We start from the raw sequence: 68083 nt of genomic DNA, 5'->3' as shown, positions 1-68083 counted from the left end.
GAGAGACATTTTAGCTCATTTGTAATAAAGTTCTGTGTAAACAGATAAATATTGGAAGGGGGGGTGTTGTGAGGCTTAGTGACCTGGGCTGCGGAGAAAATTAGGAAACGAGAGCCTGTGGAAGATTGTGTCTGGGGAAAATGTGACTTTTTACTTGGATTACAATGAGCCTGTGTGCACTCAGCAGTCATCTTATGCTGACATGCAAGCAACTCAGCTCTCTGTGCACCTGCCTAAGGATCAAATTCCCTTCTTTGTCCTTTTCAAATGACTTCAGCCAACTCTATATTAGAGGCTTTGATGCTCCTATTTCAAGTCCCTTGATCAGTTCTACTTTTCATTCAACAGTAAAGTTAAAATGAAATCCTACAAAGAGTTTAGGCGACATTACAGAGGATAATGTCTATTTCAGCTAATGATGCCACAGGCATGGCTGCCCCATGGAGTCCTTCTGGGCAAAGCTGCTGATTTCAGTGACATAAGCTGGTTTTGTTAAGAGCCTCTTGCTTAAGGCTGCACTGTATAATTTCCCTTTTCTCAGTCAGCTGCTCTCTGTTGGGTTTTTTTTGTGTGAATCCTTAGTGGTTCATAAGGAGGGAGACATTTTTCCGTGTTTCAGAGACGGAGAGGGCAGCGGTGCCTCTTTCTGTGAGTGTGTGGGTTTACCGTTCCAGGTCGTGGGTCAGGGATCTTTCCAGTGTATTCCTTCCACTTGAAGCCAGAGTTCTGGCTCTCCATGTACGGTCCTTCAAAGGCCTTTTGGACGTCAGACAGAGAGAAGCGACACACCGCAGACCCCTTCACGCTTTTCCTAAAGACAACAACACACACAAAGCTTGACAAAGACCAGAGCACAGGCCACGAACAATAACAGAAGTAAACCCAATGCTGCCATAGTTACAGCAGCAAGTACAGAAGAACAGTGGCTCACCTTGTGGAAATGATGGAAAGAGACAAATGGGAGGAAAACACATGAAATGGGGGAGGAGTTAGCAAGGACACATAAGGTATAAAGTACTGTAGATTCGAAACCACACGTTTCTGTGATGAGTAGCAGGGAGGGAGGAGGGAACTACAATAGGATTACAGAGAAGTGTACCTCTGAAGACCTAAGAGACAGAAGAGGTAGTGCTCATGACAAAAATCATGCAGTAATTTACTTTTTACACTTTCTCCACCATAAACATTTACTCTTCAGCCAATACTTAATAGTATTGGCTGAAAAGCAAGTGGAGTATTAATTAAATATCTGTACGTGCCATTTATCTACTTGCAGTAATAAGCTTTTTGTATGGAAACGGTCAGCTGGGGCCTGTCATTGCATTTGCCTACCTGGGCCAGGCGGACTGGCAAAAAAACAATGAATACATGTAATCAGCACAATCTCATTGATAACAGACTTACTGGAAGGTGTTTGCTCTCTTTTTACATGCTAATGCAAACCCAACATTTCCTACCTCTGCAGCTTCACACTAAAAGTACCAAAGTGGTAAACCCCTCGGTGGCTTGTTTGTCTCTGACAATAGCTAAACACAACTGTCCTCCTCCTCACAAAGGTAACCAACTTTACTCTACTTTAAGGCCGTTTGGCAAACCACTTGCACTGTGTGCAAATCCGACTGTCCCTGCAACTGTTTTCAACCAACTTTTTCATTAAAACATGTGATTTTGTTTGGCTCTGATGTCAACAAACATACTCAGAGCCCAAGTGGCTGCTGTGTTATTAGCACTGTGTTATTAAACCATACTCACTGTCACCCCAGGAACCACAGGTGTCAGGTGTGACTGGACAGAAATGTTAAGAATTATAACTTTACCTTCTTTAATCCCTCTAAATTTGCATTTATGTGTTTATAATTCTCTCCTTAAACTGTGTAAATGTCCCCCACCGAGCTACTATAGAAAGTTCTTCCATCTCATCTTTTCCTGTTTTCTTCGACTGTCTCAGTGTATCGATTGCTGCCTTTCATCTTCGCCTCCCACCAGCAGATCAAAAGTTCCAAGCCCCAACTCACCATTCCAGGCCAAAGATGCCATAGAAGAGTGTGTCCTGCGGTGTGCGACCGGGCATGACGAACATGCTGCGCAGCATATTGAAGTGGAAGTCATACTCTGGCAGAGAACACATCAGCCTGGATTTAAGGAATGATGTCCATCGTTTCTGAAGAGTTAAACGGCCTCCCCGGTCGCCCTGAGTGAACAGAGTTGGAGGAGAAAGAAAAACAGAGGACGAGGTCACACGAGGGAACGGGCAGGATTTAAAAAAAAAAAAAAAAAAAAAAAACACGCTGAACTCTCAGCTCAAGGTGGCACACAAGGGGAAGTACATCTCCTAAAGAGAGCAACAGATGGCAATGATCTCCCTGGAGAAAGCAATGTTGAGGCATTTAAAAAGGTATGAAATCCCATGGGTAAGACACCCCACTATGATCTGCATGATCGTGTGTCTGTACTCAGTAGGTTGAAAGCACTCAGTGTGGAGTGACTTTCACTCACACACACACACATACACACATCTCAGCACCCCTTCTTGATCCAAAAAGATGTTTTGACAGGTTCACACTGGAAAGGCTTGACTCAAGGCCACAGTTCCTTTGGAAATCCAGCAACTGACATTATCTTGCCCTTTGATTTTAGCTTTGAAATGTATTCAGCCAGTGGCAAATAGTAAATGTCACATATGCTGCCACAAGGTATTCCTATTAAGATGAAAAAACACATACGCTCCCAAACTTTCAAGGAGAGAACTGACTACATTTAAAGTGCCACAGGAGAAAACAAGGTCAATACCAAGTACAGTTGGATCAGACTTTTCTTAACTCCTTTCTGGGCAGCAGAAAATGTAAATCATTCACATTTTAGTCAGCAGAAGATGCTAAGCCATCATTTATCAGTCATCTATCCATCTTACTCCATGCTACATGTTGCAACCCATTCATCAGCTACACTGTCTGCTTCTCCAGCTACACTAAGCCCTTGTTACAAATGCTTTCCCCATCCAGGTCTTGATTTATTACAGTGCCCTTTCCTATCATCAACCCTGACTTTGCTTGAGTCTGATGCAAGGCCTTACTTAAAGCTGTAAAATATCTCCAGCTTTTCACTCTAATTTGCTCTCACCTTACAAACCCGGGCTACTCGTGCCACCCTGCTGTGACTGTAGGTTGTCGTCTGCTCCTGGCTCCTCTCGGTAAAGAAGAAGTAGATCTTATCATCATCGCCAGTGCTGCTGCCCAAACTCTCCTTCACAAGTGCTGAGCCCACAAAGACCGCCTCTGTATGGAGAATATAGACATGCACTGACTCATATCATGCCCTTCTCTCTCGATAAATAAATCAACACAAATCTTCTTACCTCATGTAAAGTACAGTGTCTCTACATTTACATCCAGGTTTCTGGAGATATATATATATATATATATATATATATATATATATATATATATATATATATATATATATATATATATATAAACAATGCTAAGAAATTACTGACATGCTGCAGCTCTATGAGGTTGTCCATGACGATTTTAGCCAAAAACTAATGTATCACAAAGCTGCTAACATGCTCCTAATGACAATGACAACATGCTGCGAATAAGCAGGTTTAATATTTGTTCAGAAATGATAAATTCTGCTAATTAGCACACTGTCAAAAGCTGATTATCCATTGTTCTGCAGATATTCAGACATAAACCCATAGTGGATTAAAACATTTTTTTCTCTTTATAGTGATGATGATCGCACATGCCCAGATGACTAAAATAATTAACTTTAATCCTAAGGGAATCATAAATGTCTTTCCCAAATTCATTGACAATTCATTAAAAAGCTGTCAAGATATTTATCACAATGCTTTAATCCACTAAAAAAAAAATCTCATGAAGCAAGCACAATCTCATGATGGAGCTAGAGAGAAAGTTCATTAAGATACACTGTTTGAGAAGCACAAAATGTCAGAGCAGCAGAGCAGCCGTTGAGACATTTTTGTCTGAAACAAATGTGACTAAGAAACAGAAGTGCCTATACACGTCAAACTAAATTGTAAGGTTTTATGACTTAGTGTAGCAGCCAGTTGCTGAAGTAAGGAATCTAAAATAAAGCATTATTGATCCACTGAAGCTGACAGGAAAACAGCATGTTTGCTGCAGAGTGCCAGGGAAGATGTTTGACAGAGTGGAGGATTAAACAGTTAAGCTGCTTGATGGACACACGTTCTGTCCACTTGGACCACCCTGACATCTAAATGTGTTAAAGAGCTTTTATCATTCCATCCGGATTAACTCACCATTCAGCCAGCGTGTGGGGGCATCTTCTGTCCTCAGGGTGGGAGACGGAGAATTGCGGCGAATATCTGGAAAGCTGCGAAACTCATACTGGGATGCTGAATACATCTCCTGGTCTGCAGGAAAAAAAGATTTGGATCATGCAAGTTGTGGAGTGAAACTCTGTAAGTGACCACTAACTGCTGAAGGCCTTACCTATGATTAGGGCAGTGTAGCTGGTTGTTGGGCCATAAGGACATTTGTCTTTGCCTTCTTCAGGCTGAGACGACATAACAAACCTCTTCTCATCCTATACAGAACGAAACATTTGGACAATGAGAAATACATTTAGTCAGCTTGCACTGCTATGGAAACATATTCATTCTAAAATATATCTAACAGCAGCTGAAGGGGTCTACTGTGTTGTGCATAGACGTACTATGTATGCACAGAGTGGTCTGAAGGCATAAGTCCCACACATGTAGAGATGAGTTGAGTTGAACCTCTGGAGAAAGCGGATGTGATTAAAGCATTGTGTCTGGAAGAGGAAGAGAGAGCCAGAAAAATATTACAATGGGTGAAAATCAATACACAAGAGAGAAGAACACAAAAAAGTAAAACAAAAGAACTAAGGAAGGAAGATAAAACTAAGTACCTACCTTATTGTCTTTTCCCTTGAGCAGACACTGACGTTTTTGCTCAGGGGAGGCCTCCCACTCGATCTACAGCATAAGACACCGCATAACATACAGCGAGACAGAAGGAGAACACAAAGAGTTGAATGGCTTTATATCACTGACTTGCAAACTGTACATTTTAGCACAATACCATCAGCAGATCAGACAGCAGATGTGTGGAGAATGTATTCTTTGCCTTACCTAATCATATATTAAGATACACATATTCTACTCCTTCGTAACTAAGAAAGTTGACACATTTGTTCTGTATTTATAGAAGAAGATGATGTAGTGAAAGGAATGTCATGCACACACACAAAATCCCTCATGACAGACAACACTGCTAAATTTACAGAGCAGAGCAGTTAACGTCATGTTGTCACCAGGTAACAAACTTCTCAGCCATGACAGCTGAAAGAGTTTCTATGTGAGCTGAAAACAAATGGTAACTTTAACATTATCCATATTTAACCAAATTTCTAAAATAATTTTGCAAATTAATCAAAAAGTCAAAAGCATATTTCTTTCCAAAGCAACTGTAGTGGCAAATTACAAATATGCAATGTTGGAAACGCCTAAGGACATAATTTAAAAGATTTCAGCTTTAACTGATTTGGTGAGACATATTTTGTAAAATACAAGTCAGAATTAAAAATGACCCATTTAGCCATCACTGGGGCCAACAAACACATTTTCTGTTTACACGTGTACCAAAGCAAAATTGTTCCTTCTTCTGGATTACATCATTACTGGGCACTGTGTGCATGCAAGCATTTTCTCCTGTGTAGGCTGGTCCTTTTAAACAAGTGCACAAAAGACTCAATCTCACTTTTTACGTACAATACTATAAACAGAGGTAATTTATTAGTACAGATATGATTAACAGCAATAGCTGATTATAGTACATAACCTCAAACTAAGGTATAAATACAAATCTAAAACTGACTTAAACTTCTTTCATCCCTCATAAGGCCCTTTGCTACAGATATCAGTGCAGAATTGTATTGTGCAGAATGGACTGTCAGACCCGTAAACCCTTGATCAGACTGCAATACTGCCAACAGTTTGGGTGGATAGTATGCTAATTACTACATTAATTGGAAGCTATTTCGGTGTTGCTTTGTGAACAACAACACAAAGTCTGGTAAAGTGAGAACATGCAGTTCATTTTTATGGAGTTTTTGCATTAATATGTATGTTTATGTACCAAGAAGCTCCTATGGTGTAACTTGTGTTAAAAATAATGCAACACACATGAGGGGGAATAAAAACTTTTGCCTAAAAATGTTTGTTATTTTTTTATCTAAAAACTCTTGCTTTGTGGAATGCAAATTAAGCCACCGAAGAGACAAAGATATGGCTGTTGAGGCACACGACATGCAGCAACGAAGAAACAAACAAACTCACAGAGAGAGCAGAGCTGGATGAGATGTCAGAGGCACTGAGAGCAAACACAGCCCCCCGGGCCCCGACATAGAGACGCTCACTGTCTTCCTCCAGCAACATGACGGTGTAGTTGACTGCAGAGGACTGGAAGCGCCTACAACCCTGGAGACCTGAGGAGAGGAGTTGTTCTGTGTGATTACTGGACAATACAAGTAGGTGAAACTGTCTGACTCAACAGGACTGGGTGTGTCTGAGCACAAATGCTCCTCAGTACTACTAAATTTGAAGTGTCAACATGAGAACAACTGTGGGATAAGAAATGCTTTCAGTAGAAATTAGGAATGATAGTATGCTCTGTAGAGTATTGAGTACATCTAAATTCATAGAAATTCTATTGTCATCTGGGTTTGTATGCATTCATCTGAACAAAGAATAAGGAACAAATTCACAGCAGTGGATGATAGTATACTAACACATCTCACTGAATGTGCTTAGAAAGTCCCTGAATGTGCATAAAGGTATTGCCATTAAAATGGGGCATGTTAAAGGCACAAAGCAATGGCTTTTTCAATCAAACCTGACACTCTGTAAATACACGGAGAAAAATAAAAAAAAATCTATTCATCTTCTGTTACGGATTTCTTTCTTCGGTGATTAAGACCTTGCCCTTTGATTCTGAGGCCCTCACTTTAAAATTAAAAATATTCTTTAACGTTGCTACAGAAACTATTCATTTACATTGCACTATAGCTACAGACAACATTCATCAATAGACAGAAAAAAACTGTTTCGATGATTTTAGTCATCTATAAAGTGGTAATTAGAGAAAAACAATGCAGGCCATTTTATCGGGGTTTCTGTGGTTCAAGTTTTTTTTACCCTTTTGTTCCCTTTGCAATTCTCCAGGCTATATTGGGATACATCTGTTTGACAGGACAAGATACTAATGAGGTTCAGTCATACAAACACTCAGCAAAGAGACATACCGCATGGACACACTAACAAAACATGTCATGAAGTCACTGGCTGCAGTTGTGAGATGCAGAAGAGTTATGAAGTTTTATACATAAGATCTATCAAGACTGCACTTAGCTTGGGTAAACATGGCACCAATGCCAACACACACGCACATCACACACACCAACAACCTTTAGGCATGTTGTAAAAAATAAACAATGTAAGAAAACTGCATTATTAAAAATGACAGCTTATTTGTAATTTCACATCTACCTAAAATATCTCATATGACAAAAGCAAAGCAGTTTAACAATCGGCTGGGATTTTGGCAGTAATCAAGCCGCAGAGAGTTGAAAGTGAGACACTTTTTATGCCAACGGGTCAGAAAAACAGCTCAAGAGGGCCACAGAGAAGTATAACATACTTCCTGCATCCTCAGCTAATCTACTTCCCCCTGGAGACTACATCATTATCAAGTAAGCCATCATTAAGATTCCCATCAGTTGCTGCAAAACACAATCCACTGTGCTCACTTCAGCAGCAGCAGCAGCCGCAGCAGTCAGTTCCCATCCCAGAATGATCTTGGGTGATCAGGTGTCTAGTTTCCCTCCCTGGGTCTAAGCAGGAGGGAGAAGAGTATTACCTCCACAGGATTTTCGGAACAATGGCTTTTCCTACGCAGTATGAGAGTCTCATTGTGGGTGAAGACGACGTGTTACAGCAGAGACAATGCCCAGGTTTCCTCAGTGTAATCCCAGTGTTAGGACACACAATTACCTCTGTGTGTGAGGGCCTGACAGCTGGAGCCAGGTAACTCAAAACAACCTTGCTGTAAGAGTGATGCAACAGGGCTGTTTGTGGGTATGTGCTACAGTGAAAGTAATTGAGCAAGCAAAGGCTAAATGACACTATTTACTGAGATGCCCTTTGGAGGGACCTCAGCTGATCAGCGCAGTAGTGTCCACGCACCCGTGGCCAAGTTCACTGTGATGTGACAGGTGTCCATACAAATTAACACTCAAAGATCACGCCTGTTTTAGGAGTTAGTGAATAAGCAAAGATAAACCCACAGACACTGACTCCGTTTAGATGCACTTAAGTAACCTGGTTACTGGAAATCTACATATACATGCAGCAAAGGAGTAATCTAACTTCTCCTTCACCTCTGACTTATGTTCTGTCACTATACAGATTTCAACTGTATAGTAACAGAAAACACTGTTCTCTGACTTTTCTTTTGTGTGTGTGTGTGTGATTGTGTGTGTGCACGCTCAGCACAAAGGGAGAGACAGGAAAAAAAGGGAGTCACATGCAGCTAATCCAGAACAGTCTGAACTTAAAAAATATCTGGAGAGAAAGTGACTTATTTAGACTTTTATGAGACACTTTCTGTCGGGCTTTGTTTTAAAAACGAAGTGGCGTTATCGTGTAAGGATCTCTCCTGCAGAAACCAGGTTTCTCTAATATCCTACCCTGATTTTGGAAACCAGCTTTCCGATTTACTTGACACTTAAGAAATCAGCTTTCCCAAGAAAGCCAACTGTAAACTCCATGTAAAACACACTCACTGACTTCACACCAAAGTGAAGTTGAGGTCAATGCGAGTAAAGAAAAATTATTTAGAAGTAACACTGTTTTTCATTGTCCTTACCTGCTCTATCTTTTTCTTTTGTCTCTATCTTTTTCAGTTTGCAGGTTTTTACAATAGCCATACAGCTTGTCACAAAACCTGAGCACTGGAAGTTAATTACTCATGACTCCTGTCCTTGATTTTTATTTGAGGAAAAAAAGTGTAGTTGCAATAAATTTGAGTGCGTGTGTGTATACATGTATGATTTCACTACCCCACACAGGTTTGGAGGCTTGCCTTCAGGTTGCTAAGAAACACAGAGATTAAAGGGATTAGTGGTATCAAAGTCTTCTCATCAGGAGGAGAGAAGTGAAACAGAGACAAGAAGTTAGGGTGAGAGAGGGGAATTAAGGTAGGAGTGCAATCATGAAAAGTACAAATTTGACACTGAGAGACAGAACATATGTGGAAGTAAAGAGAAGGCAGGTAGGGGATAGGGAGGTGATGAGGGAGTGACAGGGTGGTAGAGATCCAGCACTAACCTATGATTTGCAACGAGGGAAAAAGATACAGAGCAAAATGTGGAAAAAAGGCATATATGAGTAGTAAGTAGGTGATTTATTGTAAGAAAGACAGCTGTTCAAAGAAGAAGACAAGGAAAGGAGGGATACAAATATCAATATTAATTTTAATCTACAGCTTACAGTGAAAATGGAGACATGAGAAATTTTTCACATCAGTGAATCAACAAATAAAGTCTAGGATCAGATAACAGTGCTGATTAAAAGGAGACACACACTTGCACAAAACAAAAATACTGTATACAACTGTCTTGCGCCATACTACAACAGTTGTCATGGTTACAGTGCTTCTCAACTACCTACAGTGGTATCAGTGTCTCTAGATGCTTTGCAGAGAAGCATTTCACTCATCTGCCCCCGTCTCTGTGGCACCTTAGGCTACATGCCTTCACTCACACCAGGTAAATGAATAATAATCACAGTCGGATCAAAAAAAAATAACCGTGTGAGAAGCACCTGAGGCAAGTGAATGTACATGTACAGTGTGCACACCAATGTGGTTAAGAGGAGTGAGAGGAGAAACGACCTATGTCAGCAGAAAGTAAAATAGTGGTAGGAGAGATAAAATAAGGGACACTATAAAAAAAGAGACAGAAGACTGTGGCTGCATTAGTACATAAAGAAAGCATGAGAGGATTTTCTGTCTAAAAGGGGTTTTCTTAATAACCTGTCCGTTTTTACAACACAATTGTTAGTTTGAATGTAGGCACTGCATCATATTTGAGTTATGAGTCATCGAAAGGAATTCAGTAATTTTGCAATTTTTGACAATTTGAAGCACCAGAAACTGCTTTTGGAAGAACATCCTCCATGCGTTTGTGTCTGCGCTTACCGCTGCTCGGCACTGTGATGCGTGGAATCACATCCAGATCCAGGGGCGTTCTGAACGGGTAGCCGGCTGCCGTGCACACACAGAAGCTCAGGAGCAGGAGCTGCATCGTAGAGGATCCCTGCATCTCCGCCAAGCGTTTCACGGGACGAACACTCTCCGAGCAACACAGACAGTCACAAAAGCATGTTCACCGTACAACTCACATACACCCCTGCACAGCACACACCTACACACTCAGCCGCACACTGGCAGCCAAGCAGGCAGCCTCTTTCACTGTGCTGTAGAGAGGACTGAAGGAATCTAAAAAAACAAAAAACAAAAGACAGCAGAGATACACAAAACCAGCAGTGTTAGCTGTCATGTCCATACTGAGAGTAATACAAATGCAGTGCAAGAGAACACCGTGCTCAAAATGTGACACCTTAAAAAAGTCAAAAGGACAAGTTGAAAATCAAGGTTGAAAAGCTGATGAAGTTCAGCGGCAGAGTTCAAACACACTAAAAAACCTGATGTGGAACATTTCACAAGGATGACGACAGAGATATGAAAGAGGCACAAAGTGCATTGACTCAATAAAGTACTGGGTGCTCTTGCAGATCAATGGAGCTCTGTGAGTCTGGGCTGTCACTTTGCAAAGTCTCGCAGCGTATAGTGTGTGAGCAGCAGCTGCCTAGTCTAAACACATGACTGAAAATAATCAATAACCAAACAATGGCTATCAAACAGAGCTACGTGCAGATATTACAAGCAAACACCGAAAGGTCGATGTGGTTGCTCCACAGATCGATGAGGAGAGGAATGATGCTGGGACTCCCACTCACACTTGTATCTTACCTTTTCTTGAAGTCCCCCTATACTGTCTGTCATTTTTACATTGGTTGCGTCTTGCTTCCTGGTGAACGTGCCCTGTCCTTGGGAATTACAACAACTGGAAGAATACTCCTTGTATATGATAGCGTGCTTGGCTAATGAAGCCGATTCTGATTGTTCGAATTGAGATTGTACCTGAGGAGGAGCCATATGCAGAATGTGGGAGACTATGAAATATTATAATCACTACGATTTCTGTGTTGTGTGGTGAATAGCGACATTATTCCAGCAGAACAAGACCTTCTTTTGGAGGTTTAAAGAGCAGCTGGTAAGAGAAGGAGAGAGGGGGAATAGAGTGACAGACACTGGAGCATCTGCATTATCTGATTTTATTTAGGAGAATGGTGACATCTCTACTTCTGCCTGTGTCTTTCACACACAAATTCTCCACCACTAGCTTTAAAATGCTTTCCCGTGCGGTTCAAATGTAAACAGCCGAGCTCTTTAGTACTTTTCACTGGCTAAACAAAGCATCCCTCTCGCACCTGAAAGAGCCAATTGTCCGATGGGCCTGTTTCTATGACACATGGATAAAAAAAAAAAAAAAAAAGAGCAGAAAAGTGAAGCCATGTGTTTGTCACTGCAACTCTCTGAGAGAGACCCAGCAGTCCCTCAGTGCCGACGCCATGACAGCGGCTGGATGGAACCATGTTCTTACGAACACAGAAGCATGTAGGTATGAATAAGACAGATACTGCACCACCTGGGAATCAACAGCAGGTAGTCACAGTCAAGAGTCACAGGCTCAGACCAGCACTGCATACACTGCAGCATTACTGCATTACACCTCTCACAGTCCCACCCACAGGACAAGACCTTCATTGAATGCCAAAAGGCCCTTGTGGTGAACTTACTGTACATATGTTTACTTAGACCATGATCATTTCCCAAAGTAATGGCTTGGATTAATGTTGTATCACGAGATTATACCATGATATAATGTAATATGATATATTCAACGGAAAGACACTAAAACTGCAGTTGTCATGGTACTGAGGCTGATCAGTGTTTTGTCCTGGTACCCATCCCCATCTCTCCTCTTTGCTCCTGTCTCACTCTCTTCCTCCCGCCTCTGCCCAATTAGAGGCAACTCGCCTCACCTGAATCTCCTTTTACCTGCCTCTCCCTGCCAGATTGTCTTCCAGTTCTTCTTCCGTGAGGCTCTCTGTTTGTTACTCCTGATGTGTTTAACCTCTTGCCTGAGTTTTCTCCTGCCTCTCTGCCTTTGTGATCCTGAACCTGGACTCTTGGGTTCTGATCTGGCCTCTGGATTTATGACAGGAAAGTCTGCTCTACTGTAGCCTCGCCTGTAGTAAGTGTTTCTTTTTGGACTAAAACTTCCACTATTTAAATCCCATTGACCTGTCAGGATTTTGTGCAAAAAGACCAACATAAAAACATAAAAAAGTGGATGTTTTTATGTTTGACTCCTAGGTACTGTCTCCTATTTATTTGTTACTGTGTGTTTTGGACTTTGGACACGACTTTGGACACGTTAATTACTATTACATGGATGTTTGCTCACACGGATTCTTTCAGTTGATACTTTGTTTCCTTTTGTTTTTGCTTAACCTGATTTCCAGTTGCCCTTGGTTCTCCTGTGTTTTCAGCCCCTGCCTGTTCCTACTATCCCCTACTAACTACACTCCATACCTCCGGTAGAAGTCATCTTCCATCTGTCCTTCTTCGCAGACCCTAGACTGTTCCATTAGTTTCTCTCTGTGTCTTTCGCCATACTTTGCCTGTCCTCTCCTTCCCAGACTTCCTCATTGTGTCCCGTATCCAGTGTCCTCCGAAGCGTTCCCTACTGCTGACCCCTCCATCTCCTCCCAAGTACCACTTACAAAAATAATAACTTCCTTTCATTTCATTGAGCTGATATTCAAATTCAGTCCAATCAGTATATTACACTCAACATCAATTCTTATTTTGAATAAAAACGCACTTGTCAGGATTGTTTTGAAGAAGAATCAAAAAGACACTAAAAGCAATAAGTTGTTAATATTTAATATTAATGAAACGATCAGTTAATCAGCAAAAATTTAAAAACAACTTTTTTTTCTTTTTTTTTTTAAAGTAAGTTTGCTCCAGCTTCTCAAATGTGACGATTTTCTGCTGGTATTGTCATTTTAAAAGTTTGGATTGTGAATTATTTGGTTGAACAAAACAACCAATTTGCAAACAAAGAGAAAATAAAAATTCTGTTTAATGCACTGATGTTTAAAAACCATTGACTGGTAGTTATAATTAAAGGCTTTGCAAAAGCCAAGTCAATGTTGTAGATGTCATAGTTTCACAGAATACATCGGGAAAAAAAAATAAATTATAAAGCTTTCATATGAATCACTTTGAGATGAAAGTAAAGTCATAAATTTTCACAGATTTCAGGTCTCTGTAAAAGGCTTTTTAGATTCTAGTGAAATGCAATTAAACCATAGTCCAGAATACTAGAAAACAATATTTTTGGACTCAAGTCTACATGACTTAAGTAAAATGAAAAATGTTATGGTTTCAGGGGTGGTGGAGAAAAATTACACCCTACTGGGTTTTTAAAACCCGCTACAACCTCAAAAGTGAACACGAGGTAGGCTTATGAGCCGTGAGAGCTTTTCACTGGAGTTAACCGCTTGTAGGTTTTAACAAGTTTCTCTTGCTCACACTATGGCAAATAGAGTTTGCAGGCACCAGGTTTTTCAGTCATACATCCTCTCTCCTCTGTAGAGGCCTGTCAAACACTGTATAGGTGTGTCAATTGCCCTCCCAGCCTGTCTAAGCTCCCCTACATAGTTGGCAGACGAGTCGCACTGAAGGGCTCTTCATCTGACTCGCGCACACCAAATCACTCAAATGGGCTGTCAGGGTCTAAACCCTTTCAATCAGTCAGCCACATTGCCCCTGATGTGGAATATGACAGACAGACAATGGAAATTTAAAAGATGGGAGAGAAAGCAACAAGCATAAGGTAAAAATACTGTCTCAAAGTTCAGCCACACAGATGGAAGAGGCAGTAATTATGACAGTACCAAGTCTCTGTCATCTAAAATCCATTTCTACTGACTTCCTTCAAGTTTCCCAGACGTCCCGTATGCAGAGGCTTTCAATTGTTAATTGGCTGCTGAGTACACCAGACCAAACTTTAAGAAACAGTAGGAAGAGAGATGTTGAAAATAAAATGAGGCAGACCCAGAGGAAATCACAGCGACTCTACCACTCAAGACCTAACCTTTCTAATCTGTCTGCCTCCAGATCTCGCTGCCAGCTCTCTGTCCCATGACATTCATTCACGGAAATTGACTTCATCAGGCAATTATGAAGCGTCTGTAAACCCGCCTGAATAGAGGAGCTGCAGTGACAGCTCCATCAACAGACAACACTTGTCCCAAAGGACTCAAAAGTCTGTTTATTAGTTGGGTTGTGTTTAACAAATGGTAGCAAACAGTCAAAGCCACTAAGCTTCAACTGAGCGAAAGACTCCCTTAAACCTTTGTTTGTCACAGACAGACAAAATGAAGTCAGATAATCTGAACTGTATTTGTTCCCATTATTGTAACTTTACACTTAGTACATCCCCTTTGTGAATGTGACACTGTGCTCTTTAAACTGTTATTCTGACTTCAACACAAGAGACAAAACAGTGTATAGCTAGTGTACTGTGCTAAAATGTCACGTATTATTATTATTATTGTTGTTGTTGTTGTTATTATTATTATTATTATTTCAAATAGAGCATGAGTGTAGCCATGAGTTCGAGATGAAAATTCACCTTTTATGAGAAGCTACAGAGAAGTTTAGACCAACCAATCTCATTAAGGGAAAAGGGAGGTTTCCTGTTAGTTCAAGCATGTGGTAAAAGGGTTTATGACAAACAAAACCCTCCAGTCAAGTCAATTTTATTTATGTTACGTAACACAAAAAAGGAAAAGAGGAAAACACCTAGAACGGCAACAGAAGAGGAATCTTCAGGGCAGATGATAGAAATAACAGCAGAAACACTGCTCTAACCAGAGCAATATTATGCAAGAAGGGTTTAACAATATACAAATGATACACAACTACTTCTGTCATTTTGATTAAACTAACAATGTGTTTGCAGCGTAGCAGTAGCCTGGAGAATAAATTCTGATACAAATAAAGTTTATTTGATTGATATTACACATTGAATTCACTCTGAGCTTTTTTCTTATTTATTTGTTTATCAATCAATCACTTGATAATTAAATCAATCAATAATGGACTGGGTTAAATGCCAGTGAGTAGCTGAAATGTGACGAGTAGCTATTCAGAACTTAAGTATTGATGAAGCCCGAAAAAAGCAGTATTATAGGCCTAAATGACCAAAACCATTTAAAAACAAAACAAACAAACAAACAAAAAAAACAGTTCAGCTATTCTTTGAAAATGGGATGAGGAAGGACACTGTAATAACACGTTACACCTTACAATCGCTTCCTTCCACTTTGCTGAAGTCCTGTTTTGTTAAAAGCCTACACAGGGTGATAAGTGGGTCCAGTTGCGTCCTTGATTAGATCAAAGCTGCACAGACCATCATCATAGGACTGATCAATCATCTTTAACTGATCAATCGCGCTGATCCACACCTACAACATAATCGACGTGCCCAAATTCGTGCTGATAAGTGATGACCAAAAGTGCGTCCACCAACGCCAATGCAGCGCTGCAGCATGAAGAGAAGCACGACGGCGAACGGCTCAGTGGAAAACGCCAATCAGTCACTTTTATTCTAATTCTGCAATGTGAGTTTTTGCCTCAGTTGGTTTATATGTTATTAACCTGCAGGGTTTGGGAGCAGGAAGACAAGTCCCGGAGAAACACAAACACCACAAAGCAACGGTAAAATGTGAAGGATCATTTGACAAAATGTCACTCGGTATTACAGAATTACACTCAACTGTTAGGGTATAAAGGGCGGTTAAGACACACAGCATAGGAGAAAACAAACCAACATAAACTCACAGTGAGTAATTAAGTGTTATACTATAGCAGCAGCGTCTTACCGGAATCAAATATGATTTCCTCCGAAACAAAGATGCGTGCGTTTCCTTCAATTACAGATAATCCAACTGGACTTTAAACGCACTGTCTGACAAACAGACAAACACCCACCGCCTGACACGCAGCTGTAGGACTGACTCCTCCTCACAGGTGGCCCACCCTCCCACGACGCCCGCTTCTGCTCCTTCCCCCTCTGCGTCAGGTAATCAGCTCCTTTTTGTCTCCAGCACCTCCCTGTTGTTTGTTGAGGAGACGATTCTGTCCTGCGTCTATCGGCTCAGCTCCAGCCTCCAGCCCGCTCACTTATGAGACGAAGTGGGAAAGGTGCAGAAATCCAACCTGTGCCGTTCACTGCAGCAGGGCGGCGTCATACTGACACCTAGTGCACACAAAGGGAATCACAACGAGGGCTACTGCAAACAATCATTGTTTTTAACAAACAACAAACAAACAAAAAATTGCTAAAAATCCTATTAATCTTATTTCCCCCATATTTTCTATTATTCAAATTCTTGAAAAAAGCTTAACTGTTGTAAAGATTATCTTTACATTTGATTCATTTGCTGTGAATCAATTTGATATTTTTTTCTATAAGTGATAAATACAGAACCCAAGATCAATAAAACCAGTGCTAAGTTTTAACTCTCCTGACAAGAGGGGAAAAAAAGATCACATAGTTAGGTTGCTTCAAAGTCCCTAAAAACTTTACATCCAATGGGCAGTTTTCTTAAATGCATTCAATGATCATAACTGTATCAGAAACCTCAATGAAGAGTTCCTAAAGTGTCCTCAGACATGTTGTTTATGTTTTAAATGATACGGATAGAGAGCAATGAGTCAACTCAAACCATCCTCATGTATGACCCATTTAAAAATAAAAACATGAATCACAACTGCTTTTGGCTTTTTTTGGATATTGGTCAAAAGGAGTAACACTCAAGAACGAATTTGTAAATTTTGTGGGCTTTGTTTGGAGATATTTGATTGACAGTGGCCTGCCAACATCAGCTGATCAGGGATCAGATTTTTTTTTATCTTAGGACTGTGTTCACTCCTTGACAAGCGTAAATAAAACGAGCCAAAGAGAAACCACAACTATTTAATACTCATAAAGATGACTGAAAAAATATATTTTCAGTGAGTTTATAAAGCCGGTGAAGAGAAGAGAGAAAAAAATCACCCAAGCTCTTGAACAAGTGATAAATCCCAATCTAAATCTCAATTGACAAACTGACTGCAGGTTTTCAGAGGCTTAAACTGAATGTTTCACTATGTTTTTCTAACCCTCTAAAAAACAAAAACATCTTCTGCATTTGTAGATTAAGTGAGATTCATAGTGAGGTAGCTTCAATATCGCATGAAGGTGGGTTTAGGTGGGACCTATACACTAAATGAAAGTGCCTGTGAGGAAAGCTGGCTCCATTACACTCTTCAAAGATACACAGAACCAATAAAATAACACACCCAGATGGGCTTTCCATAGGTTTCAGTCATTGTATTACACATGGCAACGCAGGTTGTGATATGTGTGTATACACCCTGTAGCTCTCACACTCCCAGAACTGCGCAGAAAAAAGGCTTGTGTAGATGTGTATCAGAGGTCAGTGAGATCTCCGACTATAGAAGAAAACGACAGCATTTCTCAATCACTCCATTATGACTGCATCTCTCATTTCTACAGAATAGTTAATCTATTACGAATGATGTTAGTTGTTTATAATGGACAATGATTGTATCTAATTCAGGAGATTTGTGCCTTGGGGTGTTGGGAGGGGGTTCGAGTCTTAAACATCCAGCTCCATTACCCCTTCAACAGAAGGACTGGAGCTTATAGAAGGAGCATCTCTATCACTGGTTACCGTGGCAACAGTGTTACCTGAAGAAGAGGTGATCAATTCATTTGTGGAGTTGGAGTACAGTTTTCTGTAGATATGTTAATAAAAGGTGAGATACATGAGTTTTATTTTTCTTCTACTGTGCCCTTTTCCATAACAATACAAAGAAAATGGAAAATCCAGGGTTGATTTTAAAATAGATGGAGAACTGTAGAGACCTGGACACAAAACACACCATGCAATAGGACTTCAAAGCAGTCAGGGGAAATTCCAGTCATGAATCGTTTGTTGCTTCAAGCAACAGGTACAGTATCTAGATGTCACATTGTGTGTACTTGTGTGCATGGTTGTGGTTTTACGTGGATGAAAAGGTGAAACTGTTGGTTGTACTTCAGAGGGAATAAGTGCCTATGTACATGTAACTGCTGCGAGCTACTTACTGTAAGTACAATTTTAATGTACTCTCTTTGAATTTCATGCCACTTTCTACTTTACTGCATTTTAGTTTTACACCAGTACAATTATTTGATAGGTTTAGCTACTATGGAATTTTATAATTTTGTATAAAAAGCATATCAATTGCTTATAAAATGTGATATTTATGTGTAACTATTAAAAAAACTAGCTCACAATTGGTGTATAATTTTGATAGCTTTGATTTCTAGCTATATCCACACAAAAGTGAGGAGTTGCTGGTTTTACTTTAAATCATTTTTGTTATTTGAATTTTTCTTTATTTGTATTTTACAGTGTCCCAACTTTTTTGTATATATAGTATTTTACAGCATAGTAAACACCAGCATGTTTAGCAGGTATAAATATAACTGAGCATGCTAAGGTTAACATTTAGCTTAACAGTAGCATCATTCTCTCATCATTAGGCTTTATTTCTTGACTTTGGGTGTAGGTTGAATAAATACCATATAAACATCGCTGTTTCAGCTCAGATGCACAGTAGCATCAGCTAATCCCGATTCGGGGAGTCAAGTGTGACAAATGACACACACACACACACACACACACACACACGCACACACACACACACACACACACACAAAGCCACCAGCAATCACTTGGTGGGTGGACCACCCAATGAGTACACATTACTTGGATAACCAATTAACCGGCTCATTTTCTTGCACCGCTCTATTGAGACTATACGACCTGCTCCCATTTTGAGATAGACAAAAGGAAACTAAGTTATTATTTAGCAGTTTTCTGTAATTATTTTGTCGTTGGGCAATAAAAAAAAACAACTGTTTTTTGCTTTTTCATCAAAGACAGAAAACAATTTGTAAGTAATTACACACCAGCATCAAACTAATAAGCATTACAATAATTAGGCTAAATATATCTGCAAAAGAGTCTTACTTTTAAATTTTCGGAAAGTTTCACGATTTAAAAAAAAAAAAAGCCTTTATTTAATTGCACTAAATACTGTTTCTTCCTTAAGGCACAGATAAACTTGACAAAGTTGAGTGAAGGGCAGTGATAAAATTGGTTGGTTGTGTTAATATACAGCAGATGTTACCAGCATTACCACGGATACATTTTATTTTAAACTAATCCTACAAGATTTTTTTCTTGTTCATATTCTGATAGAAGAAAGTGTCACTTTCTGTCCAGCAGAGAGCAGCAAACATGAAGGGTAAAATATATCTGGCATTTATTTATTTTTTTATTCACCACAAAAAAAAAAACTGTACAAATCACACAATACAAAGTATAACAACACTGTGAGATACGACAAAAAGACACGACATGTGTATGTACAGTGTATGCTTTGCTTGTGAAGGTGCATCGGGGTTGGAGGATGAGCAGATATGGGCATAATCATAAGAGAAACGACAGTTCAGGGGGACAGGAAACTACAGGGTAGCAGTATACAAACATGTTCTAAGCATATATATTGTATAATAATTAAAACAATAAAAAAACACATATATAGCAAAGAATTAAAATAATAATAATGATAATAAAACTTATATTAACCAACAGGCTGATAACAACATTAGCAATAATAGCAAGTCATAGTTAAATAGTATAATGATGATATAATGATAGTGTTTAGAGAACAAACAAAAGGAAAAAATAAAAAATAAAATAAAATCACCGCTACCCAGAAAGAATGCATCGTTTTACAGGTCCAAGTTGCATGAAAGAAATTGTCTGAGCTACCTGAGGTGCATTGTGAGCAGGTATCTGTGTTGGTTAAGCCCATTTTAAACAATGTGGGTTCTGTGAATGGTCTTGTATTGTATAAGTTGTAAATTTGTGTTGCTAGTCATGGAGAAGATTTCGATCCAAAAGTATGCGTTGGGGGAGAGAGTTGGATCATTTTTCTATTTTTCTATTGGGAATTTTATTATATAGTCTTTGTTTGATATAATTGTATAGAGATTAGACAACAGTTTCTTTAACCTTGTGATTTTTTTATAACCTCGTCAGTTTGTTTAGGGGGCTGTAGTGGGTTGCTAGTTATATTCATTCTTGATTTAATTATGAATTTTAATTGTTGGTATTAGAGGAACTGTTCTCCCCCAACTCCATACTTTTCCATTAATGTCTTAAATCATAGAAATTGGTTATTCTCAAATAGGTGGTGAAGGTGAGCGATTCCTTTGTGCTGCTATGCTGAAAAGTGAGTTGGGGTATTATGTAATTGAAAGTCTGGGTTGTGCCATATTAAGGTATGTTTACTCGGTGCTAGTGTTGATTTTGTGATCTTGTGAGCTTTCCACCAGGCTGTCAGAGTTGAGGACAGTTATTGTCTTAAAATAGATCCTTTTTTTGACTGATTGTGGCATAAATGAGATCTAAAACCAATACGGTTTGGAATTGATTCTGTTCTAGGTCTATCCGTGAGTTGTAATTATCCTTTTGAATCCATTTGACTAGGTACTGCAGTTGTGTTGTTTGGAAGTAGTGTTGGAAACTGGGTGCTTCAGGGACGCCTTGTGATTTTTCTTTTGTAATGTTGACAGTGAGATTGTAGGTTTCTTGTTTTTCCAGTAAAAGTGAGATGTTAGTGAGTCAAGTGATTTGAACAAATTATCTGTGGGAGCTGTCGGGAGCATTGAGAACAAATGGTGGATTTGTGGTAAGATCCTCATTTTAACTGTAGCAATTCGTCCAATGAGTGAAAGTGGAAGGTTTGTCCGGCGTCTGAGATAGTCTTCTATTTTTTTAATATAGGGTTATAGTTGAGATTGAAAAGCTCTTACAGCCTAGGGGAAATATTAATGCCTAAATATTTAATGTTGCCAACATGAAATGTAAATGAAAGTAAAGAAAATTGGAAGACCAAAGAAACTTAGTACAAAGTATTTATTGTAAATGAAATACTACAGTAAACTTCTAGTTATAGGTCTGCCAAAAGGCCTAAAAAATAGTAACAAAAATAAATACATCTGAGTAAGAGAGGTACATGATGAATTGATTTTTTTACTTTTAAGACATGATTTGATTATTGTCTTTTTTACAATATACTATGTCACCCTCATAGCATTTTCTACAAAAAAAGGGGGGTTTCTGGTATTAAGATTACCTTCTTACATTGCTGTTTTGTCATAGAATGGCTTTAATAAAATACTAAAATTCATACTGCATGACATCTCCCTAATGAAAAAGCTACAGAAAACTCAAAAGTCAATTTTCAAAATAATATAATTGTAACAGAACTTAATGTATACACAGTTTCTATGGCATCTCAACCATGTGCCAGTGCAAAAATGCAAACTGGCGTTCTGGGTGTCATGGTCCACAGAATAACCAGCAACAGATCAATTGCAAAAAAGTGAAAAAAAAAAGTATAATTTTGCTTTCTATTCAATTAGTCAGAACCAGAGGTCACAACTGAAACTTTTCACTTCCAGTGCAGTTACACAGAGGCACAGGTACTGAACATAGATGACAAGAAACAAGCTCCCCAAGACTGTAATGGTAACAGAGAATTTCAAAAGCATCATCATCATTTACACGTTTACCTCATGCAATGCAAAGATTCTAATGTGTTAGAAAATATCCAGTAGCCCAAAATGAATTGGGTCTATTTTGATGTGTAAAAATTACTTTCTAGTCATAAAAATACTGCTTGTTTAATTTACATCCAAACAATTTACTTATAGAAATAATTTCAGACAGTAACAAAAAACAAAACAAAAATAAGAATAGTGTCATGTACACAGCACTGGGAAAATAGATACAGCTACTGCTATAGATGTAGAAAAGTGCAAAAAAGTTTATGGTTGATCCTTCATTTAATTTGGTCTGTCCTTGTCTCTTCATTTCAGCATTGTCCTCCTACTCTCCAGTCGGTTAAAGCCTGTGTACTAAGCCTGTGTGCATCTTGGAGACCTGATAGCCTGGAATGTGCAGGGATCTTTGTATTTTAAGCCAGGGTCCTCTGTCTTGGCTTTATTCTAGGGTAGAGCTGTTAAAGACACCAAGAACAAATGTCAATACGGCATTAGTACACCATTGCTTTTTGGATGAAATATTATAATGTATAATTATTGTATAAGAGTACAGGCATGCTTCAATTTGATTTGATTTGCTTCTGACAGATCTGGTAAGAAAGCCAACAGAGAACAAATGAAAACATGAAAAAGAGGGCGAGGAGTTGACCGATTCTTCGCCCAGGCTTCTCCAGATTATTATTATTTGGTAATATGTTTTCTCATGGAACCGCATGTCATACACATGAAGATGTTTCAGTAATATGTATCCTTGTATTAGTTAAGAATAAGTGATCACTGAGTAAATATCACAGGGCCAATCTGTGTTGTAAAGTAGTAAATGCTAGATTTCTCATAAGGCCACTAACAGTAATACATAAGTTATTTGGCTGCTATTAGCATTAATGTGAGAAATGACACCAGCTAAGAAGAGTAAAGTGGGACACAGCCAAAAATATTAATGGTTTTCTCTAAAACTCCAGAGACAAATGAAGAGAGGAGAGGTAGAAGAAGGGAGATAGGGGAAGAGAGTTGGGGGGGTGGGACATCTGGCATCTACTCAGTAGTTAAAGAACCCCAAACATAATCTGTGGCTGCATCAGTCTACCCATAGTAGATCAATCTCCTATAGGTTTAGCTTATAGATTTACAACAAAGTTGTAAATGGAAACTCACAATTACGTTTAACAATATAAATCTATGCTTACATTTTCAAATTTAATACACAGAGACAAATCTTCACTTTCAGTAGATGAAAACAGGTCATTGGAACAAGATGCAGTACACTTGTACTGTGTGATAATATCAATAAATGGGCTTCATATGGGAACATTTTGTTACTATGATGCCATAGTGAAATGTTTTATATATATATATATATATATATATATATATATATATATATATATATATATATATATATATATATATATATATATATATATATATATATATATATATATATATATATATATATATATATATATATAAAAAAACTTTTACTGACTCACCCCTAAAAGGTTACGGGGAATGTAACCCTCGGTGTCACCCATGCGTGCCCACCACCACTCAATTTCATCTTCGTCTTCTCTGCGGATGATGGTCATGCAGTCTCCCTCCCGGAATGAAAGTTCATCAGGGTTTTCACCGGTGTATTCCCACAGGCTGTAAACCACACCCCTGTTCATGATCCCCATCTTCTCTTGCACACCTAAATGTATAAGAGTAAAAAAAATTACACAATCAGATTTCTAGTTTAGTGATTTTTCATCCAGAAAGGAAAGGAATACAGATACAGGACACCATAAAATGGAAAAATGCAAGAGAACATATTTAATCATAATAATAATAATAAACTTTCATTCACTGACCATAGAGGAACTGGGAGCACTGGGTGTAGCCTTCCTCCATCTCTTCACATTTATCAGCTGCTGTTTGCATGTCACTGTAAGTCATAGCAAACACTGCTGCACCAGACTCCACCAGGAACTTGCATACTTGCACATTGTTGCAGGATGCAGCACAGTGAAGAGGTGTCCTATGTTATAGAGTAGGTAACATAGAAAAAGGAGGGAAAAAGAGAAAAATAAAAGAATAAGCGAAACATTGAGACGTACTAATGGCTGCCACTTTTTAGTAGTGCTGGGTAGGATACAGTTTGCAAGACAGTAACTAGATTATTATGTTACTATCAGAGTACATTAAATATAAGTATATTAAATTGAGGTTTCTGTTGTTAATCAGCTCATGCTGCAGGACTACATTCAGTTATGCAAATCTGAGAGTTGACAAAACATCCAACATGTACATTAATAATTGAGATTTGTTTAAGGCTCAGATGCAAAAATCCATTATCTACTATGTCAGCAGTGAGCTTAAACTCACCAGCCGTCACTGTCGGCAGCATTGACATTGACACCAAACTGAACCAGAAACTTGACAATCTCTGTATGTCCGGCACAGACAGCATTGTGTAGAGCCGTTATGCCTTCATCATTGGGCTGACTAGGATCCTCCACCTGTGGATGCAAAATTACAGGGGCAAATGGAGACTTAGCAAAAGTTTATCAACTAACAGTGAAGTAAAATGATACTGAAACTTAAAATTCTATGATGCAATTGCAGTTTAGTGGAAAAAAATAAATTACAAGTTAAATAAAACCACTTAGTATGTAATTGTGGAAAAAAAATTCTTACTTCATAGATAATTCTCTGGACGAGGTCAAACTCTCCCTCCAGAGAGGAGTCTAGCAGCAGAGCCAGTGGGTTGAACTTCACTCTCATGTTGTGATCGATCCGTTCCGAGCTAGGTTTGCGCAAGTTGGTCCTCTTCCCCTATAATACACAATCATAATTGTGTATTACTCAAATGATCTTAGCCATTACAACATATAGAGGAAATGTAAATCTACGAGAGTCTCAGCCTGAAGGGTGTCCTAATGTGGTGGAAGCATCCACTCTCTGTTGAATGCAGTCTAAACTGAGAGCAGAGGAGGGATTTGTTTTCACAACACAAAGTGCATTGCTAATCCAGTTTATCAGCACAAGCTTTAAGACACAAGCTCATTTCTCTAAAAATATGATTATGCAACTTGATTAGAAACATTTAGTTCAATCGGTTGAAGAATCGTCTTTCTGGGTATTAATTGAAGTAGAAAGACATAGGAAGCAACAAGTAAAATGGGTCATAGAGTTGGGATTTCATTGGTTTGCCCTATGGCTCTAAAGCCTGGTACCACACATAAAACATGTTTAAGGAGGTTCACTAAGAGCTTAACAAGAAAATACAAACTGGTGTTTATTTCTCAGATGGAATGGATCCAGATAAATGGTGGAAAGTCAGGTGGCTACCAGCTTACTCTAAGCAGAATAAGGCCTATTTTCCTCAGATACAATACCAGTACTTGTTAGAGATTATTAAATTTATATAACATCAGACCAGGTCACTGCTATTGGCCAGCAGGTCATTAAAAAGTAAAATGTGCAACTGTTAAGCTGCATCAGCAAACGTAACATGTGAGGGGTTTAAGAAGAACACATCTAGCACAAAGCAAACAAGGGTAATCTATGATGTGGCATCAGGACTGTTGAGACCACATCGTTGTATTATAACTGATCCTTAAAGGCACACTTGCACGCGCGCACACACACACACACACACGACAAGAGAGACCTACAAAATAATTGATTCAGTAGTTTAAGAGGGTAATTTGTACCGGTGGGAGAGTGACCTGACCAGTGACCTCAGGTGCTTTCATGTTAAAGGTGTCCTCTACCAAGCTGTCCTGCTCTGCTCCACTGGGGTATGGGGGTGGTGGATAAGGGGGGAACTCTTCCAGGAAGCCATCTGCAGGTGGGGGGGGCAGATCACTGTTCTCCAAGCCAGCAGGTGGTGGTGGTGGGAAATCTGGCCTAGGAGGTGGATGGGATGGAGGAGGTGGTGGGATAATGTCATCACTCTCTGGGATGGCTGATGGTGGCTTGGTCTGCTCAACAGGGGCTGGAATGGAGATAGTCACACCTGGAATATGAGATGAGAGCTGCCCTCTATCCAGTGTCTGACCTGTCTCTGATGTGGAGTTCTCTGCACCACTCAAAGGACCTTGATTATGTTTCCCCATTGATCCATCTGGTGGCTTCTCTGATTCACCAGTATAGGTGGAAGGTGTTGGAGTAGTCACAGTGGTCTCCATAGCAGCTAGTGTGGTTTTCTGATAAAGAAGTTTCTGAATGTTGGGCCCTGCGGGACCCTCTGGTTCAGTGATTGAGCTGCGTTTCTTCAGGGGTCTTGGGGCATTGTAGAGCTTCTTTCTCAGGGCTTCAAGGTCACCATCCATCTGATGCCTGTAAGGGTTGGAAATAAAAGGAAGGAGTTTGGTGGGGCTCAGGGGCCGTGGGATGCGCTCGGTTTCTGGCTGTGGTCCCTCAGATAAGCTGGGACCCATGCTGGCAGCTCCATTCTGGTCAATTTCAAATTCTGGCGCAGGGGAACGTCGGTCCAAGTAAGGGTTCTCAGGAAGTTGGGAGGCTCCACTGGGGATCACTGGTTTACTGTACACTAGAAACAAAGATGGGAAACAAGCATTACCACTGCAGGGTCCATCAACCTGTGCCATCTTCCAAATGTATGGTTAAGTAACACAGGATCACAACAAAAAGGTAGCCACATAAAATCTACCTTAAGTTTGGGATAAGAAAATGAAAAACATCTACCTGCTACCTCAACCAGCTGACTTTCTCCTTTGTGTGTGACCAGCTCACACACAAAGCACAAAGAAAGTATGTGTCTATATGTGTTTGGCTAATAGACTCAGTAGTGTTAGACAAAGACCAAAAGGATAATTTACCTCCACAATTCAAAAGACTAACCACTGATTATCTTACCACTGACGAATCCATTGGTTCGGGTTTGGGCTCTGGTGAGCGCACCCTGCACACCAGACTGGTTGGGCTTTCCTGAGCCAGATTGCTGTGTGTACATGGAGTATATGGAGCTGGCCGCCAAAGTCTGGGGCTTACTAAGGTTGGCATCTTTAGAGGAGGGCAGCTCTGGGGTGAAGGGACGTACTGTGGCTGCAGGTGGAGTGTCCTGCTTGGAGGGTAATGGGAGTGTCTGGCTCTGTAAGGGTGGGAGAGGGCTGCGGCTCTGGGCAGCTTGGGGCTGCTGGCTATGGGACTTGGCTTTAGGGAAGGTGCCTGTGTTGATACCAGTTTTGCCATAGGGCACAACACCAGGACCTTTTGGTTTGGTGGGCACGGGAGGAGGAACCTTGACTGGCGCCTTGGGAGCCGACTGAAAAGATCAGATGAAAGAGAGCAAATTATAGTACCGGATATACTGGTAACGATCAAATCTTACTAGTGATTTATTCTTGCAAGAGAGGTATATTTCCCCCCACCTGAGCATCCCTGACCAGATCATCACTGCTCTGGTTTTTGCGAAGTGAAGTGGTAGGAGCCTCCATTGGCTCGAACATGGAAAACGGACGCACCTTCCTGTCCCTTTTTAGTTCCGTTTCATCTGCCCAGATGCAGAGCACAAGCAGTAATCAGTTCTATTTCATGTTTAGTTGCAATGTGTTGAATAAAAGGCCCTTAAATGTTTTGATTTTGCTTAATAAACTATTTCTGTTTTCACAGAGAAAGCAGCTGCAGTATAGTATCTGTGGAACTGCTGTTGTATTGTTTGCATGTGTGTGTAACTACCTTGTTCTGTATTAAAGTTGGAGTGGGAGGCCATTCGTGGCAGTGTTGAAGCTGGACCATGACCATTGGTGTTGGATTCGGGACCTGAGGAAGTCCAGTCTGCCAGCTTGGATGGCTGAAGGCCTGAAGAATCCGTAGGGTTAGGGAATTTTAAAAAAAAAAAAGGTTTTAAGTTTTGGAAAGGTTTAAAACGCACTACAATATCTTTTTAAATTTCTTAGGTTAAATACTTTGGTACACTGATGGCACATTAAAGATTAGAAAAGTAAAGAATTATAAATAACTTAGATATAATTTAAAAGTAGATATAAATTTCATGGTGTTTTTCATGTTGTGGAATTAGTGCTGCTCTATATACTATAATACTTAATTGCTTATTAATATGCTAATTAACAATAGGGAGTTTCCATGTGCTGCAAGATCCAAGATGGATGCATAGTCCCACATAGCCTGATTTACAGTTTAACACTGTGCTGTCTCAAGGACCTGAGATTTGAAGTGCTTAGGAAAGTTGGATGGCAGCAGGCCTTCTACAAAAATGTAGGTCCTTAAAAAGACCACCAGCAGTGGAGAAGACAGAAACTGATACATGAGTTAAATTAAATGTTTGTAAACTGAATACATTTGTGAATTTGACTAGAGAAAGGAGCAAGTTCTTCAAATTGATTATCATCAATCAGCCACCTCTGGATCAAAAAATGACCCTCATACTCTAAATAACTTTGGAATTTTGCACTGTTGGCAAACAAACAGAAAGGCGTACACTTTGCATACCTATGAAATGGCATAAGGATAAAAAAAACAAAACAAACAACTTCCTTTTAATCAAAATAATATTTAACTAGTTAAAATGTAGTAAATGTAATTGTGAGAATTTATCTGACAACTGTAGTTAGTAGGTACTTTAAAGAGATTTGATAAAATTACAAAACATAAGCAACACATAAAATGATAAATTTTTATAAGTCAGGTTTAAAATGTGTAAAATAATTAAAATTATCTCCACCTTTTCAGCTGCAGCATGAAAGTGAACACATTGCGTCAATCTTATTTATCACTCAACAATTGGATTCAGACACAGAATCAAATATTGCATACAGCTATTGAACTCCCTCCTAGCTATGAGTTTTGCATAGTCACACAAAGCAAACATTTGTGCATTTTTTATCATTCTGCCTCCAATCTTTTCACATACTTTTTTTTGGTTAGACTAAGAGCCAATCAGTGGCCACAGACATACACAGACTAGCACTGCATCAATTATTGTAAAAACAGACTGTAGAGCAATGCTCTCTCTCATGAGGTGTTGTAGAAATACACCTTCACAAACAAATTGTGAGAGGGAGACTTGCTTGGTTTTGTCAGAATGTCAGTTTAACTGTAGGTTATACATTTATTCCAAATGACCCATCAAGAGTGGCACAAAAGGAGCTAAGGAAAAGGTTTAACAAACACAATTTAACAAACAACAGCAAAACAAGCAAAAAGAAACAAAGATTGAGCTAAAGAAAAACAAATATTTAATCTTTCCTTGTCAGTGAGGATATTCGCTTATAAAAATAAAACTTGTGAAAAGAACACACAAGCACACAAACTCAAGTGTATACCTTTTCTCTTAGCCCGCAGCTCTTTTAGTGGCTTAAGCAAGAACATGGCTTCTGAGGAAGATGCATTCGAAAGACAAGAAAAACAAAGTAGCCTTAGAGCTGCAGATATCCCTTTGCTCTAGACATGCTGCTGGCTGAGGCCTGGCACAGGCCCCCTGAGGGGTCACAAAAATACCAGCACAACCCCAAGGAGCCTGCCAGATCCTATGCACGACTTCCTCGCAAAAAAGAAAGTAAGTATGGGTGTATACTAGGAGCAGATTCCACTATGTCCCCTCCCATCCCTATCTCTCTTCCTGCCATACAGCAAATAATTAAGCATGCACAGATAATTTTGTGCAGTAATGGCAGACTGGGAAAACTGTATTTCACTGCATGTGGAATTGCTTTAAAGATTAAAACATGAGCTGATAAGGAGGTGAGAAAAGGAATATGGGCGAGAAATCCCTTCTGCTGTTGTTTTGCAATTCAGTTGCATCATTCATTTTTAATTAAATGAAGCAGACTTCTGGCCCACTATCCCCTGGGGAACTGATTTTTTTCTAAGAGACTAAGTCAGATAAGAAGTGTAAGAATTACTGTGCAAAGGATGGCACAGAAACATCCTTATGTTACTGTGCTCAGTCATTGGTTTAGACAGATTTCCTACCTTCCAGAACAGTGACCCTGTGTTACTGCACTGTGTGGGGAAAAGGAACAATTGTTTACACTGCATCACCAGTTAGGGGAGTTTAAAATCAAGATTTTACCTCAGTAATTATTGCACATAATTGAGTCTAGAGTGGCCTGATGTGACACATTTCGGCTATTAATCTGTAGCCTTTTCTAATTTGACTTACTAGTATTAACAACCTGACAAAATGACAAATCGTAGTGGAAGCATGAAGAACAGCATGAATCTACACACACTGTGGCAATAAAAACCACTCACTGCAAAACTTGTTAAAAGTTCATCAGAAAATGTCAGAAGTGAGGAAAAAAAAAAGACTCAGGCTTAGCAATCAAAGATTGAACCACACCATTCAGGAGGTAACTAGCTACCTTCTGAGCTCAGAGTGACATCACAACCAGGCATCCCAGGCTCCTCTGCTCCTGTTGGAAGCATGACAGTCATGTCACATTCCACTCCCCCCAAAAAGGACCCCACTCCTCACTTTCTTGCATATTTGTGCCTTTCAAATGTAAGCTTCATTTTACTATGCCCCTGAGTGAACTGTTGCTGACTTTTGCAAATTTAGCAACCTTTTATACTGTATGTAAAATGACAGAACAAAGTGCAGTCTTGAGTTTGGTGTTATGGTCAGAAAAGAAAAAGCCTGACTTAAGAGCTGGAAGGCTACATACAATGTGTTGTCTCTGGTTACCCACCTGTACCACCTTTGCTCTGTGGGTCGTGGGCTGGTAGGGTGGCAGTGCCGTCTGGATACGATGGTTTCACAAGCAGCTCGTGCCTCACTGGGCCACGGGGCATGGTGGACGACTGTATGTATGGGCCAACTGCTGCCACACGAGACGTACCCGACTGCTGTACGGCTTGGCCATCAGTGGGCATCTAAAAAAGGGGTCATAACAAAAATTAATGAATGCATAAATAAAGAAATAAATAAAAAGATAAAAGAAAAAAAGATGCTGTTATAGGGGCAATATCGCTGAGTAAATGTTATGTATTGTAGTAGACAGCAGAAATAGAACACATATCATTTAGGAACAAACATATAGATAACAAAATGGCAACCAAAACTTTATCTGATGTTTTGGTAATGGAAAGAATTATAGAAAACATGCTGAAATAATTGTTAAATTAAAACACACAAAAGGTTTAAACTTTGGCCTGAGGATGGCGCCAGGACAGACCACGTTGCACATTGATGAACATGTAAATGTTAAATAGTCTTTATTCATCTGACTTGTGAATGATACAAGCGAAATGATCATTACAGTGAGACAAGCACAAGTTTTCTGTGGATTTCTAGAAATGCAACATATCGTGCAAACAGTTTACTCATAACAAAAAAGTCAGACACGTCTTGCACCAGTCACATTGGTATTTAGGTTTGTTTGCAATCGCTGTTAGTTACACTTGAATAGATACTTTGCTTGAAGGAAATGTATGGATTAAAGTTACTGATTTAAGATTAATAAAATATTCAACCCCTCGCATTTTAATTACATCATGCTGTTTTATATTACAACTGTTAATGCAGCTAGGATTCATGTGGTTTCTCTACCTTGGACAAGTGATGTAAAATTCACACAGACAGTACAACCTCCTAATTCAGTAGCTTAATTACAGAAATCTAAAAGTTATAAGATAGTATCCATTAATAAACACACCATGGAAACATAATGTGTTTAAGTTTTTCAAACCCAACAAACAGACTCCAACAAACACTTTCCCTTTGAATTTGGTTTAAGCACTTAAACCCATCAAACATAGTTCAAACCCTGGATCAAATTATATCTCAATGATCATGACACTGTGAAGAATTGTCACTTTACAAAAACATGGACCACTTTTCCTAACAAGGGTTAAAAGCAAAAGAAAGGAATAAATGATCGAACCTAGAGCCATACTCAAAGAAAACACATCAGAGAGAAAAGAGACGTATAAGAGATGTATATTCAGCTCTGATACTAGTTTAGTTACCTGAAGATGGGTGTCTTTTGAAGCCCTCTCTTTACCAGGATAGCCATTCTTGAGAAAACAAAAGCACAAACATGCAACAGTAGTACACAATACCAAATTATGCCCCTTGTCTGAGCTAATATTTCCCTTTTTTAAGTGTTTTTTCAACTATGTGACTAGGATAGTGTGTGATGACTAGGCTGGCAGCTCTCAGACTAACTCTCCCCCGTCAGTATGGTTATACATGTTTCTTGGGTGATGTCAGCTAGGCACTTGCTGTGTGGGTGAAGGAGACAGCAGCTTGGATGGAGTGTGTCTTTGTGCTGGTTTAAAAAAGGCACTCATTATGATTCTAGGCAGGGTGTGGGTAAATCACCCCTTCACTAGAACCTATTCGGGCCTTCATCTCTGTAACACACAAACACAATGTTCCTATTGTCTGTAATGTTCCTTTATTTTTAAAACACATGTGTATCAAGTAGAGATCAAAAGCGAAGTTGGGCTTCTTTAAAGTTGTATTAGGTGCAAGTTGCGCATTTATATTAAAGGCTTTGAGCAAAGCTTCAGAAGACTGTATTTTCATTAGAAAATGAAATAATTTATGTTTTTACTTGTAGGCCACTTCCAATCTTGAACACTACATTTGTTTTACACACATTGCATGCTAAGGAGAAAATTTTTGGTCTACAACATAAATTACTCAACAAAAACAATTTTGTATTTATTTTTACAAAGGTATGGTTCAATATTTAACAATGAAAACAATCTGAAAATCATTAATTGAGTATTAATTCTCTTGATAGAAAGAAAGTTAATGGTGAAACGCCCTAATTACGACAGCGAGCATTGGGACCTGATTAGGCAAGCACAATTAGAGAACTGCATAGTGGGGAGAGTAAAATGATTTGAATAATTAATTTCGGAGAGGGAAAACATAAAATCATCCACATCGCAATCAGTATAATTGTGATTTCTTTTTGACCACTTTCACGTTCTTGCTCTGCCTACACAAGCACGTCAAGTGGACAACATGTTCATTTTTGTTCCTCAGTGTGTTTTATAGACAAGTCTGTTGACTCTTATTTACAGTCCCGTGAAACCCTGTGTACAAAACAACTCCTGGAAAGGAGAAGAAAGGACCAGAGGAGCAGGGAGACACCAAGTACTGAGCTGACAGCAAAAAGCTATTACTGCTAATACAATTCTAGTAGAATTCTGTCATGTATTTAAATGTGACAGAATGGTTTTAATAAGATGTTTGATTCTAATTTAGTAAATCTGTTATTCGCCATTTCCAATTTCTGTCAAGGATGCAGCAAGAAAAAAATATAATCTTCCTTGATATTCTTGCCTGCCTGTGATGTCAGCCTGCACTCATTATTCCTCTCTCTTCTTAAAAAGTTGTTTCTGCCAAATGGGACAACACAGCTGAGAGAAGAAACACAGATGCAACTCTATGACATGATCAAAACAATCAATCCCTGCAAGCTAACTCAGACAGAGAGTTCAAAGAGTGGAAAAAGACTGACAGGAGTTCACACTTTCAAGGGAGGGGAAACAATAGATTCGGTGGGATAAGCAAGTCTGAGGTGCCTTACATTGGCATTGGTGAGGTCTAAATGCCAGGGCATCTGAGGCTTCCGGAGGTAAGAAGAGATACAAACAGGCTTTACTATAATGCCACTAGGGGGAGCACTGACCCAAAACATTTCCAGGACTTAGGGCTTTGTCAGAAATTTCATAACATAAAAAAATACATTAGGGTGTTCTATATCCATTTTTAATGCTGCTGTGACTTAATAATACTTACAGGCAAGTTCTCCTTCTGCTGTAGGGCTGCCTTCTTCTTCCATAGTCGATCTCTAAGCTCATTGATCCGTTTGTCCATGGCAGCCACCTCTAGGTTACGCTTGTTGAGGCTCTCTCTCTGCTGCTGCAGCTTAGAGTTTTGATCCTGATTGAGCTTGTTCCTCAACTGCTCATCAAGGTGGACGAGACATAGGGACAAAAAGAAGAGATAGAAAATTTATGCTCATTTCAAACAAGTTCTCTTTGGAGCAAAGTGTTGTTTTAGTGTTGGATTTAATTTAGTAACTTTTTTCCTGCAAACCTGCAGCTCCTTGTAGAGGCGGTCTAGTTCAGCCACAGAAGTCTGGTTGTCACTGAAGCCATCCTTTTTGTTATTTTTGAGCAACTCCAGCTGTCGGCTGAGTTCCTCCACCTTAGAAGCAGCCATCACTAGTTCTTTCTGCTTCTGCTGGAACAGATTATTCATCTGCTCTATCTCTTCCACTGGAAAGAAGCAGTGATAAAAAGGACAGGGAGGTGGAGAGAAACGGAACAAAAGGTACAGACAAGGTGTGTAATGATGCACAGAGGTAAAGGAAAAGAGGTGAAAAGAGGGACACAGAATGTCACAAACATAGGAGTTAAAAAAAAGACATTAACTATTTGAATCAAATATTCCATAGTTCCAGTCATACACTCTACAGCAGGCATCCATTTGCAAAATTCCCCAAGTACTTGAGCTCACCCAGTTTGCCATTGCTGAGGCGTTTCTGCTCCACCTGGCCCTTGAGTGCCCGGACCTTCTTGAGCCGGGTTTCTTGGTTCTCAATGTTCTCTCGGAGGCGCTGTAGTTTTTCCTGCTCAGAGGCCTGCTGCTGCTGACGCTGCTCTTGCTGCTTCAAATAGCGCAGCCGCTGCTCCTTCAGAACAAAAAGAAACAAAATATAGAGCAAAGCTCTGAACACGTAATTTAAATATGTTGTTTAACATGATTTGAGCTTAACTTTGTCATTTAACAATGTTAGAGTATTCTTTCCTCAACAGCTATGGGTCATGAATCATCAGGCATGGTCTTGAGCTACAAACTCTGATAAAATGTTCAGGGGCGAGAAAGTCAAGGGCAGTTGGTTGTTTTAAGAATATGATAACATTCTGTTGCTGTTTCTATAAGGAGAAATGTGTTCTATGTCAACATGCTTGGCTAAATAAGGGTAACAAAAATATTGTGTGGTGCTAAACAGTGTTAGCTCTCAAAATCAATCATCATGCTTAAACTATGGCAGTCTGCTATAAACCTGACTGAGTTCTCCTAAACAGGTTTCACAATGAGCACAAGTCAGCCAGTCTCTACTGGAACTGTTCACGTGATGCATGCTGATGGCAATGCCGGTCTGTTTACTTGATCTGTATGAAAGTCTATGAGCCAGCTCAAAGTTGCATTCCTTGCCTTGCCATTTTATCCTCAGTCACACAAGTTCTAGACAGAGAGGATTTTAGGAAATGAAGTTTTTCTGAGTAAACATGATACCGTTTATATATGTCTAAATCAGCAAAACAGAACCATTATAGGTACATTAGCAAGAAACTAAAATAACTAGTAAGAGGAAAACTGGTCAGACAAGAATTTATTTATGCCTATTTTCTGTAAAGCCTTTTTCACAGTTACCAGTATGTCATGATCAAGACAAAAAAAGAGATTTTCAAATTCCAGAGTCCTGCACACTGAGAATTGAAGGCAAGCAGTAGCAACACAACAAAAGTAGGAACACTACAAGTACAGTGATCCACATTCATGCCACTTGTCACAACCTCCAAATACACTGTACGTAATGTGTATTCGTTTTTTAAGTGCACTTGGTCTGTTTCACCATCTTTTTGTAACCTCTCCCTACTTTCTCAGAGAAGACTACTCTTTAATCTTGCTTTATTGTGTTGTCTTTCCTTCAGTGGCTATTACTTTCATCTTCACCAGTTAAATGCTTCAGTCCTTGTTTTCACCCATGTCTTTACCAGACTGCGTCTCCTCTCTCTTTCATCTATCACTGCTTTATTCACCTTTGATGCAAGAAGCTGTTGTTGAGCTTCTATCTGTTGCTGTTGTCTGGTTGCCATCTCTTGTAGCTCAGCTAGCGTCATGTCCATCCGTGGTTGCGGGACCTCAAAAGACAAGGAGGGACAAGGATAGTCAGTACAAGTACAAAATGTTTTTAATTATCAATAATTCTTGTTTTGATATGCCATCTATTGACATTTCTTTAAAAAGGATAACAAGATAAAAAAACAACTAAACTGCTTTCAAAAGTCACAGGTGGGGAGAGTAGTAGATCTTGAACTTGTAATAATACTTGAACATGGCAGTAGTGTACATATGGCAATGTTTTGGTAATGGATGCAAGGTAAAAAATAGAAATTGTAAGAAATTAATTATTTCTTACACTAAAGACATCAAACATTTTAGCATAACAAAAGGAGCCCCTTTATAGATTTCTAACTGTCAAAAAAACAACAAAAACCAAAAAAAGCACTTACTCCATTCTCCATCCGTCTGTCTGGAGGCCCTTTCACTCCATTTCGCTTTGTCTCAGAGCCCCTTGATCCACCTGAGTAATCAACATGACCACATTACACATCACAATCTCCTGTAGAGTTTCATCAAAGACCAGTGCCTCAATTCAGTCCAAATCTTCCTGCCTTTACAGACAGCTGTGAAAAATGACTGGAACTTTCATTTGGATTTTCACTGTCTCTGAGAAACAAGCTAGACACTTGGGTGCAGAATGATCTTAGCTCCTCTGGGAAACAGTTGGAATGACTGCTCTTTGGTTTTCCTCAGATATTTGCTACAAATACCTAACAGTCTGTGAGTGTGAGTGGGTGTGCGTGTGCTTGTTTCTGTACATGACTGCACTTATATTATGTACCATTCGATAGAAGTATTGAGGGTGTCTGCCAATTCCAGATCGTACCTTTTAAGCTCTGTCCTAACATCAACGCCCTTTATTTGCCCCTAGGAAGTATAACCATTTAACTGCCCCCATACTATAGGTAAGATTGAGAACAACAGTATTTCCACCAATAATATGGACAAAACAGAAATAAATGCCCCTGTTTTAAATAAAAAACAACAACAACAGAAACAGGTAAGTCAAGTGTGAACTGTGTTGTAAACCCTTAGTAGAGTAAAGCTAATACTGTGGGAAAATTAGAGCAGGCTAAGATGACAGGAAGGGAAAACAGCCATCTAATCCCTGGGCCAGACTCAAGCTGTGAGGGCTAAAAGGGCTTAGTTATGCAACTGGGAGCTGAGAGGATAGCACACACCCAAAATACTTGAGTTTTCTGTATTCCTCAGAAAACTAAAAAAGGAACAGGTTTATGATAATGTGACCTGGACAACCTGCATTCAACCATGCATACGAGTAAATAAGGCTTGTTTAAAGATATGAGGGCCACTAAAATTAAATCCTTCCCTGGATAAAGGCAATCTTAAGAGGACAATTTCAAATTCTCTATAATATAGAGAGTGGACATAGTCTGGCTTAAACTTGAAGTGACGAGTGATGGTTGTTTGTGCAGTTGGGACGTGTGTTGGAGTTAAGCTCTTACCTGATTCCCTACTAGGGGCTCGATTGTGACGCAGGAAGAAGCGCACCTCTGCCCTGTGCTGTCCCCATCGCTGGAGGACATCTAACATCCTCTCCCCGTCACCAACAGCTCGTTCTGCAGGTAGAGTACATTTAAAAAAAAATAAATACACGTCAGCACTCAAATGTTAGGTAAAACACCCTTAAAGTCAATATAAGAAAATTCTAATTAGATAACCGTTGCAACTTCAATGCGTAACAATTTCCGTGTAGGTCAAAGGGAGCATATGAGTTTTGCTTTTTGCTGAATTCTGTCCAATCACTAGCCTCTTACCACTAGCCTACATTGAAAGTAGTTCCATTTCATCAACACCATATGCATCTTCCTGAGCAATGACCTCAGGGAAAACAACTGTAATGTGCTGTCAGTTACTCTGGCCAATACCTAGCCAAAGGCTTGATTAACCATTGCTCAGACATCCTCTTCAAATCGCTTAAGGCCATTTCATTATAAATATGGACTGATACATTACTGTCAAGAAGAGGTCAATAAATCTTTATTGTATGTACTGTACCATACGGATGCTAAATCTAGTTTTAATTTTAAAACTGTTTTCGGGCATGTTATGATAAATTTTTTATTTTTTTTTTTAAAAGAAACTCAGCCAATCTTTTTAGACTACTTGTGGAAGCACTCAAACACAATAATTGGCACTTTCTTCACTCTTAGGGCATCGTCACCATGGAAACGGCTACAAAGCCTGGCTCCTTGAGACTAATTCTGAATCCTTCCTGACTTCCTTCTTGGGGATGAGGGAAATGAGGCCGGCCTGAAGTTTCAAACACCTCCTTGCATCTGAGAGATGTCTGCACGCTTGTGTTTGCTACAGGGATTATGGGCTCTATATTATTTGCATTGCAGACTCAAAATAGATAAGCCCTTCAATAAGACATCACTAAACAGTTGACCACACAGTTAATCTCCATTTGTGGTGTACTTCAGGAAAAAAATGGCTCTAATTAAAAGAAAAAGACAAACTAGTGTCTGCACACTGAACCCTATCCCTTATTTCACATGATGTGGATAAAGATAACACTGTCACTCACCAGATCCACGCCACATTTCAGAGAGGTGGCAGTCTGTCTCCCCAGGCTCCTTGCACAACTCCACCACATCCCTGCACAGCGTCTCGGGGGTAACAGGAACCTCAGTAAAATGCTGGTCATTGTTACTGAGGTATACTGTCAGGAACATCTGGGGACAGCAGGGGGAATAGAGAGAGGCAGAGAAATCTGCAGATTAGCTTAATTAGCAACACAAGATAGAGGATACTGGTGATCTCGATGGAAGCGGAATGAACACCATAATTATCTGTAACTGGTATCTTATTTCCCTATGGTTTACTGAGTGTGTGTGTGTGTGTGTGTGTGAGTGAAAGAGAAAGTCTGCTTTACTAAGTGGTATATGTTTCCCAGCCCACATTCCTCTGTGTCATCAGAGAAATCAGAGACTAGCTCCCATAATGCAATTTCACTATTTAACTGCTAACTAGTGTTATCACTACCAGGAGAGATGATACACAGACACATAATTTTAAAAATCCATATGACAAGCATACTGAGAAGATTTTCTGAGAGGAGCACAGAGGATTCTGGAGAAGCTGAATTTGTTTGTCATAGTGTATCTCACAGATGGGTTTTGGTTTATCTAAACACATGGAATATCTCAATGAAGCTGTCACTGATAAAGGTGGAATGGAGAAACTGTTGGCTACTGCAGCAAAAAAGGTTAATTAATTAATTATAATAGGAATTAGGAGTCCAATCTAATAGGAAAAAGTAGCCAATGTCAAATTAAATACAAACTACATATCTGGGAATAACATTTCTGCATACGAGATTCTATAAACACTGACAGTACACATGAAATATAAAAAATAAAACAAAACAGTGACTCTCTGCAGTTAAACAGATGCTTAGTAGGGTTTTTTATAACCGTCGTAGAAAATGTTACCATATGTTATACTGATCACACCTCAGAATTTAGTGTTTTGATAGGGGGTAGTAAAATCAATACAATAAATTAGTGCCTTAGTGCACTGCATAACTAACATAAAATAGATAAGCAGCAACTCAATATCTACAAAAACTTTGAAAGTGTTTAATTGTAAGTATACTATATTTCTGTTTATATCCTATATCACCAGGTTAGACTTTCAGGTTTTTCTTTCCTCAGCATACTAGTGTGAATAGCCATGGGTGGGGGGGGCGCACAGTGGGAACATCAGGTCAGCAGGGTCACAAGCACAAAGGGCTAGGGGGGTTGAGCATGCAGAGCAGCAGCAGTCATGGTGCAGAAACAAAAGTACTGGTGCAAAAGCATGAGAGCCTTAGGATAAGTGGCTTTATTCCCCCTTTCTTCTTTAGCTGAAGCTTTCCTGAGTGAGTGGGCAGGTTATAAGTTTCCTGTGAAAGTCCCCTTAGCAACATACACAATCAGATGGGATTTGTCTTTTTAATGATGAGGTGAATGTGGTCAAGTAAGTAGTGGTCAGATTTAGATAAAATGACTCAACTGGCTTGTTCCATAAGGATGTAAAGAACATTAACAGTGAGTCATACTTGCCAGTAATCTACAGTACAGAACTCTAAAAAGACATAACTCCTATCGTCCTCACTTGCCCTTTGTTCTCTAGGCTGGAAGACTATCCCAGAGAATAAAGCTAAAAACTAAGACATTTCTTCAATTGGCATTATTTCATGTAATCTGCATCTGGCAAAGGAATCCAAAAAAGACATTGAGAGATGAGTGCAGAGCAGCTTACATTATCACAACTTTCCACCAATGTAGGACCTTCAAATGACCCTGTTGATATTTGGAGAGTCAAAGAGAAACAGCAGAGTGAGGGGGTAGAGGGCTGGAGGGAGCAACAATAGAGTGAGAAGAAAGACACACTAATGGGCGGGAATTGAGTCTTAGGAGTTGTGATGCCTATACTTGAGTCCAATTTTCCTTAGCAATAAAGTTAATGATCCAAGCCAACCACTATCAAATCCGAGCCTTGCTCTGGATAAAATAGCACTTTGTTGCTGACCTTCACCCACCCAAAACCTGCAGACACTGCATAGGGACCAGTATAGGCTACTGCTCAAATGTTCTGCATATTAAATTAAGCCAAGCAGTTCAATTTTCATAGACCATTGTAAATCCATATTGTCCAGAAACCTTAAAATATGCCAGATTAGATAATACATTGATATGTATGTGCTCACAATGAAGAATTTTTGGTAAACTGTTTATAGTTGTCTCAACACAGAAAGTCCAGTTTAACTAAGTGTTATAATCACCAGACCAGATGCAATTTTTAGGGCACAAGGATACACAGGGTGTTAATATCAGAAAAAGTTATCCAGTGAAAGTAATATTTGCTATAATGCCCAGTCCTGGTGTAGAATGTATGCTATTTGCTAAAGCGTCTTCTTAGATAGACCACTTAAGGCAGTCTTTGATGGACAAATCAGAAAAGTGCTCAAACTACTTTTTTTGACTGAGCCAAACAACTTGACAGTTTGTTTAAAATTCATAGATACCACAGTGACTAAATTAAAAAGCTCAATAACGATCTGATTGCTATACTTGGTAACCAGATACAGTCGCCTTAGGTAGCTTTACAGCAGTACCACTTTGTCAAATGACAACATTTGACAACAATGTGCTACATTTGCCTCCTGTCTATCAGAGTGGATGACACAAGCAACTGCTGAACTGCACTTCCTTCCTACCATATAAAGGACAGAGACATTTCCCTGGGGAAATGAGAATGAAGGGCATGGTGCCTCTGCTGCTGCAGTTCATCATTTTAGTGCTATATTTCTAATTCCATCACAACAGCCAAGTCAGAACAGTCCAGGGTTTGGGATTGGTCTGACAGCTCAGAATTGCAAACTGATTATAGCCAGTGCAAAAAATGTGACCATTAACAGTCTGTACTGTAGATATTGTCAAAGCAGAGCAGCTATAAGACTAAGTCACTGGGGCTATATCTCAGCGATTAAGATAATCCGCTATATAAAAATATATCCTAACAACAGACTATTGGCTCGGTATTACAACCCCAAATCAAAAAAAAAGTTGTGACCATGTGTAAAACATAAATAAAATCATGAAACACTGATTTGTCAAATCTCATCAACCCATATTTCATTCACAATAGAAAATAAACAACATATCAGATGAGAGAGGGATATTTTACCATTTCATTGAAAATGCTAAAAAGTACATAGAGGTTTTAAAGCAACATATACTCATTTCTAGCCTGCAGTCCAGACCTTTCACAAAAAGAAAAAAATTGGCACATCATAAAACAAAAATTCCAGCAGCAAAGGCTGTGACTGTTGAGCAGCTAGAATCCTGCATCAGACAAAAGAAAAAAAGAGAACATTCCCCTCCTAAAACTCCAGCAACTGGTCTCCTCACTTCCCAGATGTTTACATACAGTTGTTAAAAGAAGAGGGGATGCTACACAATGGTGAACATCACCCTGTTCTAACTTTTTTGAGTTGTGTTGCTGCCATCAAATTCAAAATGAACTAAGATTTTCCATGAAATAGTAAATTGTCTCAGTTTGTACATCTGAAATGTTGTTAATGTTTGATTGTGAATAAAATATGGGTTGATGAGATTTGCAAATCATTGTATTTATTTGTTTTTTTATAGTGAGCTTAAATTCAACAGCCTCCAGCTAAGCCACAGACACTACCCCTTAAGATTTTCCTCTGAGTAACCAAGGACTATACAGTGTTGAGGTTTATTGTCATTGTGAGCAGATGTCATTGCTCTGGTGCTTTAATCCATAAATATAGGTACTACTGTGACTTTGGTAAAATAAAATGCTACACAATCTTGGGAGGGTCAACAGTACATGATTATAAACCTCTGTTTTAGACACAGCAACACAAATAGGAGTGCGTTTCTCCAAGATGAATAGCTGTAACATCAAACCATCAGACAAAAGACAAAATAAGAACAGATCTAAGAGGAAGACAGAGATTCTATCTTGCAGCTCTAACTTGACCTGCACTGTTGAAAGTGGGTTGAGAGGTTGTGAAAGAGACAAGAAAAAACAAAGAGATATACTGTAACATTTGTTCTGGGTTACGGCATGGAAACCAGCTTTTTGTCAATGTTTTTGTCCTGTATGAAGGTAAATAAGCTGATGTGCCTCCAGGGAGGTGCAGGGCAAGGTGCTGTACAGTGAAGATATAAGCTATAGAACCTATATACTATAAGATGCCGATTTGGCTCTGTGCTGTATATAATTTGAATCCCCTCTCCCAGTAAAGCTAGAGGAGCTCTGTAGCAGATTTCACTGGTTTCAAGCCTCTCCAGTTGTTTTGACAGAGGAGACGATTTAGGTTTAAAGATAAACATTGTACCCTTAGCCAATTACACGAAGGAATGCTATCTCTCTGGCACTCCCACTGATTGTTCAGATAATGTACACGTGGCACTGCTGCAGTAGAAGAGTATGTATAAACATAATAGGCAATAGTTGTCTCAAATATATTTGGACTTATTTAATGAAAGTTACTAACATGAAGGATCCTTTAATGATGTTACTTCAGACATAATAGTCTTGCAATCCTTGTGTCTCAGTCCTTCTAAAGAGCAATGTTATTGAATAAGTCTCTCAAATCCGCTGTCCAAATGCAACTGGCCACATATTGTGTTAAGAGTTATCAGAAGTTTCTACCACTGCAGTTTCCCTTTGCCACAAATCGAGTAATAACAAATGATTGTACTATAATGGAATTACTCTGAGATATTAGGATAACTAGCAACTACCATCACAAAGAAGTCACATCAATACTAAACATATAAACTAAACAAGAGAATTCATTATATTAGTTTGGCGTACAACTCACGAGTTGTAACCAAAAAATGTTTACTATTAAGTATTACTCAGCTGAATGACTGAGTAACTTTTCAAACTCAGTTTCATTGACTACAGAGGCTGACACTGTGGGTGAAGATTGTGAAGAAAACTGCTACTAATAATTCAGTTATTATACAGGTTGGCCCTCTCTATTTCAATGTTAAGAGTAAGTTGAAAAAACTGTTACTTCTTAAAGTAATAATCAGCATAAATTATATATTCAGACTTTTCATAGTGGTGTATGAGTGCGTCTCCTACTTCAACCCATGTGTATTATACATACCAAAGGAGAAAAACCTTAAGGAGAAAAACATAAACACTCACAAAATGTTAATAATATGAATATCAATAAATTAATAAACAATAAATATTAAACATCTTCCATGCTCATTACTTTAGTAATTTAGCTTAAAAAAAATTATTTCTTTTTATTATGTACCTTCCTTGAAAGAATGTATTTGCAGGCAAAACAAATAAGACAGCATGTATGACAAACTTGATAGAGTATATTCACTATCCTCAATAGACAATATATAATTCAGTGTTAGGGAGAGAAAAAGACCGCTGGGAAAGTGAACAGTGCAGGGCAGGGTAACCTCAACAAGGAAAACAGGACATCTCTTTGGCCATGCCTGAAAGATTGCACTTTAGGGCTGCTGGACCTTCTGTCCACACACACATACACACAACCACTTTCAATTACTGATATTGCTGTGCTAAGCGAATGAGTCAACTAGGTCTCAATGACAGAGTCACCTCTACATCTGATTAAGTTAACTTTGTATGACACTGGAGCACCATCTCTCTATGTGAGAGTCTCCCTGCTACAGTTGTAAAAGTTGACGCAGTTCCAACATAGCAGCAATTCAAAAAGACGAGGCCGCAGAAAACTCTTTGATGGCATTAAGGTTTATTCCTCTTCGCCTGTCAATCATACTCTCCATCTATGCTGCATTAAGAGTGAGTGAGAAATGGTCAAGAGTAAGAAACAACAGAATCCATTAGAATTAGAATTAGAAACCACCTCATTCAGCTGCAACATTTAGAAAAAGAAATCTTTTACAACAGAATCTAGCTGCACTAAGCTGTTCTCTCTGTCTGCACTGCAGTACTTATCTGGTCACTTTATAATCTCTACTGTTGCAATACTCTTCCATTCCTGATCTACATGACAAGACAAGTCAACCTTTGCACTTCTGAGGGAGATAAGAAAGGTGGGAGTCAAAATTAAGCATAAGGGATGTATCATTTTTCCAAGGTGGATGAAGTCATTCAAAAAAAACAACAAGGTCATAGCAACCTAGTTGCTATGAGTAGTAGTAAGTTATTACAAACATACAAAAACATATATTGACTAACAGGTATTATATTAATAAATTATTGATATTTAAAAGGTTCCGTAAAGAGCTAAAATGTTGTGAGGTGAAGTTATTTTATGCAAATGTAAAATAGCGTTTTACAACTCTTCACTCACAAGGAAAAAAATAACAGGAAACTAAAGCCACGTAATGTTTGTGGTTTTTAATCTATCATATGCTAAAGAGACTTCAGCGAAGCAGGAGAGACAAATTCCCTTTGCCACTGCAGGGTCTTTTCTGAGGACTCAGGAAAATTTGCCACATTAAGACAAGTAAAACAACAGTTTTACAATTTTTATCGCTGCAGTAGTCCCTTGGTTATGCAACAAAGTTGTAAAGAGAAGAACACTCATTTAAACATCAGAGTAACCCGTGAAATACAAAGAACAAGGTCACAGCTATCGTCACATAAACTGATTTTATGGCGATTGAGCTGTGTAGCTGCAATGATTTCATAGACGTACATTATTTTTGTGGCTTGAATGACTGGGTACAATAATAATAATAATAATAATAATAATAATATTTCTTCACTTCCCTCTCCATAATGACAATAACTCAATCTTTGATCGAGCTGTTTGTTACACATATAAACCCATTTGATTTATTGCAAGATTGAAAAGACATTTAGTGAATTAATTCATTTTGAGCTTATGCCATCCCTTCCCAGGACTTCTTGGTCTAGAGGACAAGTATTTTCTCATGCAGCATGGTCTCTCGGCTTCCTGTCAGACTTGTGTTTCAACCTTAGAAGCAAAGAGGTGAAAATACATTTTACTGGAACTCCAACACTCTACGATAATTTTAGAGTAAGTTATTCATCTTATAAGATAAGCAATTGTGGATGAAATGCTCCTTTTAACTTTTTACTATTCACAAGATCTTCCCTGTAATCTCTCCAAATACTTCTTGAGTAATTCAGACATAAAATCTTACAGTCAGTACGACGTTGCATTAAAAAAACATCTGTATCTTAAATTAAATTGCCATTACCTGCCTACTGTATTTTCACACCAGGCTTTCATGCAAATACAGTCTTCCTGATAATTCTTCAATGTCAGTATAGCTATCACTGCTATGACTGTCTGCTTATGTACTCAGGTCATACTGTCCCAGAGAGTAAACACAAAGCCCATCATGGCTGCAAAAAAAAGCCCAGTTAAGTTTCTGTTGCCACACACGGCCCCATCTAGCTCCCATTTTCCCACCATCACAACACTGTCACAAATTCTTTCAACTGTGAGATTTGTTGCAGTATAAATCAAGACCTCGAACAATTGTGTGTGGTATATGAAAGCAAGACCAAATACTGAAGGACAAACACACTAAATTGCAACTATTCAAAAATCTATATGGTAGGCAGATTACACTATAGGAGAGAAATTACAAAGTGATGTGAAACTGACTGAAAAAAGGGCTAATAAACCAGTGTGATTAGAGGCAAAACATAGGCTTAATAGGTTATGGTTTAAAACTGGTTTAAGTAGAGACTACAGTTACTCAGGGATGAATGAGTTATACCATGCTGTGGCTCAATAAAGGGTGAGCATCCCTTATCAGGATACCACCATGGCACAGGCACACACACAATGTGCTGTTAAAGTGTCCTGCAGCTCATTGTGTTCAGAGAACAGTGACCCCTTATTTACAACACCAGCCTGCAATCACGACGCTACCTCTGAGCTCCTGGCCTATACAAGCAGGGTCATGTGCAATGGGTGTAATTTCTACTACAATACCTCATAGCAGACATGGCTACATAGAGGCCATTTTGTCATTGTCAGGCAAACACCAAGCTGTTTCTGATTCAATAACTACAAAACATACATGCTTATGTATGCTGAGGCAATTACCTACCACAATTGGAGCAAAAGGGAAAGCTATAGCTCGTTTAAAAACACAAAAATGTGATTATGATATTCCCAGAGAACTGAACATGGTACTGACTGTGCCAGTAGTAGACTGAGTAGTAGACTGTTTTTAAGATTTGTTGAATAACCTAAAAACTATTCAGGAAAAAATATATTAATCATTAAAGTAAAGATAGTAAATGGTGAACTGCATTATTAAATACTCATTGTATGACATTTTATACAATGGTTTAAATCCATATATTTATCAAGACAGCATTCATTGCATACCGATTTGTCATGATGTTTTGGGATAAAGTTGGTTAGACATACAAATTTTAGCTGGTTTAATAGTACTCAATTGAACAAATATATCTTTGAACGTTGATTCTTTGTCAACAAGCAGACAAATTCAACACAGAGAAGTACAATGCCAATAAAAAAAATTTAAACACACCAACACAAACAAAAACACTCAGCTTTGTCATTTTTTACTAAAGATTGGGGAGGTTAATTTCTCTTCGATGAGCATATACACGCGACACAACAGTATGCCCAAGCTGCATACATCAAAGAAGTGCTGAGAGGTACAGACTTGCATTGCAGCAAAAGCAACGGACCTCAGCTAATGGTGGTGATGGGGATGGCATGAGTCCAGAGCCGAGGATAACTGTTAGCCTAGTGCCACGCAGACTTTGCAGGTGCCTTCTGCTTGCTGTATGTTCCGAGAAAGACCGGTGTATGAAAGCCTAAAACTGTATAAAATGTCATAGTGTCGCAAGGGACTTTAATGGCTTTCCATGTAAGATAGACGTGTGCATGTGCAATATGCTTGAAAGCAAACAAATGATGTAACTTACTGTATAATCACATGCTCCGCGCAAATACTAATAAACTTCGCGGCAGCCCAGAGCCTTTCCTTTCATGGTAATGACACAAGGCAGCAACCGTATCAACTTGCGACGTCAATTTAAATGCCCAGGTAGCTTATCTCAGCTGTACATAGGTAGGCGCTGCGGGGTTATAGTACGGTGAAAATATGTCGAAAACATACATGAAAACAGTGGGACACCGTTACAACTTGTAGCTAGATAAATAAAATACATAAAACTCACCGGCATCATTTTAGCTTCGTACCGCATTTAGCTAACCAGCTCAGAAATGAATCCCCACTGGCAGTTTCGACGAAAGCGCCCGGACTGTCGATCACTTTAATAGCAGAGCCTCACCCCCGACAGGCTACTTTCTCCTGCCTGGGTGTCCCGTCCTGTATTGAGAACACAAAACGTCGTTATTTCAAATATATTGAAATTGATTTCGAATGGTCAATTAACAGATTCTAGAAACGTTAACTGTATCCCGTGTCTTGGACCTGTTGCAACAAACAACAAGGCCTTCGCGACAAAACTTTCCGAAGTAGCTAGTTATATGTACATCGCTTACAACTTTCTAAAGCGCGAGACACTTGTAAAACTGTCATTTTTAGACAACACGCTACAAATAAAGGCTATATAAATCTATACCAGAAATATTTAATTTTTCATATGTTTTCATTACCAGTGGACGCGTATCAGCGAAACCCCGTTGACTCACTAAGGTGCTCGATAGCCCGCAGCCTATCCCAGAGTGACGTATCGGGAGGAAACTCAGATTCCACTCTGGAATTCAAGCTCCGCCCCTTTCCAGAACAGAAAGCCCCCCTACCGGCCAGACTAGTCCCGTGCGATAAACACAACCATTCACTTCCCACTCATTTTGTGGGATTTAAAATCTCATTTCTTCATTTCTCATTTCTTTACTTAGGCAGGGCATTAGACGGCTAGACAAGATTGTTAGCAACACAGTAAACTTTTTTACAATACTTTTGCATACTTTTTCATAGTGAAACGAAATTGCTTTTCAAAAGAAATAGCAGTTTAGTTTTACATTTTACGAGATAAAGACATGTAAAGGAAACAAAGGAGAATCTTAGTTGAAATCTTAGTGGACGTACAAAAAAGTTAAAAGCAAAATAGAATATACTTAATGTACCCAAAGTAACAGAAGTCATTAGAACAACTCGTGTTCTGGATAATGTACTGCAAATTATTAAATTTATTATTATAGTATATTATCACACTTTAATACAGTTGGTATTATTTTTCAAAACTTTATATACAATCAAAAATATTATCCTCACCTAAAATAGTTTGAAAGTTTGCATTTTAACTAGCTCCAACAGCTGTCATTTGACGTAGTGCAGTACATATTACAATGTTACAATCACGTAAATAAATATAACGTCATATAATGAAATGCATTTAAATGCTTTTAGATAAAAATTTATTAAAGTATAACTCATTTAAAAGATACTTCAATATTGTGCCGTACTTTTTTCATTTTTACAAAATTTAAATTTTTACTTAAAGCAGGCATAAGAAAACGATTCTCGTAAAAAAAAAAATGGCGCTTCAACTTCAACTCCCAGAATTCCTCTTCAACGGCGAACGAAAGCTTCGAACACGCAGTCGGCACGTTTTGTGCACGTTGGTGCCTCCCTGGGCTTACGCATTTTACTGGTGTGCTAGTGTTTTGCATAAGGGAACTCCTCGCTTTCTTCTTAACAGTGTCCTAGACGCTACCTGAAGTCATGGCCGACCAGGTGGCTGCCATGTGTGATCAGCTCATCAAAGCTGTGAATGTGATGATGGATGCAGAAACAAACCAAATTTACCGACTGGAGGCCCTACAGGTAGCATCGTTATGGGTTACTAGCTAGCGGCTAGCTAGCTGAGCTTGTCAGTCATTGGGGCTGAAAGTACAAACAAGGGCATGTGTAGAAAGAAAAAAAAAAGTCAGTTTGTAACAACAGGATCAGTAATCGCATTGCTCATACAGTCTGTACGTTCTTCATCGATAGCTAGCGTAATGTTTGCAGTAACTTAGTAATGACAAACTGTCAGATGCTCTGAGAACTAGCGAAAGCCACGATTATCACCTCATCACATCCCCTGACGATTGAAGTTCTGTCATTCAAATTTGATCTTCTGCTTGAACATTGATAGACCTACTAATGTTGTTAAAGACGGAGCTTGATTAAAGTAAAGCAGGGGGAAATAACGTTATGGCTGTGATGGCGACGTTGCTCCTAGCTTAAATGGCTAACCTAGGTGGTAGCTGTACGCTGTTTAAGTGTTACATGTACGTTAATGTTGATGAGGCTGCTGATGCTGTAAGGTTAGGGTTAGCCACTTGATACTGACACAGTTTGTATACGTACTAGAGAATATTTGGTTTGTTAAAGCATATTTTATCTGTTTAATGACAAGTCTTATTTCTCGCTACAGTTTTTTGAGGAGTTTAAAGAGTCAAACACCTTCTGTGTCCCATGTGGCATCCAATTAGCCGACAAAAGCCAACCTGCTGTAGTGAGACACTTTGGTTTGCAAATACTGGAGCACGTCATCAAGTGAGTGTAACATTCTGTCGTATGTGGAGTATAATAAATACATGTTTAAAAGTTTCATATTTGAAAGAAGAATTGTTCTTTTGTTGTAGGTTTCGGTGGAACAACATGCAACAACAAGAGAAAGTCCAGTTAAAGGAGTGTGCCATGCAACTGTTATTAAAAGTCGGTGTGGCAGTTCTAGGCTCTTAACAACATAAACATCTGTCTTTTGGTTAAAATAAAAGTGGGTATTTCTGTCACAGTTGTAGACACTTGATCTGACAGTTGTTGTGGTTCTTATCAGGGTACTCATTCTATCCTGGAGGAGGAGAGCCACATCAAAGATGCCCTGTCACGAATCATAGTGGAAATGATAAAGAGAGAATGGCCTCAAAATTGGCCAGATATGCTTAAAGAGATGGAAGCTCTCACTAGTGAAGGGGTGAGTAACCTTGGTAGTGCTTCTTTCATGTGATTTAAGTACAAATACGTCATAACTTGCATGCAAATTCTTACCTGCCTACACGTAGAGGATTAATCATTATAATTGCAAATTCTTACCTGGCTACATGTAGAGGGTTAATTATTACACTTTTTAGTTGGCTTCCTCATGTCAACCTAAATAGCTTCTTTCCAATTGGTTCTTGTGTTAATGCAAGCTTAGGTTTAGGCCCTTTAGAGCAGTTTCTTAACAAGAACTGCCTTTAGTCTTGTCATGGATATTTTACAAATTTGAGTGAAGTAATCCAAACTGAAACTAACCTATTCATTTCGCAGGAAGCACAGACAGAGTTGGTGATGCTGATTCTCTTGAGACTGGCAGAAGATGTGATCACCTTTCAGACGTTGCCCACACAGCGACGCAGAGACATTCAGCAGACACTCACTCAAAACATGGAAAGCATCTTTAGTTTCTTGATGGCCATTTTGCAACTTAATGTTGAAGACTATCGTAAACTGGTCAGTGGAATCCTAAATTATTTTCAGAAATAATCGTCTTACTATTGAGAATACTTTTCATCTCTGTTTATATGTTTTATCTTTTGAGGTATTATTATTTATACTGGCAAAGTAAAGTGTAACAGTGACTGTAATATTTGGTTTATGTTGTTTATTTCTTTTTACAGAAAGGGTCACCTGGAAATGAACTGCAGGTAAGAAAGTATACCAGCGTGTTTATACTCTATATTGAACTTGTTATGAACTTATTGTCTTTCAATACATTTGTGTCATTTGTCTTCATTTTTTCCTTCGTTGTACCCCTCACAGGCCCGAGCTCACTGTCGAGTTGCTGTGGCTACTCTCAATACACTTGCAGGCTACATTGACTGGGTGTCTCTGGTGTATATTACCACTGGAAACTGCCAGCTGCTGGAGATGTTGTGTCTGCTGCTGAGCGAACCAGAGCTGCAGCTGGAGGCAGCAGAGTGCTTGCTCATTGCTATCAGCCGGAAAGTGAGTCATAGATAAAACACATGTTAAAAGGCAATTCCAAGAGAGCCTGCAAAATTTGTGCATGAATCATGTGCATCACGCTCACAGCTACATGAAAAATTTAAATGGCCATGAGTCATGAAGCCAACCTTGTAATTTTTGTTGGTCGTCCTTTTACAATTGCCAATCATATTAGACGGAATAAAGGTATTCTTCAAAAATAATATCTACAACAGTAATTGTGGTAGCATTAATTAGATGTGTGGAGCTACAGTATGGTCAACCTAGACCATATTGTATAAGTGTATTTTTAAAATAAATTAACAATAATACGCTAAATGATCAACTGTGGCATTCTGCTAAAGGGTAAGCTGGAGGACAGGAAGCCATTTATGTTGCTGTTTGATGACGTGGCCATGCATTGCATCCTGTCTGCAGCCCAGTAAGTACAACTCATTTTCCCAACCATCTCTTTTTATCCTACTGCTATCACTGTCATTAAAAGGTTTGTTTCTGTCTGATTATAGGTCAGCAGATGAACTGGCACTATGTAAGAAACCCTCTGAATCACAGTAAGTAAAATAAGGCCTTTGCCAGCTGTGAAGCACAAAGACAGATGTAAAAAATTTGAAAAAGGTTATTAATACTCTGCATCTATGACTTATAGTGCTGTATATGTATCATACCTTTAGAGTAATGGATGTGGTGGAGCAGCGTTACATCTTCCTGAAAAGGCTGTGTCAAGTCCTGTGTGCTCTGGGAGGTCAGCTCTGCTCATTAGTGGTGAGTGTGTCCCACACTGGCAACACATTAATTCCTGTGTATACTGTCTTTATTTGTGTGTTTAAATATAGGCCCGGTCCCAATACAGTTATGGTTGATCAGTGGTAAACATTGCATTCTCTGCACAGGGTTCAGATGTAGAGGTAGATGTACCTGCAAATCTCAGCAAGTACATGGAAGCACTTTTAGCCTTCACTACACATTCCAGTCAGGTGAGGGAAACATTTTTGGTACATTTGACTAAATAAAATATGCATTTATAGCTTTGTCTGATGCCTTGTCTTGTAATTTTATTCCTGCAGTTTTTAAAGTCCTCCACTCTGGCTACCTGGGGAGCTTTGTTCAGACATGAAACTCTGTCAAAGGTTTCGGTGGTTGTTGAGATGACTGTCAAATACCTCAGAGCATCTATGACCAACCTAGTTAAGGTAAGACGTGTTGGTATCACCATTTTCAGTATACCTGAAAGCCAAGCAGGATGTTGCAAAACGTTTTGCCTTTATTCTGTCTTCCTCTTTCCAGACTGGTTTTCCATCTAGAGACGATAACCCAAGCTGTCAGTACTCCCGTGTGGACTTTGACAGTGATGAGGATTTTAACTCATTTTTTATTTGTAAGCATTATGATTTTTTCTTTCTTTCACTTACGATCAGTACTTTCATTGTATCCCTATATAGTCTTTTTTTGTTTTTTTCTTAACAGCTTTTCGAGCGCAGCAGGGAGAGGTATTAAGGATTGCATGTCGCATTGTTCCTCTTGAAGCCTTTCAGATAGCTGCAGAATGGTTACAGTATCAGGTTGCCAGCCCTATTGACATCGGGGATACAACATGTAAGTTTTTGCTCTCACTCCTGTTACTTTTGGATTCAGTACATGTGTGTTCTCTTTGGTTAATTTAAACATATTTTCTCTTTTTTTTATGGTCAGACCAATCAGTTTCAGAATGTTTTCATATAAAGTAGAAACAAAGTCCAGTATGTCATAAAGTTGTGTATGCACCTTCTGACCTTCACTTTTTTTGCTACACCTCACTAGCTAAGACTGCAGAGGGCTTGTGCTCCATCCTTTCTCCATCTGTTGTCCAGTGGGATGCTATGACTGTCTTCATGGAGTGCATGGCCGCACAAATCTTCAAAAGTCTTGAAGAGGAGGTAACGAGCCATTTTCACTAACAGACCAAAACTGAAAGAAATTTATGTTGATTATACTGATTTGAAGGCTTATCTCCTTTCTACATGTAAATGTGTAGAAGCTGCCCATAGATCAGAGCATGGAGTTGCTACAGGCTGTGCTGAACTACGACACCAGAGACCCGCTGATCTTGTCCTGTGTGCTCACAAACGTCTCTGCTCTTTTCCCATTTGTCATACATAGACCACAGTTTCTGTCACAGGTCCTCTTCAAGGTGAGCTGAATCGTCATTGGTTACTACGAACTTTTTGCAAATGCAGTTTCTGTACAGTTTGTAAATTTTCTTAAAGTTCCTCTACATAAATGTGCATGTTTTATATGGCATGTGTAATAGTAAAACATACAAAAATGCTCCTTGGAGCACATTGTATTAATACAGTAACCAGTATGCCTATTTCATAACCATTGATCCTATAATACATTATTATTTGGTCCCTTCAGCTGTTTAATGCCATAACATTTGAGGTTGGGCAGGATAATAAGGTGAGTTGCCTTGATGGAGCCAAATAGAGCACTAGTACTTATTTTTCATATAGTAGTCAAACGAATACATTCTATAACTAATGTCTGCAGGTACCTCGAACAAGAGCTGTAAAAAACGTGAGAAGACATGCCTGTTCTTCCATCATCAAAATTTGCCGGGATTACCCACAGTTCATCTTGGTAAATGTCCTTGTGTCCCAGTTGAGCACAAGTTATGCTTATGTTAATCCGATGGATTTTTATGCACAAAACATGTACCTGAAGAACAAAGTTTTGATGAAAAGTTGTTTTTTTTCCCCACCCAGCCATGTTTTGACGTGTTTTACAATCACATGAAAAAGCTGTTCTCAAGTGACCCAACACTTACCCATATGGAAAAGTGCTCACTGATGGAAGCTCTGGTGCTCATCAGCAACCAGTTCAAAGACTTTGCAAAGCAAAAGGCTTTTCTAGATGAACTGATGGCTTCAGTGCTCACAGAATGGACCTCAGATGAGATGCGACGGTGAGTGTTTCCCTTAGATTGAACATGGCATATGTATTTAATGTAATGAAAGATAAATCATCTCTTTGTGTTTCAGTGTTCTATGGGACCCTGTCACATTCCTGTCTTTTGTTGGAGCTGATCAAGTGGTCACTACACAAAGTACAGATACAGACAAAGCAAGCCTTAATAGAGGACGGGTGAGTGTGTGTTCTGTAGTAAGTCAGTTCTAAGGATGCTAGTATTCTGTCCTGACGAAGGATTTATGTACTGTAGAAGGCCTCCTTACTCTTACTTTAGTTTTAATGCTTGCTTTTTGCTCTGGATGGCAAAGGTTTGCAGCACATTCTTTAAACTAACAGTAATGTTCAAGATACTGCATTTGGACATAAATAAAATGCCAACCACAGAGTACCACAGAGTCTTGATTTGTTTGTTTATTTATACTGCAGAATACAGAGAGATTTTTAATAGATCATGCCTTTAAAAGAAGGCAGTTCTTGTAAATTCTGTTTGTACAAATGTATTTGGTTATCATTTATAAAAAGTGTTTGTAGTCAGCTACAACAGTTTAAAAATCTAATTCTTCTACTTTTTGTTTATTTTTATTTTTTTAAACGTATCTCTAGTTGAGTTTCTGTTTGTATGCCATTTTGGGCATGGTAAAGCGGGCACGTTGGCCTGCAGACCTAGAGGAGGCCAAGGCTGGGGGCTTTGTGGTGGGCTACACCCCTACGGGAGCTCCCATCTTTAGAAACCCATGCACCGCACAGTTTATGGTGATGCTGCCCAACCTGCTGGCTCTAATCAGGTATGCCTTTATTTTGACACAGGACCCATGCACCACAAACCTTTTTGGGGGGCACATTGCAAATGTGGATGCATTCTTTTTGTGGGACATGTTGGCAGGTCATTGGTGTTTCTGTGTCTAATAATATCTCCGTTTAAATTCCTGTCATTATACTGATGTGTGTGACTAGCCTCTTTTCTTTCTGCTTTGCTACAGGACTCAAAACAGTCTGTTCCTAGCAGAGAACATGGCTCGTCTGAGTGAGACCTTCTCCGGGGCCCATGAAATGATGGATGCAGAGAAAAATATGGTATTGGGTAAGAGGAACTTTCTGTCCATGCTTTTTACCTACAATGGTGAACCTTCATCTGAATGACTGGTTAAATCCTCTCAATATTTACTTTTCTAGGACTCACTCAGCATCTCTTGGATGCTTATGACTCTCCTCTGTACAGAACCAATTTGGAGCGCATGCAGGGATTTTTCAGCTTACTGTATGAAAACTGGTGAGAATTGTGTTGTAGTTTCTTTCTTTAAATGTATTTTAATTTTTTATAGTTTATAATTTGCATGTTGTTGCAAATTAAATTTTATCTCATCTTCTGCTCTCTTTATCTCTCTAGCTTCCATGTCTTAGGAAATGCAGGAGTGTCCCTGCAGCAGGAATTTTACACCATTGAGAGCTTGGCTGAAGAACTAGCTAGATCTGTTTTCATCTCTCTGGACCATGTGCCTGACCACAGACTTCGCCCTATGATTCATATCCTTATTTTATTATGCGTGAAGATAAACAAAACACAATTTTGAACTTATATTTAAGGAATCTAGTCATCTATACATCCATCTATCCAAGCTGAGATATGAATTTGTGTTAACAGCTAATACATCTAATTTTCTTAACAAGTCTACGGGTGTTTTTAAGGCAATTGGTGTTATCATGTCCTCAGGAGTATTTTGAGAGTCTACTCTGCCCCCTGCTGGGGCCTTTGTTCGCCTACATGCAACAGGTCAGGATCTCCACACTTCCCGTTCTACATATTCTATCTATATCATTCTACATGTTATTCACTGTATCTCAGTTCTTTTTAATTATCGTACTCATGCCTCATACAGAGACTCAATGTCAAATGGCAGGTCATCAACCAGAGAACCTCCGTCAAGTGAGTTGTGGGGTAGTGTTTGTGTCGACCTCTATTGAATTTACAGTTAGCTTAATTCTGTACTGACTTGCTGTGTTAATACTACAAGTTGGATTTTTAGACTTACTGGTAAAAGTTTTGTTGTGTTTTTAGTGGTGACGATGAAGAGGAGGTAGTGTGTCAGGAGAACCAGGTGACACAGGAGATGCTGGAGGAGCAGCTGGTACGCCTGCTCACTAGGGAAATGATGGATTTTCTCAGTAAGTTTCAGCATCTGTAGTAACTGTTCTTGTTTCTGTTTCCTTATACATGGCAAACTGTATTGTTACAAAGAAGTAAAATTAGATTCTTACTCTATACGTATAAAGGTGATACCAGGATATTTGTGCACTTGAACTCCATTTATTACCTTAAATTTATAACTGTCTATGTTCCAAACCATTACCAGAAATTACATACAACCATTAGTAAAATGTAATTGTCATCTCTCGGTGAGAAAGCTAAGGCATTCCGTGTTAAGTTCTCTTCACATCCAATCAGAGTTCTTTCAGAAAAGATATATTCCAAAATCAACAACTCGCTTTGTTGCTGAAAAAGCCTTTAGTTAACTTCAATTAATTGGTTTGCATTGCACTATCTAGTCTAGAATTATTGTTTTATCAAAAGGTGAGCTCTGTTTCACATGCATAGACAAACCTGATTTCCAGAAAAGTTAGGACCTTTTCCTTGTGACCAGTAAAAATAAAATCAGGTTGGCTAATTTGCTTGAAAGTTAATTTAGTTAGTGAAAATAAAAAAAGCCCTTTTGGCAGCAGTACATGGAACCACATATGAATATAGCTACATGGACTAGTAGAAAATCATTGGCAGTTAACACAGTGCCACTGCATTCTGAACTGCATCATGAAACAATTATGCAAAATGGAAGCCAATTCTGAATTGTGTGTGTGTGTGTGTGTGTTCTCTCGCCATGTTGGGTTCTCCAGTTGGAGAAGCTGAAGTCTTTATTTGAGCAGGAATGGGCAATATTCCACTTGGAAAATTAAAAATTATTAAAAACTTGATGTAACACAATGGCAAACAATCCTCTCTCGACTTTATTTGAGTGTCTTGCAAGCATCAAATTCTAAATTTGCTTTAATGTATAAAATGGAATTAAGTACTTTGTACTTTGGTCAGATTGAGGTTCAAGTGGATTAACAAGCCACAGATTTTAGTTTTTGTTGGGTCTTTGGAATCACTCCCAACTTTTCCTGAATCCCTCAATAGTTGTTATTCAATTCAAATCTACTTAACTTGCTGACTATGTGGAGTATTGCTGTTTTCAGAATATCTTATCGGCACTTAGCACTCCAAAAGTAAAATAGCTTCTGTTAAATGAGGGCAGTTTATATGGGAGGGAAGTAGTTTTTATGGCACTGTGAAACATCTCTTCTTCCTTCTCTTCTAGCTGTGAGCTTTATTTCCAGAAAAGCGCATGAAACGACAGCAAATAAAGAAGAAATAGATGGTAAGGTTAAATTGTCAGAATTTTAAAAAGTTGATAAAAATTTGCTGTGTCTTATCATTTTGCTTGATATTTCCTCTTGTAGAGGAAGACATGATGATGGATTCAGCGCTGTTGCCGTTTCCTGCCCAGCCAACAGCAGAGCTGACTGAGCTGGGCAAATGCCTGCTGAAACATGATGTAGGCCTCAAACAAATCTCACAACTTTCAGAAGACTGCAATAAAAGCTGTAGAGAAATAACTTTTTCTCCTGGTTTCTCCTTTCCTAGAACATCTACATGTCCCTGTTAACCCTCTCCTTCACCTCATTGTCGTGGAAAGACACCAGTAACTGTCATCGTACAGCATCTATAGTTTGCTGGACTCTACTGCGGCAGGTAGCACATTCAGTGGACAGATTGGGCAAACAGCCTAGATCTTTATTTTGTTTTTCTTGTTTCCTCAAAGAAACGAAATCATTCACTGCATTAATGTGGCCCATTTATGTGGTTTGTTGAACAATGTCGCTCACCAGATCAGACTCTCTTCTTTTGTATTTTTTTTCTAACCTTTTTTAACTTTCTGGACAGTAATGTATTTGCAACCATTTTTAATGCATTGTTTAGCCCTAGTTTTGGAAGTATATTTTTTATTTCATTAAGTGAACTGGTAGTTGCTCATCAGCTGTGACTTGAAAGGCTAATGTTAAAGGTATATTATATTTCAACACATTTCTGAGGTTTTCTGTGCACTTTTACTCCCTCTTCAGGTCATAGGGGGTAATCTTCTTCCTGAGGCAGTCACATGGTTTTATACCAGTGTTCTTCGGGGCCTTCAGGTTCATGGGCAGCACGAGGTCTGCAACTCTACACTTAGTCAGCTGGCTATGCTAATTTATGAAAACCTGGTGAGACTAATGACAATAAACTACCCCATATTTGCTCTTTATTTCTCTCTGTATGGTCCATTTCCCCTATTAATGGATACAGAAATCCCCTAGGACTGGGTAAAGCAAAATGTTCATGTATTTTGAGATTTCTAGGAGTTCATTATGCATACATATTCTTAAATTAATAGTTTCATCTGTGTGACAGATGAAACTATAAAGTCAATTTCTGAGATTGCATGTCTTTTTTAACCCCTTTGCTTGTGTATTCATCTTAGCGGCCTCGATTCATAGAGCTGAGAGCAGTGATGACCCAGATCCCAAACATCAGTGTGGAGGCTCTGGACCAATATGATCACAGACTTATGGATCCCACTGCCCAGAAGGTTGGAGAGAAGAAGAGGAAAGACCAGTTTAGGAAGCTCATTGCAGGAACCGTTGGGGTAATGCCAAATTTACACACTAGAGAGCAGTGCTTCACCACCCTAGCTCACTCTAGACTCCCTATAATAAGTGTTCAGAGACACCTGCCTTAACAGTGCAAGTCATAACTCAGCCAGAATTGGACTGTTTTGTTTTTTTTTTTTGTTTTTATCTGTGCTCAGCAGGAAAAATGTGCAGTAGCTAAACAGGATTGTACAGTCTGGTAAAATTCTTTGTGGTACATCTTGGATAGGTCTGTTTAATGTCTCATCTTTGTTTTCCCTGCCAACAGAAAGCTCTGTGCGAACAGTTTAGGAAGGAAGTTCATATCCGGAATCTTCCATCGCTTTTTAAAAAGCAGAAACCAGATAAGGATACACTGAACAGTGAAGCATTGGGTCTGGCAGCTCTCTTCTCCCCGGAGAATAATGACCTATAGGAACACATGGTTCTAATGGACTTCATACTTGCCGAAGACAGAGATATGTGTACAAACCAGGGTTTCCCTCTTAATCGTCCAGGTGGGGCAGTGCAGTGCTACCTAACCTGTCTGTCAACAGTCCTGTTTTTCAGCGATATTTTATTTTAACCTTCATTGTGCCACAGCACTGCTCACACAGACAAATCTCAAATAACCTCTTTCTATTAGTCATTTGTACAGGTAAATCTCACCAGTCCTTTTTGGAATATCATTGCATATTTCTGCTGCATCCTGATTTGCAGACACTTAAATGAGGTATATAACCAATGAAAATTTGTAGGAACTATGTCAGATTAAAGAATGGTCTGCATCTTTGTCAAATTTGAAGAGACTATTTTTAAAAAGTAGACTGATAATTAATATTTTTTCTGAGCAGAAGTTCTGTCGAACCAAAAATATACCTTTAAATTACATAATTCTTCAATCTGTCATTTTGCATGAGCCATTTTTTTTCTTAATTTTAAGCGCCACTTTTTCCCTACTGCTCAGCAGCATGTAAAGTAAGTGTCAGATTTATAAAACTGTGGAATTAGTTCGAAAGATTTGATATTAAGCATATAAACTGGCATTTAATTTTATCAAACAAGCAAAGCTAGGACAGACAGCAGCATGTTAGGAAAACAGTATGTGTGTGCACTGTGTGGCTTTTGGAGAGGTGAAGACCTTTTGTACCTAAATCCTAATTTCAATGGTCCGTGTTGGCCGATAAATTGTGACTGTGCTGCTGCTGTCAATGCTAGGAGTTCCGGGGTCGCAAAGAAAGGAAGAAAAGTCTTGTACAAGTCCTGGTATGATTTCTGTATTTACTGTATTTTATTTTATTTTTTTTTTACTGGACTAGCTTAAATGCAGTTTCTGATTCTGAAGGATATGCTAATGCTACCTCAGGTGTGATGCTGTGATGAGACAAAGATACTAAGGAAAAAGCTCTAAGAAGAAAAATAAACTACTCAATTGTTTTCATACATGGTTATTCTACAATTAGATATTAGTAGTTTTATGTTATGCAGAAATTACATAGTAATTGGAAAAGCAAATGATGGTTTGTATTCTGCAATTTTTTTGATACAGCCCAAGTACTCTTTTTGCATTGCTTATTTAATGCAGATTACATATCATACTACAAATAACACAGCAACATTATGTGCCAAAACACGGTGGACTTGATAAAAAGCACAGGTTAAAAAAAGGATTTAAGTGTGTGTTTAACAAATGTCTATCTAATACCAAGTCTGTTCTTAGAGTTGTAGGGTTTTTTTTTGTTTGTTTGTTTCTTTGTTTGTACTGGCATTGCCAGCCCTGGAAAAAATGAAACAGCACTACATTCTTTCATTCTCCAAGTCCTTGTTTTGAAGTATAATTTGTTGAATGTATTTTGCTCTTACAGAGCTATCATGATAACAGTTGGTTTGTTTTTAAAACTATATGCTGTGTAATTTCTGACCAAAATAAATTGGAGTGAAACCCTTTTAAATACACATAGATGTGTCTGCATTTCAGATGCTGGTTTGCTGAAAACAGCTTCACGTTATATTTGTCCAAGAAGAACGAGATTTTTCTAATTAATTGATTTCCCTTGTGTCTTGTGATTATTGCTTGTTCACACATGGCCATTTAAAAAAAATCTTGTTCAACACTAAAATATTCTTTACTTAGGAAAAGGAAAACAGACTTTTAAACAGTGTAGTTTTGTTTATATTTTGTTGCTTTTGAATAAAAAAAGCTAATTTCTCTAAATACCGTATATCTTGCTTTTTTTCCTAATTTAGAATTACCAGCAAAATATGGACATAATTCATTCTAATTGTTATTTTGGGAAAATGGTATATGTTTGGGTAAAGTAGATTCTCAAAAGAAAAACAGCTGTAACAATTGAAGATGATAAACTTAATTTTCTGTCAAACAGCAGTTTAATACATTTAAATGTTTTCTGATACTTTTAAGTGTTTCGAAAATAATCAGAATTTGATATTGAAGCATACCTAGTTAACCGCTTAAACTTTCATATCCTCAAACAATTTTTTTTTAAATGTGTGGAGTGAATATATTTCCGTCCATAAGATTAAAACTAATTTATTGTTTTTAATATTATCTTTTTTTAATTGGAGACAGAACACTACAGCTAACTGCATGATGGTACAATTTTTTTTTTCACGAGTACCATCCCTCGTTTTGCCATATATCCATATAAGCACTGTGGCATTATGGAACCTTTTCAAATGTACACATTTCAGTACTTTCTTGAGTTCATTATAGTTCTATTAATTTGAAGTGAGAAGAGGAGACGATGCAGAGGATGGAAAAGATTATATTTCTATTAATTTGTACTTGTCATTAGTAATACATATTTATATTGATTTCGTGTCTTGAATCTCAATTTACGAGTCACTAGGGATGGTAATTTTTGGGAGAAAACATTAAAATTGTAAATGTGGGGAAACATTTTCACAAGAACAATTGTGCTACAGCCTTAGGAAACTCAGTTGAGGCTCCGAGTCGGTAGGGGGCGGTAATACGTAAGTTGCTATTTTACCACTGGAGCACAAAGAAGAAGAGCGGCGTTTATCTTTGCTAGATGTTACTTCCTTGTTCAAAACTGGGAACTTCTTGAATAAATGCAATGGAAAAAATTCCACCAAGTGTCGAGCAAACGTATAAAACAGTATGGTCTGGAAATACCTGCCATACAAAGTTGCCAGAAACCATAAATAATGTGATTTTTGCTAATGCGGACTTGCCGAGCGGCTGGAGTACTGGCTGGTTGGTCATGTGACTATTACGTCACTACTCCCAAGTCACTAATAATGTACAACGTTGTCTGCTGTGGTACGTTACGTTTTTATTATAATAAAGTATAGTGGGAACAAATGCACTCGTCTGTTATTAAAAGTGTTCAGCGTTACACAACCAGAAACTTTAAATCACATCGGTACTGCGAGCGTCGACAAATCTGCTAACAACAGTGAACTGGCTAACATTACAGTTGGGTCGGAAAGTGTTCAAACCGATTCACCCTTAGCATATTTTTCTGCATTGTTTCTTTATTTTTTTATTAAATTTTATTGTTATTTATTGAATTTTATTGAAACATTGTAATTTTTTATTCATTAAAATAGAAAAAGTATACATGTTTGGACATCCACAACAAGAACAACACTGTTTTGCGAATTAAAAACATATTTATTTCATTACCATTAATTTCATACCCTTAAATCGGTACTTTGTTAAAGCTCCTTTGCAGCTATTACAGTTTACAAGCTTCTCCCATCTGGATTATGCAGCAGCATATTCTTCTAGGAGATCCTCTCAAGTTTAATCCAATTCGATGGAAAGTGCCTCCAGGTCTCTCTACTGATGTTTCATGGGGTTTAAGTCTTGGCCTTGGTTGGACCACTCAAAGTCAGAGACTTGTCCTGAAGCTACTCCAGTCTTTTCGTAGCTTTTTGCTTTGGGTCAAGGTCGTACTGAGGGGTTGACCATCACCTCAGCCTCAAGTCTCGTGAAATCAGCAGCAAGTTTTCTTCTCAACTCATCTGTATTGATTGCATTCATCATTCTATCAATTTTGACTAATCCCCCTTTTCGTGCTGCTATGAAGCCCTTTGGATAATGCTACAGGCCTGATTAATGGAACGTTATTGAAGTGACTGTCATACTGCCACGATCTCCCACCTCTGCAGAGAACGTCTGCAGTCAAGTTGTAGACCCATCTCAAGATATAACTTTTTTCTTTTTTCTTTTTTTTGCCAAAGCAAACAGTTTGAATGCTTATGGTAATTTAGTTACTGCTTTTTAATTAATTTGCAAAATATGAAAAGAAAATTATGTCTTCATTTTTTCATTGTGGGGTATTGTGTATAGATTGATTGGCAAAAATATCATATTTTTCATTTTAAATAAAATGTGTTTCTTTTGTTTTTTTTGTACTGTGTAATGTGGTACAATAAATGAATACATGTTACTGCAGTTTTTTGTGGCTTTGCATGCTCATTTAATCATGTACACTTGCTACTTTAATATAATTTATGAAGTACTTGTACTTTTCATATTTACTATTCATGTTACTTTTCTTGTATCTTGCTACATTTTAGATACAACTATTAAAGAGGTTCTTCTCCCTCCATCTAATATATCACTTCAAAAATTAATATTTTGTATACAAAAAACTAACTATATACAATATGAAATATTTATTTTATTCAATTAGCCAAAAATATTACCTCCTCTCAACCAGCTACAACATCAAAGTATGTCAAGTGCATCATTAATAATTATCCAGTAAAATTAAGGTGTCACACTGACATGGCCCATTCTGCCTAAAAATCAATTTTCATACTTCAGCACATTTTGCTGATAATTCTATACTTTTATTTAGGTCTTATTCTGCTGAACTGTATTTAAGCATTTTTGCAGTTTGGCATTGGCACTTCTTCAGAGTAAATGGTCCGACTCCAGTGTGTCTTTCCAAAACTGTTCAAGTTCTGTCTTGTTTGGCCAGTTGTGTTTCACAGCCATTTTCTGATCCTGCCAAGAATTTTAAAACTAGTTGATGTGTTTATGTTTAAGTTAAGTTGTCCTATTGTTAATGTTTAAGTTGTCCTGTTGCCCAAATGCCCAACCAAAAAGGCTGCAGTAAGTCTCCCTCTGACATCTGGCTTTATTTGCAGCATTTATTATTTATTTTTTTGTCACTGCCCTTGGACTTAAACTCCTCCCAAATGTATGTGAGCTACACAATATATTATGCATCTGATTGTTCCTGAAATGATCAAATGAAGCTGACTATTTTTCAATGGCAGCCCCCTTATGTGAATCAGTTTGGCTGCATTAGGACAAAATACAGCTGCTGGTGTCTCTAGAACCTAAAATATCTTCATACATTTCTAGTTTTAAAAGTTTAAACAGCTCTGCAGTGAAAAGGAGGTGTATTGAATGATGAGTTCAGACATTTCAGATATATCTTAAAACAATACTTAAGCACATATGTATATTGCAATTAGCTGCTGTAATCATCAGCAAATATTCTGTAGCCTTTTTGATAAACATTTATAAACATTTAGGTCATTTATCAAGCAAAAATGCCAATCGTGATCTGGTTTCTGGTTTTTTGATGCACAGTAATGATTTGCTACTTTTCTTTTTCTTTAATAAAAGTAAACTTTTGAGCTATTGATCAGACAAAACAGCAAAGATGCCACCCTGGGCATAAAATTATAGTGGTAATATGAAAATATTTTCTCACATTTGATAGCCAAGCAAAGCAGAAAGACAATATTACCAATTCTTTTCAACACAGGAAAAACATGTCCTTAATGATTGGGGACTCTGAGAGTCTCACAAAATTTGAATACAAAATACAAATTTCGGCATTGGTCTTTTTCTCATCACTCATTCATTAGCACCATGATTCTCCTGCTCTCCAAAGGACTGCTTCTTGGCTTCAAGAGCCTGCAAAAATCAGCACAAAACATTTCCCCCACAATTGTTTGCAGCAGACATACAAGTCATTAGGTTGCAAAAAATGGTATGTCATAATCCACATAACCCTTCATAAACCTGTATCCTGCTCTCTCTTTCAAATTTTATAAATATTTTAACAGACAAGTCATAGAATAATATTTATTCATATGGCCTTATATTTCGAGTAGTCCAAAAGTTTCTTTTTTCTCCAAATGGCTGTTGAACAGACTTAAATAAATCCAACAGGATTTTTCAATTATTTTCCTGCATTTATTTATGGAATTAGGTTTTGTCTGGACACTACAGCCCAGGAATTGGACTGTCAAGATAGTGTTGATTAAACACCTTTACCTCCATTCAGCTTTATTAGATTATTTCTAAAAATACTTGGCTAAACCAGTTATTATTTACATTGGGCAAATCAATTCTGTTTGACTCTTTTATGTTTTGAACCTTGTGTTAGCTTTTTTTGGAGTGTGGGAAAATGTTTTTAAAACTTACATTAACTTTGTTGGTTTTGTAAAAATAATAACTCTTTTGCCAATTCTTTGATTTTGAATAGTTTTACGACTTATACGTTTTCAAATGTAGGCATTTGTGGGAATGAACCAAAAGTGTTCTCATAAAACACAATCATTATGTGTTGACATACTTCTGATTTTGTTTTAATTATTTGTTTCATTGAACCCACATGAGCTCGTTTTCCACCAGCAACGCCAGCTTCTCGGCAGCCTAGCAACGCGGTTGCCGCGCAACACAGAGGTTTAAGGGTTGAGTGGCGATTTTCAGTTCGGACGCTCATATTTTAATCGGCAGAAAGGAACCAAGCGTGAGTTTCGTATAAGCTCCAGGCGAAACTTACAGTAACAACTGGGACACGTCTTCACTACTTTCAAACAACTTTGTCTTTCTAAGCGCCGAATAAGTGATGGTCGGCCACTAAACACTCAACACCCTGTGAGGAGGAGGTCACCAGGGTTTGCTGTGGTTGAAGTCAGTAGAGCCAACGAAGAGGACCAGTTTCCCTACAAAACTAGGAATTCAGCATCGGAAAAATTCAGGTAACTTTCACACTTGAGTCACTTAAGCAACATCGGCTACTTAAACTGGGTTCTGGTGTGTGATTTAGACAGTGATCGGGCTTAAAGTGAAACTATGCCACGTACAGTATGCAAAAAAGTGACTGTTGACAATTAAGTGTTATTTCCACTTGAGTCAAGAAATGTTTCAGTTCAGGTTTCAGCGACATCTAGGTTAACGTGCACCCTTTTTGTCCCAGTGAATTTTCCTGATAAATGTTATAAAACATTTGGTGCTTGTAAACGGTGGTCACTAAACAGTGTTTTGTTTTTTTCATCTAAAAAAAAAAAAACAAAACATGGCTCTGCTAGTATTGCTGCTGTCTGCACCCTGAATGTCCCATGCCATGTTCACGAAGCAGTGATCTCACTGGCTGTCAGATTGCCACTTGTTCTAACACTGAATAAGTTCAGTGACCTGCATTCACTTTGCATTGTATAGGGTGAATTATTCCAGTGAGTGATTAGGCCAGCTTTACTGTGCCTCATCTCTGTGTGTGTCCTGGCAGCTGTAAGGCTCTGGTTGTGTGTCAAGCTTAGTCACACACATGGCTGCTAAACGTAGATGAGGCTACACCTCTTCACATCACAACCACAGTCTCCAGAAGGACACTGTATGGAGGATTACAGGCATTTTCAGATTACTGCTCAGCAAGACTGAACTGTCTGTGGCTCTGACCCCTTTTTAATAGGGCAAATAAACAGCTCACCAATGATGTGTGAATAAAGGCACGGAAATAGGGGATGATATTGTTAAATATTGTGTGAGAATGTGTTAGGGACTGTGTGTGGACATTTGTACTTCACTACTACTGCTGTGTCGACATTTTGGCCTGTCCTCAGTACCTGAAAGACTGCCTGAGGGTAAAAGGCTAAATGCTTCATGTCAAGGAGTGTCCTCACAACTATAGAAAAACAAGTGTGTGTGTGAATGCAAGTATAACTATCTGGTATTAGTAAAAAGATGACTTTTTAACTTTTCTCTATTTGTTCTCGTGAAAAACTATTGCTTAAACATTGCTTAGTGGCGTATGGACAAAAGGGGATGCGTCTGTTTGGCTTTGATTACAGTAAACAGCCGCATGGATAAGCTTTTCATGCACAGCCTCTCACCCAGCCCATAATGTCTCTAATCATGGATGTCTTAATCAAACTGAGCAAAACATAAAGAATTGGCTGGCAATGTGGATTAGGTAGCAGGGGTTAGGAATGTGGGGGAAGGGGGATACTCCTTAATGTGGGATGACTAACATCGAAGCCCCGGTGCCAGGAATATGCCCTGTCCATCTGCCATTCCATTCACCCACCCACCCATTGACACACTAACAGGTGCGTGCACGCAGATACATGTGTATTTTCTGTGCATGCGCTCACATACTCCACCCTGCACTCTGGCCATACCCCTGTCCTCACTTAGCCTGGGCAGCAGATGGTGAGGGGTAAGGCTTGTAGCCCCCCTCCCTACTCCAAGCCACCAGCCCATCACCCCCTATTTTTTTTCCCCCCATGAACATCACCCCACCCCTCTTTGTGTTGTTGAAGAGTCTGAGTGTTGAAAGGCAAGCCCCAGCTCGTCTTCCCCCCACAAATCCTTGGCTGGCTGCCATTGGCGGGACTCAGTCAGGTGTCCTAATACTTCAGTTAGGGGAGGAAACGCTGGTTAATCTGCCCATCGCGTGCCACTGGCCATGGCCTGGCCTCTTTGTGTCTGGCACCCCTCTGATCACTCCCTCCACCCCTTCATCTGTCTTTCCCCCGTCTCTTCCAACCCAGTTTCTTTACCCTAAGACTGTGTCATCCTTTCTTAAAGATCAACCCCTCATCCTCTTGGGATGCGTAAACTACATACTTTTTCAGACAATACAAGTACATTTGACAGTTGTTCGACATCGTTGTTGGTGGATCAAACTCAAACCCTTCCTCAACCTTTGATTCGCTCATTAAAACTTTCCTTATTTTGTGCTGAATCATCACAGGTGTATGTCATATCCAGCAAATGCATTGTGCAAGAAAAAGGTTGCAAGTAATTTTTTTCTTTAAAACCTCACTGCTACTTCTATACTACAGTACCTATAAGTGCCATGTATTATTCCAACCACATCTTACTCATATTCTTCATATTAGCTGTTCTCTATGTCCG

At 38.8% G+C, this 68083-nt stretch overlaps 3 protein-coding genes across 13 annotated transcripts in view; 1 reads left to right on the top strand and 2 right to left on the bottom strand.

The window, feature by feature from the left end:
- LOC137135224 (semaphorin-4G-like) overlaps positions 1-16323 on the bottom strand; it is a 24159-nt gene extending 7836 nt beyond the window's left edge. The window contains exons 1-10 of one of the 2 annotated variants that reach the window (XM_067519692.1): positions 16154-16323; positions 10269-10568; positions 6350-6498; positions 4925-4987; positions 4705-4803; positions 4482-4575; positions 4289-4402; positions 3121-3275; positions 2016-2191; positions 667-811 (exon numbers count right to left, since the gene is read on the bottom strand). In XM_067519692.1, coding sequence (XP_067375793.1) covers positions 667-811; positions 2016-2191; positions 3121-3275; positions 4289-4402; positions 4482-4575; positions 4705-4803; positions 4925-4987; positions 6350-6498; positions 10269-10392 — 1119 coding nt within the window. In that variant the 5' untranslated portion in view covers positions 10393-10568; positions 16154-16323. The remainder of the gene's footprint in view (positions 1-666; positions 812-2015; positions 2192-3120; positions 3276-4288; positions 4403-4481; positions 4576-4704; positions 4804-4924; positions 4988-6349; positions 6499-10268; positions 10569-16153) is intronic. The other variant, XM_067519694.1, reaches the window with a different exon arrangement.
- A 4975-nt stretch (positions 16324-21298) lies between these two features.
- Positions 21299-48047, bottom strand: tp53bp2a (tumor protein p53 binding protein, 2a). Of its 10 annotated transcripts, none has more exons than XM_067519682.1 (22): positions 47955-48047; positions 47513-47664; positions 38361-38508; positions 37276-37389; positions 36199-36269; positions 35725-35826; positions 34415-34589; positions 33977-34173; positions 33692-33856; positions 33480-33518; positions 31903-31950; positions 30624-30807; positions 30297-30347; positions 27649-27771; positions 27342-27463; positions 26827-27235; positions 25659-26500; positions 24640-24777; positions 24328-24461; positions 23814-23980; positions 23454-23653; positions 21299-22418 (listed from the first exon to the last, which is right to left on the bottom strand). In XM_067519682.1, the coding sequence occupies exons 2-22, from the start codon at positions 47537-47539 to the stop codon at positions 22377-22379; spliced, it is 3498 nt and encodes a 1165-aa protein (XP_067375783.1). In that variant the 5' UTR covers positions 47540-47664; positions 47955-48047; the 3' UTR covers positions 21299-22376. The 10 variants fall into 10 exon arrangements, with proteins under 10 accessions (XP_067375783.1, XP_067375784.1, XP_067375787.1 ...); XM_067519683.1 differs by having other exon boundaries at positions 33992-34173; XM_067519686.1 differs by lacking the exon at positions 30297-30347.
- Positions 48048-48908: 861 nt separating this feature from the next.
- Positions 48909-61141, top strand: LOC137135101 (exportin-5). The gene is made up of 33 exons (XM_067519681.1): positions 48909-49128; positions 49724-49845; positions 49935-50007; positions 50129-50266; positions 50602-50784; positions 50952-50978; positions 51094-51279; positions 51624-51700; positions 51786-51830; positions 51951-52041; positions 52170-52253; positions 52344-52469; positions 52564-52654; positions 52744-52872; positions 53077-53192; positions 53291-53446; positions 53674-53715; positions 53806-53895; positions 54021-54220; positions 54297-54399; positions 54829-55010; positions 55206-55306; positions 55399-55495; positions 55613-55749; positions 55899-55996; positions 56103-56149; positions 56282-56388; positions 57579-57638; positions 57721-57815; positions 57905-58012; positions 58384-58521; positions 58779-58943; positions 59216-61141. The coding sequence occupies exons 1-33, from the start codon at positions 49027-49029 to the stop codon at positions 59360-59362; spliced, it is 3663 nt and encodes a 1220-aa protein (XP_067375782.1). The 5' UTR covers positions 48909-49026; the 3' UTR covers positions 59363-61141.
- Positions 61142-68083: the final 6942 nt, after the last annotated feature.

This window comes from Channa argus, chromosome 1 (assembly GCF_033026475.1).
Source record: "Channa argus isolate prfri chromosome 1, Channa argus male v1.0, whole genome shotgun sequence".
Taxonomy (NCBI): domain Eukaryota; kingdom Metazoa; phylum Chordata; class Actinopteri; order Anabantiformes; family Channidae; genus Channa; species Channa argus.
The sequence above is the reverse complement of the archived record's forward strand: the minus strand, read 5'-3'. Positions and strand labels throughout refer to the sequence as shown.

What these genes read in the sequence shown, in the direction of transcription:
- tp53bp2a (XM_067519682.1), bottom strand. Translation starts at nt 47,539, where the DNA reads ATGCGGTACGAAGCTAAAATGATGCCG. An exon ending in ACGAAGCTAAAATGATGCCG is followed by an intron (nt 38,509 to 47,512) that starts GTGAGTTTTATG and finishes TGCTGTCCCCAG; the next exon opens with ATGTTCCTGACAGTATACCT. An exon ending in AACCAATGGATTCGTCAGTG is followed by an intron (nt 26,501 to 26,826) that starts GTAAGATAATCA and finishes CTTTGTTTCTAG; the next exon opens with TGTACAGTAAACCAGTGATC.
- LOC137135101 (XM_067519681.1), top strand. Translation starts at nt 49,027, where the DNA reads ATGGCCGACCAGGTGGCTGCCATGTGTGATCAGCTCATCAAAGCTGTG. An exon ending in TCACTACACATTCCAGTCAG is followed by an intron (nt 52,254 to 52,343) that starts GTGAGGGAAACA and finishes TTATTCCTGCAG; the next exon opens with TTTTTAAAGTCCTCCACTCT. An exon ending in ATTACCCACAGTTCATCTTG is followed by an intron (nt 53,896 to 54,020) that starts GTAAATGTCCTT and finishes TTCCCCACCCAG; the next exon opens with CCATGTTTTGACGTGTTTTA.